Below are 72089 nucleotides of genomic sequence, written 5' to 3'. Positions count from 1 at the left end.
AAAAAATAAAGGACCAACCTTTAAAAGTATTTTTAGTATATAGCAGCTAGGTGCTGCTATACACTTCAAATATGTGCTGCTCTGTAAATAGAAACGATGGATTTGCTGCACACAGGCAGCTCTTTTTCTCAATCCATAGAAGTTTGAAGTGTTTTGAGAAAAAGAAATGAAATGTGTGTTGATACAACTTTCAGTTTAGAATGTGCAGAGTTCAGGTACCGCTTTGAGAGACAGAAGATGAAATATCCTTGCAGATAAAGCCAGCTTAGTTGAGTAGTTTGATTTTTGAGATACAATTTTTTCTATGGATAATGGTCAGCAGTGCTCTATGTAGCATTTAGGGGAAAACTGAACTGTTGTGTTATTTGCAGTGTTTTCTCCTTTATGCTGCAGAAAACCCATTACAAGTTTAATTTTTCTACTGCATACCATAAGGTAGAGAATGGTAGAGGAGTGGTTTGAAGCTAGTATTTATCTAAAACTGAAATGCTTCTGAGACTTCATTGTAGTCTGTGAAAGAGAATGGACATGGAATCCTACTGTTAAAAATTAGGTAAGCCAAGACTATTTTCCTAAGTAAATTTATATGTTATATTTTCCATCTATTAGGTTGACAAGATTGTGGCCATAGCAGAAGACATAAAGAATATAGGAAATACTTTCTTCAAATCGCAAAATTGGGCAGTGGCAGCTAAAAAGTATAGTAAAAGTTTACGGTAAGGCCATCATCATTAAATGAGGTAGTTCCTGTAACCCAAACCAACATTACTATCAAGCAATTACACATCTGGGGTGCTCTGCTTTTTTTTTTTTCTGTTCTAAACAATAACTTTCAGAGTCTGGGAGGCATTTGGTTGAGTTTTAGCTACTTGTTCATGTAGATCATCTGCTTACTTCTAGGTAAGAGCTATAGGTAGTCAGTATTGTTTAGAATTGGCTAAATCTTCCTGTTAATGCTTCTGTGCTGATGCATACCCCTAAGAAGAAAAGTACAACAGTATACTGGGTGTTCAGAAAGGAAAGGGAGGGAATGTTGATCTGACAGAGGGGAGAAGGGCACTACAGCGGGACCTGGATAGACTGGATCGATGGGCCAAGGTAAACTGTATAGGTTTCAATAGGGCCAAGTGTCAGGTCCTGCATTTTGGTCACAACAACCCCAGGTAACTCTACAAGATTGGGGAGGAGTGGCTGGAAAGCTGCCTGATGGAAAAGGACCTTGGTGTGCTGATGGACAGTCAGCTGAATGTGAACCAGCAGTGTGTGCTTTATACTCACTGGTTTATCAGCAGTAACAATAATGAAAGAAAATAAATTCAGCAATTTTTAATGCTGTATTTAAACTAATAGGGTTTCATAAAAGTGTTGTCTTCCTGAAGCACAAAAATTCATCCTTCAATTATAGATATTAACACACGATGTAACTTCTCCTGCCTTTAAGAATCTTTTCATACTCCAAAAGCAAATGTGGAATAACTGATTTGACACAGAAACTTCTTAGAAATCATAAAGAAAAAAGGCTGGAATGAGCCTTAAGGAACTTTGCGTTTTAACTAACCATTCTAAGAAAAGTAACAGGTATAATTATGCCATCATTCCCATTTAGTTGTCATGCCAACGTGAGCCATCTAACAACGGCTCTTTCAGTTTGTGTAGACCATTTCTTTATACTAACTATTTACCCTAGCAAATGGAAAGTAGCTTCTCTAAGTAGACCTATCTGTTTGACCCATAAAGAGTCCACTCAAGTGGACATGCCTCACTGTTCTATCACGAAGTCTAATACTTCAGGTAGTATGGAATAGTTCCGACAAAGCTCTTACCAAAAAGCAGCTCCCTTGTCTTAGTTAAAACTCACCTGGCAACGATGTTTTAAAATCAGTGTTGTGTGTTCTCTCTTAGATTCCATTATAATCTCCAGTTATTTGTTTTCCTATCTTACTGATGCTTAGCCAGTTATTTTTAACCTAAGAATTCAGACTTTCTCACGCTAATGTATTATTACCTTGTTTCCCTTTATACTGAACTTACAGACTTGAAAGTTCTAATTTTGTTTCTAGAATGGTTATGATCTTTCACACTTTGGTGTGATTTCTAGATCCCATCGGTATAGTCTATTTGCTTTGAACATACTAGTTTTCATATTATTATCTATTGCTTTTGCACCTTTGTTCTCTCTTCTGGCTTCACATATTGCATGATGCACAGCAAGCATATACTCAATGGCATCATGTCTAATATGTATTTTGAACATCACTTATTTCTATACTCCAAAATAATATACAAACCATCCAGTACTCAAAAGATAGGAACAAAAAACTGAAATCATATCAGGACTAATCTGCAAAAATTGCATGTTACTTATGGCATAATTAATATATGAATGTCTGCAAGCATGATTTTGATCAATTTTCACTGTGTATTTTGAAACAATTCCTATAAGTAGGTCATTAAAAGATTCAGAACTCTTATATCCACAGCAGACCTTTGACATTTGAAACAAAACCTTCCAGCATTAGCACATTGTGAATTAAGAAAAAGGAAATACAACTTACCTCTCAGTTCACCTGTGATGTATAGACACAGGTAAACATTATGGTTAGTAGGAATAAACAATCACAGAGATAAATTTTAATGGTTTAGTGCCATCTAAAACAGTCTTGTCTAAGAAAAAGAGAAGATACTGTTAGTGTAGGGTCAGGAGGAGTACGTTCCTCTCGTGTTCTTACACTCAGCCATAATTACACCTTTTGTTAGGGTAAGTCTCACATACTGTGGTGCAAAATCATTTGTAATAATGGAATTGTAACTGCATTAAAAATGCCGCTTTAGAGAAGGCAGCTTGTGCCTATTTGTGGAAAGTTAGCTAAGGGCAGAACAAAACCAAAGCTGTAACAGTAGCACATGTGCTTTGTGAACCTGTTTTTCTCCAGGTATGTAGAAGCTTCTGAAATACTGGCAGAGGAAGGAGACAAGCCAAAGCTAAAGACCATTGGATTAAGCTGCATTTTAAACATTGGCGCTTGTAAACTGAAACTGTCGGATTGGCAGGGAGCCATCGAAAGTTGTTCAGAGGTAAAATTTAGCATTAAGTAATTTGATTAACAATTAGCCTATAGAGGGAATGGAGACTGAAACTGAGAGCTTTTTAAGAGTCTTGTGACAACATTCCCGTGGTAGAAAACTATTTTTTTTAGATTACCAGCAGACACATGTTTGAAAATTCAGTAGGTTTGTGTTTCATTCCTTGAAGCCAGTTTTCTAACTAACTAAAGCTCTTTGGGCTATGTTTAGCGATGAAATTGCTGAATGGGAAGAAAGAAAACAAAAGGAAATACTGAAAAAATAGAATTAGAGGCAAGAAAAAAAAGCCTGAAAACAACAGGACTGAATAAATATTAGATAAATTATTTCAAGTTTACTAACTGAAATTTTGAAAGAAAAACGAAAAACAAATGAGTTTTAGAACACTTATCTGTTAGTAGAGGTACATAATGAACACCTGTTGGGGCTCCTGGCTGAAAATGTGGAGTCCCAGCTGATCTGCACCTGAGGTCTTTTTAAAGAGCTGGCTCTCTTCTGCCTGCTAATGGTGTTCTGCAGAACTTTCACAACTGGCAATTCAGGATGGACAATGGAAGCGGAAAAAAATGAAGTGTAACATGACATCTGTCATTAAAAGATCTGATAAAAATCAAAATAGCATTTAAGCATTACATATAAAAATGTCTGATCATTATACTCGTAATACTTGCGAGTCTGAAAAATACATGTACATGTATTTATGATTGCAAAATTGCTAAAGGCAGCACCATAACCAGTCTCTAATAAGTGCATCGTTTGGTGCAAATAAGAAACTGCAAAGTGCTAAACCCATTCATACAACCCTTGACTTAAATTAGCTAATATGCTTATCAATGAAACCATTCCATTCAGCAAAGGTGTAATGACTGAAACCTGACGAGGTTCCTGAATCATATGATTATATGAATCTTCCTATTCCATTGTGAAAAGATTTTTCACCAAAGGATAGGAACAGAAAGTTCTGTTTTACTTAACGATACCATATTTCTGTTTTGTTCTCGTGTGGAGGAAGGTGCTGCAACACAGAGAGCTGTACGCTGAGCCTCAGAGTTAGGATAATTTGAACTGCAGCAGCACCTTGACAGCTGTACAGATGCAGTTCCATTTTATCTTTATATACGCTGGCCCTTGACAAAAGCCTGCTTGTGGTACAGCAGTACTAGAAAAGATAAGATAGCTATTGAGTGTGTTACAGTCTAGTGTGTTCTTTCCCCTGGTAATCTTTGAAAGCTTACCCTCAAATCAAATAGGGAGATTGTCTACTGGTGGGAACAGTGCCATTTGTAGAGATGATAGCTGTGAAGTACTACATGTTAACGTGACAATTTTATTAAATTCACAGGCTCTTGAAATAGATCCAGCAAATACTAAAGCTCTCTACAGACGGGCTCAAGGATGGCAAGGAATAAAAGATCTTGATCAGGCACTGGTAATTATCACAATATTTAATAATAATTATTATCTTAATCTAAATGTTTAATCAGAACATTTATTTATATCTCTTTTTCTCTTAAGGCTGATCTTAAAAAGGCTCATGAAATTGCCCCTGAGGACAAAGGTAAAAATAAAGCTACTTCTTACAGACTCTTTATTTCAAGAATGTAACGAAGTAACCAGGGTAATACTTGCATAGAAAATCATAACACTATGATGCCTGAAATGGAGGCTGCTGAAACTTAAAATGCCAGTGTACTAAGCACAAGTCTCCTGACACAGAAATATGTTCTTGTACAGCACTGATGCTTCTGTTGCTCTGCACAACCTGCTTATATAGGTACAGAGGTCAACAGCAAAGCTCATAGTGATCTTAATTCCCAGGTTGCAGTAACATCTAATAGGAAAAGATTTTTACATCGTAAGTCCGGTGTGGACATCAGCAGCGTGCTTCTTACATCCTTCCCTATGCGGTTACCTTACCAGGTGAAAGAAAGTATGGAACAAATTCTGTTTGCTGCTGGTATGTGATCTAACAGAAAATGAAATGTAGTCCAGTACATAAAAATACTTGCAGCAGTGAGATCTGGTCTTGACATACTGAGAAAGCTAATGTAAAGACATTACTATAACCGTGCCACGGATTTTCTTTTCCAACAGCTATCCAGACGGAAACGCTCAAAATCAAGCAGAAGATAAAAGCTCAAAAGGAGAAAGAGAAGGCAGCCTATGCTAAAATGTTTGCTTGATTTTTCTAATCCTAAATGTTGAATTCTATGCACTAACTCATGCAAAAGGCTAAACAGAGCTGTAAGTGTTCCTTCTTTCACTTGCCCTGTACTGCAGTTTTGTGTTTACAAGTCTAATAATAAAGACATTGTTCAAACGTCATACTTGCGTTTGGTGATTCAGATATGTTGTTAATGCATAAAAGCAGTAGTTGTTGTGCTTTTGTGGCTTAATGGTGCTTCCTAAGAAGTCTGGTTTACCACTGAAGCAATTTGGGCAGTTTATTTATTTATTTATTTATTAGTGCAGGCCTGATTCCTTGCAAGAAACAAGTGCTGACAGACATATCACAAGGGTGCAACTATGAAGCACTTGTTAAACTTCCTTACAGACTGTATTACAGATGGGCTCCCTGTCATCATCAGGAAGAAAAACAGAAACAAATCTTAACTGTTATGTAAAAGATATAGCACAAACAGTGACAGTTTTCTAGATTAATATATTTTCCCTACTGTGAGGTAGGACTACATGTAGTAAAGCACTTCAGGTAGACAGGCAAAGCCCTTTTTTGTTTTTTTAGAGATAGTCACTAAACTCTTCCACCACACCAATGACAGGAGCTAGAGCCAGAATCAACACTGAACTTCAACATATCCAAGATGCAAAGTTCATTTGTTAGTCCAGAGAATAACGTTCTTCTGCCTGCCACAAGACTCCTGAAAAGAAGTTCTATTTAAATACGGCTAGAGTTTAACCAGATCCCACTGTTTTTCCATTTTATGCAATGGTCATACCTAAAATTGAGAATGGCACGTTAGTCTCAGACTGAAACATTCAAATTAGTGCTGTACTTTACACTTCAGCGTAGAACACTTCAACTTAGCTGCTGGTTGATCAGAAGTTACTGAAAAGTTTTCCCGCTTGTTTACATCCCATTATAAGCTGGTCCTCCACCACCTTCGGGCACTACCCAGTTAATGTTCTGACTTGGGTCTTTAATATCACATGTTTTGCAGTGGACACAGTTCTGAGCGTTTATCTGCAGTCTTGATCCTTCTCCTGTTTCCAGAGGGACATATTCATAAACTCCTGGGAAAAACACAAGTCCGTGTCACTTGCATGTAAGATCAAACACATTGCAAGCATAAGGACAGAAGTATATTAGAAGTGTCACTGAATAGCTTTCTTCTATGTTTACCAACTGTTTTGTCATGAAAATATTTTTAACAACATAAATTTGAAGACTGCCCCTTGAACCCTCTTCTAGGAAGAGGACAGGAATAGAATACTTGGAGTTTTTATTCTTTTAAGCTTGCAAAAAGTCTCTCACACTTTGTTTTTATTACCTACCTGCTGGGCAAAACCTTTGTTCTGGTCCATCAAATACAGCCAGATTCCTGCTCACAGGGATGCTGTCATCTTTCAGAGTCAAATGAGCAGGCTGGTCATGTTCATGATTCGTACCGCTTAAAGCCACAGATGACAGGAGATCAAAACTGATTTTTCCATCAGGCTTTGGGTATTCAATAGGTGTGCAGTCTTTGGCTGGCTTGAGCTGAGCAAAATCTGGTCCTAATACATTATTAACAAATAAGAGTCAGTGTAGAATTACTGTAATATGCAGTCAATCTTGAACAATTTAATCTAGCTTTTTTGACTTCTCTCATTATCAGAATGAACTATTTCTTAAGAAGTTGTCCTGTTCAAGAGATGCACCTATGCCAAAGCGGAATGCTGCTTTAATGCCTTTGTGTACATGATGCGCTGCTAGGTAGTATAACAAGTCTGCTTCACTGATTAGCCACTGATTTCTAGAGTCCTTGCCACCTGACCACAAATGCTCTAGCTTCAACTAAAATCAGAAGACACTGACACATGCATCTTCTTTCAGGAAATAATGAAATTACCTGGATGTTTCAATGTCCACGGTTCCTTTCCTCTGAGTAGCCAATAAAATATACCTGTGTAAATCATTCCTCCATACACACCAAGCACGCTATGGCAGGATGGTCGGATGTTTCTAACTGAGTACAACTCTTTCCAGACCCAGGACTTTTTCAGGTTCTCTTCATATTCTTGCACATCAAGTCCTACAGCAGGACATTACTTGTTAGGTATCTGAAGTACGTAAAGGCTATCCTTAAAATACAAAACGATTGTTGAATGAAGACAGTCGTTAACAATGAAGGGAGCAAAAATCACAACTGCGAATTAGTAAGGTAGGAGTATCCTAAACTGTATTTCAACCTCTTGAAGAGACTTATTTGTTGGCAGCAGTAAGCAAGTATCTACTCTGGAGCAGATGGCTAAGTTACAGCTAAATTATTGGTGGTTTAACTGAACACAAGGTAATCCCATATGACAGTACAGTGATCTTACCTATCGTCTTTGACTGGAGGTTTTCATTGGTTAATTGGCTAAAGATAGCTTCAGAAGCCAACATGCCACTTTTCATTGCAGTATGCGTCCCTTTAATCTTAGGCACATTCATGAGTCCTGGGCTGCAACCAATTAACAATCCACCTGGGAAAGTGAGCTTGGGTATTGACTGGAAAGGAAAAAAGAAAGTAAGCGTGTTTTCTGATTGACTTTGAAGTAAATATAGCATTCTGGCAAACTGACATGAGACTCAACTGTCCGTTACCCTTGGATGCGTACTGCCTACAGATGTACTATAGTCACTCAATTTTTTGCATGTCAAGCCGATAAGAATGCAGCCACCACAGTAGATCTGAGTATAGAGTAACTACATTTGTTCTCTCCTTATACTCTCTTTCCAGTTGCTAGGTCTGTAACAAGACTGGCTACTGTCATCCACAGATATCACATTCCACCTTCAAGTGAATTTTGTTTTAAATTACACTTGTGCTTCCATTTTTTCCATACAGTCTCACCTTACAGTATATTACACACCGCTATCTTTGTTCTATTTCACAAATCTCTGTTAAACTGCATAGTGCCCTCTCTCCTAAAATGTGTTATTTGAGAGAAGTTGCTCAGCAGCCAACAAATCTACATTTTAGTGCTAAACCATTTTCTTACTCCTGTTCAACAAGTAGCACGATGTCACTGAGTGACAAGTATCACATGTATTTATTAATATACATTTATCTTCCTGTACTAACTACCAAAAAAAAGTATCCCCTGGAATTCAAGATAATCTGAAATAACTGCTGCTTTTCTTCTGCTTGTTTTGTCAGTATCTGTTCACTATTTAACCAGGGCAACCCACTTTTGAATATCCAAACAGTGGTCACTAAAATGGCAGTCCCTTGCGTCTTGGGCAATTAGTCGAATCAAAGACATTAATTTGGTTCTACTTCTCACACCAATTTATTTTGAAGACTAAAGAACATGAGATAAGGTTGTAGAGAACAGACAAAGAAATCATCTTACATCAGTAGAGATGTTATAGATCTATTTGATGCAATGCTGTCATCAAAATGAAAAGTGGAGCTACTTTATATAAGGGAATCTTCCTGTAGTCCAGTGATGTAAATGAGTCAGACTGCTACAGTTATCAAAGCAACATATGCAAAAGAAGAGTTACTCTTTTAAAAATGTTCAGTGATTTTTAGTAAAAAAGTGACTCATCTCTCAGTTTTCCTTGGTTTTTTTGAGTGCATATATTAAAAAAATTACATATATAGAGGTATAATTTATACATACATATATTTATATTTTATATTATAAAACTACTTAAAAATATAACTTCATGAACAAATAGACAACTATAAGAAGTCATGAAGTTAAACTTGCTGTTGTATTAGGAGCAGTGCAATGTAAGGGATGTGTTGGTTTAAGTCCAGAAAAGATGTCCAACAATTTGGAGACAGAGAAGCAAAAGAGCTACACTGCCTGTAACTCAGCCCAAACAATGGCTGTGAGTGACAATAAAAATAACTCCTCCTGTATGTTTTAAGCACTGTAAGGAGCAGCAAGTGAAGACTGAATCTGAATACTTAATCTAAGCCAGAAATTCAATAGTGACTCTCTGTGATGGAGAAATGAGTGCACTGGAAAGAGTAGCCTTCATTCTGAGATAAGCTAGTGACAACTGCAGCTACCGTGAACCAATTACCAAGAACACAACACAACATACTTCCAGTTCAGACTGCAGAGCAGATTGACTGAACATGTTATTGCAAGCATGATCAGTGAGTTACTTCACGAACTCACATGACTCAGCCCCAGGCATTCACACTTGCATCAAAGGTCCAAAAGATTACACCAATCTTGAAGTTTTACTTGTATTGCAAAAGCTGCCTTACACCACATTTATATTAAAGAAGGAATTCAAAATAAAAGGAAAGTCAAAGCTGTCAGAGAACAGAGGGAAACAGCCCCATAAATTGACTAGAGATTGCAAACAGTCTAGCTACTGTCACTGACTTAAGGGTCAAGCATGCAAAAGAATACGCAATTATGAAAATCCCACCACCCTCCACTCACTCAATAAAGCAGAACTGTAAGTGGTGCCTCCTTCTGCCCCAGGTTTCCAAGCAAAATGAAGAATCATCTGTAGCTCTTTCACATTTGCTTGCAACACAGACCCCATGAACAAAATAGAAAGTGAAGTGACTGTGTCAGAAGGCTGCTAGTATTGCAGAATTGAAGTCTAGCAAATCACAGCAGCTGCCTCCAGCAAGATAATGTGTTTCTAACATTTCCCTACAGCATGCAATCTGAATATGCAGCACTACAAACACGGCTATCAAGATCTGAAAGTAAATAACTTCATTAAACATTTACCTGGAGACCACCTTCATTCAGTGCTCTGGCACCATAAGCAATCCTTTTTCCACCCTCCAAAGTAGGTTCTACAGTAGGATGGTGCTTCCACCTCTGAAACTCCCTAAATGGATTCAAATAGGGATTTTGATAATCTAAGCCAACCTTAAAAAGAAGCGTAACATTAATGAAAATGAATTATGACATTTCAAAAAAGTTAGGAAAAGAAAACAACCATGTATTAGCACATCAACTACTTATGTTATTCTACACTGAACCAACCTTAGGATCTTCATACTTAAAGCACTGCCAAAAACAGGACAGTGCCAAGCAAATCTGATAACTTGCTGCCATAAGACTATGACCTACCTAAAACCTGAAGAACTGAGGTGTGTAACTGCATTGTAACCACCTTCCACCTGCCTTTGAAATAAATCAGTGAAATTAAATTAAATGTGGTTTAATGGGTAGGATAAGTAGGAAAACTAGTTGCAAATTTGTGTTTTAAAAACTGCCCTAGACAAGCTGAGAGAAGGAGTAATCAGTTACTTCTAGATAGTTACCTCCTCACACTCATATACTGAAAATAGCTCACATCATCTAGCTCAGTCAATTATTTCCCATTAGCTGAGCACTGGGGAAAGAGTGATGAAGAAAATGGGAAGGGACATGCATTTTACTCATTTGAGAACTTGTTCAAAGGTATACACATTTCCCATCTCTAACATATTCATAGAAAAATATAAGTTGTTGAATTTTTCTCTTTTGTCCAGAGGAATGACTTCCAGATCCTCCAAGTTTTATTTGACAAAAGTCAGCAAAATGCACTATAAGTCAGAATCCAACAGTACCCTGATTTCTCTATCTGCTCACTGCTCTCAGAGGACTATTTGCATCTACTTTCATTACTGAGCTTCATGAAAATACAGTGTAGTAACCAGTACAACAATCAGCCTAGACTGACATGTCAGCTTCAAAAGGCAAAAAGCGACCCAATTTTGACATTTCCTATCTTTAAAATGTTTCACAAAAATTTTGCAAGCACAGATTTGATAAATCATTTTTTTTTTTTATGGCTTTAGCAAAATTTGTAACTTTAAAAAAAAAAAAAACAAAAAAACTATTTTTAAGTTCTCCATTTCATCCTTAACAGAAGACACTAGGCCTAAAGGTATATTAATATGACAAATTAATCCTGTCTTAAACAGGACTAAGTGCACTCAAAATTGAGGAGATACTAAATCTGGTCTGTTGCCGTTCTTGTGTTTTCATCGCCATATTAAAACAGAGAGAATGTATAAAAATGAAGATTGAACAACAACAAACACATGAGAGAAAATACAACTTCACATACCACAAATCCAAGGGCAACTAAAGGTTCACCCTCATTTAAGTGATAAAGAAAGGATCCTCCATAGGTATGTCTGTCTAAAGGCCAGCCTACGGTATGTTCTACTCTTCCTGGTTTCCATTTCTTTTCATCAATGGTCCATAACTGAAATGAAGATCACCAAAAATTATTTTATACTGTAAAGCAACAGGCTTTCAATAGCATAAATGACTAACACACAAGTAAGTGATGAGGGAAAAAAATCCTGCATAAACTAATTTACTGCTAAGACCAAATTATAAACTCATTCAACTAAAGGCCAGAGAACAAATAAATACTTTTTCGGGCTACCATTTACAAATTTGACAGCACTTCTCTTCCTTGAAAAGCTGCATGTTAGAAAACATGACTGAGTATTATACCCAAAAATCTCATTCAACTACAATTGGATTCTTTTAATGAGAGACTTTTTCTACAAAAATACCTTTTTTTTCATATGATTCACTACAATTCCTCACAAGATTTTCAAAGTCAGGCTTAAACACATGGCTGAATTGATTTAAATGTTGCTGTCCAACTAATTGCCCTCTCCCCTCTTTCCTGCACATTTCCATTACTCATTTAACCCACAGCGTACTCACAGAAGCATTTTCATGCTCTCACTAACAGTCAATTTTCTTCTAACTTCTCAAAACATCTCTTCAGTATGAAGCCCTATGTCAAAAGTAATCTAATGATTAAGGGGGAATGGAACTACTCCTTCCAGCAGCTCAGTGCCATTAGAGCACTTCAAGCACAGAGGATACACATATGTGGATGTTTCAGTTTGGATTAAAGGGCACATTTTAAGCAGGGCTCCTGGTTACCCCAACCTTCTGTACTTTAGTTCTCATTACAGAAGACATGAACTGAATTCCTTTCAGATGAAATTCAACTCCAAGACAGGCTCCAGAAGCCCATCTAAAGCATTCCAGTCACAAAACAGTACTCAGTTCACAGGACTCAGATAGAGCTAGTCCAAAGTAAAAATAACCCTCAGATGTGCATAGCATGGATATTGGCTCATCAGCATAATTTTATTTCACTTTATAGCTCCACTCCTATTGGAATATTTATCAAAGAGGACAGCTATACTGAAAGCAGTCTTATCTGTACAGTAACTTTAACAACTTAGATATGAGAAATTTTAATGAAGACTACGTCACTTTGTAAGATCATTTACCAATTGTCTATTTTCTACCGAAATCAAAAATAATTACTTAGGAAACAGTTTGTAGTTGGAAGCACATGCCTAAAGAATTAAACCATATGTTATAGTCAAACAATAAACAGATCAACATACCCTAAACAAACTGGTATTTTTCATGACTAACGTTTCCTGAACATAAAAGACTTGAAAAATGAAACCCAATCCCTGATTTTACAGGCCCAGTGAAAGAACTGCCATGGGTTGGAAGGCAAAAAGTAAGTGGGAAAGCTCATCCAGATGTATTTTAGAGAGCACAACTCATCTGAAACAGCACTTTCCTTTCTAACAAATACACAAGAAAATCATACAACCATTCTTCCTATTCTCAGATATTAAAATACCCTAAAATCCTCTTATTCACTAGGAATACTGAAAAGCAGATTTCACAAATGAGAAGGATTTTAAAGAAGTGAAAATGGATTTATAGATACCTCTAGGTAAAAAGAGAAATGGCAGCTGAAACAGACATTCAGTTAAGACGTTCAGAGAACGCTATCAGCTTCAAAACTGCAAAGCCTTTGACATCTGAAACTGTTGCTCAAATCATTGCAATGACTTACACAAAGTAGCTTGAATACAAACTACATTGTATCTTGACAGTACTTTCCTTTACCATTAAAATAATGCAGATCATACCTCTTTCAACCCAATGCCATAGCTCTGGGCTTGGCAATTCTCCCTAAGGTTGTATTTCGTGTATAGTTGTTTGGCTAGATGTCCATGACAGCCTTCAGCAAAGACAGTGACCTTCGCATGGAGTTCCAAGCCTCGTTCAAAAGTAGCCTGCAAAAATAGAGCATCTCGTAAGCAGTTACAACTGTGTTACAACAAACTCCCAGGAAGAAAATTGAGAGTAATAACGTAATTTTACAATATTCTGTGGTCCTGACCAGAGTCGACAAACCACTGCAAGCTATGGCTCTTGTACAGTTGTATTTTACAGCCATCTATAATACAGTTCAACCTTGCAAGGGAGTTCCAGTAGAACAGCACTACACTGAATCACTACTCTGCATTGGAAAAGATTCTCGTACCAGATCAGCTTGCTCACACCATGCAGAGGAACACCAACAGAACAAAAACTTAACCTCTAACTTCACTTTTATTAGACTAGAATAGGCTAGTAGATTAATTTTGCATTTTAAGGATACTAGATTCTAAATATATATTATCTAAATACTAATTATGCATTCTTACCTTCCTTGTTTTTTGTTTGATTGGTGTTGACTACAAGATGAAACTATAATTGTTAACCACAGGCTCTGTACAAACACATTGGAGGTAATTTTGCTTTGAAGATTATGCAAACTCTATTTATCTGAATCTTAATGCCCAGGAAGTACTATGAATTGACAGGTAAAACACTTGAATACTCAGTTTATTATGGCTGCATCTTAATTACATACAAATTAATCAATTTAACATGCAATATTATTTTCATAGATACCTTCTACAAGAATGAGTGGCAATAAAAGAAATTTAGAACTAAATTAAAAAGAAAAAAAAAAAGCATATTTCCTCTTGAATTAAACCTAAACTATCTTTTGTTACTGTGGCATATTACTTGCACCTCCTACTGGAGGAAACGTATACCTGGAAATTGTATGTTTATATTCACTGTGGGAGACAGACAACATTATACTAATAAAAATATATCACATCTCCCCACCACCACTTCCTCCCCCATTGCTTTTTTTCCCCTCTTAAAACAAGGATGAGTCTTTTCTTCTCAATCCCTGTCTTAAATGAGAAAAATAGCCCGAATTTTTATATGAAAGTAAATACTTCTCTGAAGCATTATGTAAATAAGTAAGAGACTTCATCTAAGAAAGAATATGGGGAAAAAAACCCTACAAAATCTTGTGTCCAGAATTTCTGTAGCCTCATAACTGTGCAAAAATTGAGCTACTGTGAGGTACTGAACTCTCCCTGTGTATTGCACAAGGAGAAAACATGCTTACCACAGGTAATGGATTGCACTAAAAATCAGCTGAAGTCTGATACTGAGGACAGAGGGTCATGTTTTGTGCTGGTTGAACAGCTGCTGCATCCAAAGGTATAAAGACTGAGCACGCACCTTGTCCCAGCAAAGCAGACAGACTGTCAACAAATGTGGCTGCAGTTGTATGGAAGAAAATAAATCAGCCAGGAGTATGCTTTCTTACACATTGGTAGCTACCAGCTGGACAACAGCTTCTGTTCCACCTTTAGACCATTTTTCTAAGTGTTTCTGGAATTCTTTCCTTTGTTTCCTGATCTCTTCTATACCAAAGCAGCCTTTCAGACTTTCCTTCAAGCCATCCACAGCCAAACCTCCTTTTTTCAAAGGCTTTTTCTACTCATCTCAGAAGGAATTTACAATGTTCCAAGACCAAATCTTTCTTGTGTAATTAATCAATTTTATATAGAAAAGAAAAAAAGGCACAGAATTTTTAATTTTTCTTAGTCTGCCGTGAGATCACTGACACCATTAGAAGCAGATACATCACAACCACAAAAATCAGATCTCTAATTAGGGAAAACATTGCTACTTACTTTAGGTGCTCCGTCCTTTTGAATGCCTACATCGTTAGTTGCTATTCCTTTCACACTACCATCTTCATGAAAAAGAACCTTTGGAAATATTTAAACAAAAGCAACAACAAAAAAGCATTTAAATGATCTATCATCCACTCACAAGATCTAATACACAATTTCTTAACACCAAGTCTAGCACCAATTAGACAGTGGAAACATTGTCTAATGGTACAACTTGGAAGACAAAGTACTTATTAATGTACTTTATGATCTGTTTTGCTGGAACTGGGCTAGGGAATTCAGTCACTGAATGTTGTGACTGTACAAATTCTGTGAATGTACAAATAACATGGGGTGCAGCAAAGGGGGTTCCAATATGCATCTTGTATATATGCTGATGCCATTATTACCTCAGCAGCTGCATATCCTGGATACAGCTCCACACCCAAAGCTTCTGCTTGTTCACCCAACCATCTCACAAAGTGTCCCAGACGTACTATGTAATTCCCGTGATTAACCATTGGAAGTCCTAGGCGAGAAACAAATAAATACACAAACAAACCTGAAACAGAACACTAAGCAAGATAACAAGCTATATGCATCTGATGTTATATCTTCTTCTACAACTACTATCTTCAAAATAATACCAGTGTTATTACACAGATCCAAACACTGCAAGCGATTCTCCATACACTCATAATGCTACACTGAATCAAAATTGTTTAAGGCACAAAAAAATTAAAAAGAAAACTGAAAAGACAGTACAAATAGCTCCTCCCCAAACTTTACCTGGCAGAATTGGTACTGGAATTCTAGATTTCTTTGTTAAAATCCCAAACTTGTCTTCAGTTACGGGAGTATGAAGTGGAGCCTACATAAAAAAGGAGAACAGAAACAGGGCCGCAAGTTGTTTTTAGAGCCAATTAGAACAACAAAATAATCCAACACAGCAAAGCAAAAAAACTCTTATTGCTTGTGCCTTGCAAGATCAACATATTTTATCCAATACTATGCAACACAAAATTTAGTTGAATGGATGAATTTATTACATACTAGTAATGTGCTTGGATGTTCATACATACCCCCCGCTCCTTCCAGTCTGGAAAGAGCTCTTCTAAGGATCGTGGCTCAAGACAAGCACCAGACAGGGTATGTGCACCAATCTGAGATGCCTTTTCCACCAGACAGACACGTATTTCTTTGCCATGCTCAGCAGCTAACTGTTTGAGACGAATAGCAGCAGAAAGACCTGCAGGGCCTCCTCCAACAATGACAACATCAGCTTCCTCTGCAAATCTTTCCATGTTCACCCCTTTAATAGGAAAAAAAGGATAATTAGATAAACCAAACACCAATTTCTTCCAGCCTATTTCTGCTAAACCTTGTTTAGCGATACTGGGGCCGCTGGGTATCTGAGAAGTATTACCTGTCGTAAAAGGTGGCTATATTTACTATTTTTAACAGAATCCCTTCAGTACTTGGAACAGTGCACAAGGACATTAGCCTTTCAGTACAACAGTAGCTCTTTTTAAGTTGTAAGAAAACAAGCCATGAAAAACAATCTCTATGCACTGTTAATACTAGGAAGTTAATTAGGGGCCCAGCTGGCTAGCTGCACCTGAGACACCCAGTGAAATTCTAGGGAAGGGAGAAGGAACTCTGAAAGATCCTTAGTCAGATCAAATTCCTTTATTTTACACTGATTAATCAGAGTCTGTTCTGGAAGTGAAACCACTAAAACTGATAAATGCAGAGACTGGAATGCCTAGAGATAAATATTCATCTCATTTTCCCAAACTCTTACAGTAAATGTAACTGAGAAGTCGAACACATACATACACAACAAAATTAACCTTTACTGTGATAGTCACTAATGCTAAAGTTGATCATGGATTTTCTTGAAATACCTAGGATTGGATTTAATCTAGTCTCATTTCAAAGCAATAAAGACACTCACAAGACAGTAAGCATAACATTTCATTTGGAATATAAATACTGTGCTTAACATGATTTCTGTTAAAAGGAAAAACTGCAACAAATTTCAGTGCTACTAAAGCTCAATCATAATATAAGTTTTTAAAATGCATTTTTTCCCACTAACCTTCCCATCGTTTGTCCTTGTCCCGAGGATGAATGGTATAATGCGTGGTTATGCGAGGCACAGTGGCAGCGGATGCCCATCCTGCTACGTGCAGTGAGGGAAGGCAGTCTCTCTTTAGGAACTTTAGAGCATGAAAGCACTGACGTGCTGGTAAAAGAGAAAACAGGTTTGCCAAAACAGTCCTATTTGAAAACTTGTCATTTTTCCCAGCGCAAGCAGTACAACAAACATGATAGTCCCTCCCCACCCCAAAAGTCTGCCAGAATAGGAGGAATCATAAACACAGATTCCTAGATTTTTAGCAGTTCAGGTCAGCTGTCCAGGCTCTGTCCTCTCCCAGTGCCCCCACCCTGGCAAAATGAGAAGCTGATAAACTGAAACAACCTTGACTCTGCACAGCACTGCTCAACAACAATTAAAACACTGGTGTGTTATTAACACTGGTTTTTTTCCTAAAACCAAAACATTACAGCTGAAACCATGATAGGTGATTAGAAGGCCAACAAAAGCATCTCTTATCACAGTCCTGCACAGAAAGAGGCAGGACACATCAAGTAACAAGCACTAGCTGTGATTAATTCTTAACGTGAATTCTGTACACAGCCAAGAACGCTTAAGAGCTATAACCCTGTTTTCTCACAACACTCAAGCATTCTTTGCCTGCAACTGGAAGCTGTGTGGTGTGGCTGACACATCTAAAGGGATGAGACACCATTCAGAGACCTAGACAAGTTTGAGCAGCAGTCCCAGGTAAACCTCAGGAATCATAGAAAGGCCTGGGTTGAAAGTGATCTCATGGATCATCAAGTTCCAACCCCTTCCACAGTCTCAATAAGTCCAAGCGCAGTCTTGCACTTGGTCATGGCAACCTTCCACTGTCAGTACAAGCTGGGGAATGTAAGGATGGAGCACAACCATGCCAAAAAGGACTTGGGAGTACTAGTGGATGGCAGCCTGGACATGAGTCAGCAATGTGCCCTCACAGCACACAAAGCCAAATGTATTCTGGGTTGCATTAAAAGAAGTATGGCCAGCAGGGCAAGGGAGGCAATCCTTCCTGTCTACTTTATACTGGTGAGACCTTGCCTGTTGTACTGCATATGGAATCCTTGATGCAGAAGAAATAAGGATCTCTTGGAGCTCATCCAGAGGAAGGCCACAAAAATGATCCCAAAGACAGAACATCTCTCCTGCAAGGACATGCTGAGAGAGCTGGGAGCATTCAACATGGAGAAGAGAAGGCCTTGGGGAGACCTGAGACTGGCTTTTCAGTATCTAAAGGGGCTATGAGAAGGAAGAGGACAGATTCTTTAGCAAGGTCTGTCATGACAGGACAAGGGAAAAGAGTTGCAAACTAAAAGAGTGAATGTTTAGATTGGATATAAGTTAGAAGTTTTTTAACAGCAAGAGTGGTAAGACACTGGGACAGTTGCCCAGAGAGGTGGTAGGTGCCCCATCACCGGAGACATTTAAGGTCAGGCTGGATGGGACTCAGAGCAACCTGATCTAACTGTAGATGCCCCTATTTGCCGCAGAGAAGTTGGATTAGATGACCTTTAAGGGTTTGTTCCAACACAAAAGAAGCAGTACGTTCTGTAAGTACAATGACACCTGTAAACGTATGAAAACACAACCACAGAACGGTATGGGTTGGAAGGGACATCAAAACCCACCCAGCTCCAACTCCCCACTGAGCAAAACGTTGTTTTTCCTTCTATTCATATGCTTCTTTTAAGAACTATAAGGCCACAGTGATGCCTCCCCAGAGCCTTTTCATCTCCGTGCTGAACAAGTTCCCCCATCCTGTCACCACAGGATGCCTAGCTTAACTTCTGACGTGCAAGCAGAGCTGACGGCACTCAGAGCTGCGCGGCACAGCTAAAGGACACACGGCGCTACCCAGTTCCGGACAGCCTGACAGCTGGGAGCCGAGGAGCGGGCAGGCAGCCGGCTGCAGCACGGCTCGTTACCGCACTACAGGCCTCTCGGACGTTCCGCTCTCCCACCGTTCCTTCACTGAGCGGGACGCGGCGCCCACCCGGAGCCCCCAGAGCCACCGGCCGGACACGGGAACAGCGCCGGTAGCTGCGAAGCGGCGACCTTTGCTCTCATTCCGCACCACCGCCAGCCCCACCGCGCCGTGCAGCCCTAGAACCGGCTCCCCGCAAGCGAACCGCTACGTTACCTCGGCTGGAGAACGGACAGCGGGCAAACAACATGGCAGCAGCACACAAACAAACTCCTTAACCCCAACACCGCGGGCATCTGCCCCTGTCCCCCCCGCACACGCGCACTATACGACGCTGGCCCCGCCCCTGGAGGCGAACTACCGCTCCCGACGTGCCGCGGCTGTCGCGGGGCAGGCCGGGATCGGGGCGGTGCGGCTCGTAGCGCGGGCGATGGCTGAGGCGGCCCCGCCGAGCGGTGAGCGGGGCAGCGGGACATCGCACGGCACCGCGCCTCGGCGGGACCGCAGCGGTAGCGAGGGAGCGGCGCCGGCCGGAGTCCCGCAGTTGGAGGAGGTGGAGATGCAGATCGGCGACGTGAGTGAACGCCGAGCGGGCGGGAGGAGGTGGGACATGGAGATTTTGGAAAGGGTCCAGAGGAGGGCCACAAAGATGATCAGGGCGCTGGAGCACCTCCCCTATGAGGACAGGCTGAGGGAGTTGGGTTTGTTCAGCCTGGAGAAGAGAAGGTTGCGGGGTGACCTCATTGCAGCCTTTCAATACCTGAAAGGAACTTACACCCAGGAAGGGAGTAAACTCTTTGAAAAGGCTGATAATAGCAGGACTAGGGGAAATGGTTTTAAGTTAAAAGAGGGAAGATTTAGGTTGGATGTTAGGGGGAAGTTCTTTACTAGGAGAGTGGTTAGGCCCTGGAGCAGGCTGCCCAGGGAGGTTGTGGATGCCCCGTCCTTGGAGGTGTTCAAGACCAGGTTGGACGGGGCCCTGGGCAACCTGATCTAGTAAAGGTGTATGTTTGGTGGCCCTGCCAGGCAGGGGGGTTGGAACTACATGATCCTTGAGGTCTCTTCCAACCCGGGTCATTCTGTGATTCTGTGGGATGTGGGACCGCCCGGGCTCGTGTTTCTACCTGTCTGTTTGTGTCGCTGCCCTCAGGCCGCCTTCTCGCTGAGCCGCGTCCTGCAGGCGACCAGCGCCGTGTCGGCGCAGGTGGAGGCGCTGGCGGCCCGATGCTCCGAGAACGCGCGATGCCTGCGGACGTGGCGGGGCCTGCTCAAGGAGGGCTACGACTCCCTGAAGCCCAGCGAGTGAGACGCCGTGGGGTTTGCAGCCCTTTCAAGGTGCCTGATTGCTGGATGTCTTCATGAGAACTTGCAGACACTGCACAGACTCCAGCCTTCTTCTGCATATGCTCTTTCATTATGGAAAGGATGGGATCATGTGGCAGATTGTGGCTTATTTACAAGCTTTGGTTAATGCCCCTGTCCCAGATGTTATTATTTTAAGCAATATTGTGATATATTTCTGTGAGGCTGCATTTTTGTTTTATAAGAAGTTTTATTACTGTCAACAATTTTACACTATTTTCTATTGTACTAAAGTGCCTAATAGTGGTCCACACATCTCAGCAGTGTTTACTGTTGGGCTGAACTGTTGTGAAGCACAAGAAAAAGCTTCCATCGGTTAGGACAGAACCTGTGAAGTGTATTCTCCCATCTCGGGGAAGAACTTTTATTGTACTTGATGCTGTTTTATGTCTTGCCTTAAGCAGTTACTAGTTAATTAGTTTAGTGCTGTTAACAAAGCCTTTTGGTCTGGAAGATCACTTTTCTGTAATGAGTATCTATACTGAAACTGTTGTGCCTTTACCACAGCTGTAAGGTGGGAAATACTAAAATACAAGAGGAAGATGCAGCGGAATGTAGCTGTATTCCAAATCAGCCAAATTTTCCTTGGTAAGGCTATTTTAAAGAGAAGCTGTAGTTTTGTTACCAAAGCAATAAAGTTCTTATAGCAAATTTTGAACTGATGGATATTCTTGAATTACTCATAGAAATGAAGATGACATTGAGGTATATTTAAAGTCAACTTAAGAGGAAATGAGGAATATTGAAAAGGACAGACATCCTATTGAAAGCAGGGAAGCAGCTTTCTGAACGAGCCTTAGATTACTCGAGCCCTCTCAAATTGAGTTCTGAGGCCGGGTTAAAGGTAATCTACATTGCAGGATTCCACACAGCTGCTTTTTTTCTTCATTTTATTTCCAGTAACTCAAAATGCTGCTAAACAACTTGGAACAGAAGTCATTTTGTTCAATGGACAATATTTTATTTTGATTGAACGTACAGTAGATACTGAACTTTTGATTTCAAGATAATCCAAAGTTCTGTAAACAACTGAAGTGTGAGTCACACTAACATTAATTCTACTTCTTACATTATTAAGAAGTTAAGTGCAAACATCAGAAATATCTTTTAACTTCATTTTAAAAAGCTTCAAAACACCAATACAAAAGAATTTATTTTACCTTCTTGGGCTACCAGGCCATTGGGCTGTGAATGTGGTACTAAAAGAACAAAATCATAGTAATTCTTAAGGGAAGAGATCTTAGGTTGTGTATGCAAACGAACTGCCTCTACATCTATCCTTACACCTTTTTTCTGGGGTACAGAGGTTTGTTGCAGATGGATAAAATTATTGTGCTGTTCTAACATAGGGAAGAAAAGTGCAGCCTAAAAAGTGTTGAACTGTGGTGTTCCTTTTTTTTTTTTTTTAGCCATAAATACATCTATTCAGGTATTCAAGGAGATTGAAATGTACATGTGATAACACTTAAGACTGACAGTCATCTATTTGGCACTCTCCTGTTATTCAGTATACAGAGATAGTTAAAGGCTGTTGAAGTGCATAAGGTGTTGGGAGCTATATAGCTCATAACGAAATGGTGAGGAAAAGAACAGCATTGGGATAATGGGGTACTCAGTTTGGCCTTCCTAAGTCTTCTGAAGGGAGAGATTTCCTGTAGTTAACAGCTGGAGGACACACCGTTGAGAAACGCATTTAAACCAAAAAAATCTGATTCTTTTTCTTGAATTAGAGCAGTTGTATGGGTGAAACAGAATAATGTTTCCACCTTTTTGACCTTGAAAAATATAATAAATTCATCTAGTTATGAAAGCATTTTCTTAGTGCTATTCCCTAAAGCTTTTAAGAGCTGCCTAAAAAGTCTGCCACTCAGAAATTCTGAGAGGAGTTTGTTTTTAAAGATGGAACCAGTTGACTCTGAAAAAGAAAACAGCTGTTGAAATGTCTTTTTTCTTTTAATTATAAAAAGTTTATTGAAAATAGCCTTTTCCTCCCCCCCAAATATAGATAATTTTGGAACATTCTGATTTCAATATGAGATGTTTTAAATGTCACTTCATTTATTTTTTTATTTTTCCCCCCATACTCCTGGCTTGTTGGAGGAAAAAAAAAGAAGAGCTTGACTTCTCATTCTGAACTAGAATGAGGTATCAAAATAGTAGGAAGTGTCGCAAGGTGGAAATAATACTTCATATATTGGCTCTACCTGCAAGCAGCCACACTATGCTTCTTCCTGCTTAAAGTTCTGGTGCACAGGAGTCCAGGCATCATACCTCCCTCCCTTGTTATTGTTGGAAAGCAGCAACTCCACAGGTGTGAAGCTAACAGTGCAGATGTCGCTGTGAAGATTCCAAACATATTTACGTGTATGAATTTAGTCTTGTTGACTGTGTAGTGACAGAGGCATCAGAGGAGTCTGTACAAAGCATAGGCTTAGTTAGCTTTGGTGTGATTTCATGCGTTGGCCACATCTCTACCCAAATGAAGGATGGGCCATAAGCTTTCTGACTGCCTTTGCTTCTCTTGGATCTTCTTTGCCTGTAGTTGTACCAAAACTGGTGAATCATTTCTTTGAAGGGTCGTGTTGTCAGAGTGTAGAGAAGAGGATTCAGAGCACTGTTTATTGGCAAGATAAAAATCACTACCCAAGATGTTATGGTACCTTGGGGAGACAAAAAGAGAGAAAGCTGTAGTGGGCATTATGATTTTGCTGCATTATGAACGCACTCCTATTGACGCCTCTAACATTATCTACAGTTTTGGAAACAAGCAGATGCATATTTCAAAACCTATTGCAGTGCATCCCCCTCAGAAAAGAAACGAGATTTAAAACTTCTGTAATCTGAGACAACTTGTGTGTGCATCTATGAAGATAAATAAGCATATAGTTCATTATAGTGATATAATTCAAAACTGTAAGGTGAAAATAATATGAAAATGGTAATACAAGAAGGATGGTGATAAATATCCAAAAGGTTATCTATAGGAAAAACTCACCAGTATGGAAGCCTTCGATCCGGCTGGAAAACACTGAAGCAATCTCCACAGAGGAGCAGTCTCCAAGAGATGCAGCCTTAGTGGTGGTCAGCACTTAAATGAGGTCTAGAGGAGGTGGAGTCAAGCTCCACCCCTTCCTGGAGCACAGCTAAATTACTCTCACCTGTGCTCTCACAGCTGACCAACACTTGCCTCAGCTGATTAATCAGAGGTTCAGGCTGTGATTAACAATTTCCCATACAAATACATTCAGTTCTTCTAAATTGCTCTTCTAAACAATAAACTATTTTCATACACAGTCAAAACAGCAGTGCAAAGGGCGAACATACCTGGTATTTCTACTTGCAGTAAAGAAAGGAGTTTCAAAATAAAAATGGGTATCCAACAAAGTGCATCAGTAAACACAATGAAAAAAAAACGTTTGGCAAGCGTCATCTCCTTTTTAATATGATTCCGAATTTCTGTAGCCATAATAGCTGTTTGGTGAACACTGTAGAACATACTTCCATAGGAAAAGACAATGATGAGAAAAGCTGCCAAGTTTACACCTGTTGAAAAAGTTTAAATTAGTTACTTCTTAAAAGCAGACCGGCAATTCTGCATCACTTGTTTGCAAGTTGGATAATGAAGAAAAACCCCTTGCTCTAAAGTGCCAATCCCATATAATTCTTCAATCAAACATGGAATCTCTACTCCAGTAATTAAATTATCATCACCTCACAAATGTTTGCTATTGGAGCCAAACAGCACAATTTTTTGTTTCTCTGACAACAGTCTATTTCTTCAGGAACTCAGTGATCCTACCTTCTTTCCAACTTCTGAGCCCTTCATACATTTTAAGATACTTAAGTATCAAACTAGTATAATAAAATAGATTGGAAGAGGTCTGTGTGAAATGTGAACATTCCAACAAAGCTGTCAAATCTATTTGAAAATCAGCTCCATTATTGTATATAATGAAGGCTCTAATCATGTATCAGGAAGAAAGGCAACTTACCTAAAAAAATGACAACAGAATAAATCTGACTTCCTGAACTTTCTGATTGCTCTGAGTGAAGAGGGAAACAGACGCCATTGGTGCCATAGTAGTTCCTGAAAAATTCCTTATTGCTCAGTGGAATAAAAGCAACAACAAACCCAATTATCCAGATAAGAACTAAAATGGAAATTGTCCTGCATTTTCTGGGCTTCAAACACCTAAAAGGATAAACTATGCAGATGTATTTCTCCAAAGTCAGGTAAGTCAACAGTAAGACTGACACCTCTGTAGACAGAATAGCCAGCGATCCCACCAATTGACAATGAATACTGTCCATCCACAACTGAGCGTGCTTGTTGTATTCTCCACGATATTTAAGATCAAAAGCTCCAATCACAAATAAATATATTCCCATCAGACAGTCAGCACCTGTGGGCACAGTGCTTAACATCATTATTTACACATCTGAATTTCCCATTCTCTTTGTGTATATGTCTATTGAAAAACAGACATGCACACATTAGTACACATTTTTAAGTCAGCTAATACATAGTTATAAAATCAATGTTAGAGTTGGAATGATACTGTGAATTATAATGAAGGCCACATAGTTCAAAGAAGAACTGACAAAAAGGAGTAACAGAGCTGAATTAACAGTCTATGTTTCATAGTTATTTTCAGAGTTAATATATTGAATCTTGAGTAAAATTAGCTTTCAAGCTTGCTTCAATTTATAGAAATATGCTTTCAAATCTTTTTTGAGTTGGACTAAAAGCTTAGTTTTGATTTGTCCATCTTACAATAATTCAAAGCTGATATGCACAGGCTTCTACTAAGACACGAAAGCAGTCAGCAGACACAAACAACAGTGTTATTCCTCCCGATTAGCTTAGTAGGGAAAGGCAGAAGGCAGAGGGAAGCTCCTGTGCATGCCTAGGGTAATGCTAGAGGGACTTCTGTGACATTCACTGAGCTCCTTTTGGAGCATTAGAATGAGAGTTTGTATTGCGGATCTCTACACTACCAGGATCCTTTACGTGTCCTGATAGTGACAAGAGGAGGTTGGCCTCTTCCAGGTAATAAATAGGTCACAAGTTGTGCCAGAGGAGGTTCAGAATAGACATAAGGAAAAACTTTTTCTCTACTTCATCTAGTTCAACCATCCTCCCATTACTGTAGCTACAACAAACCACTAAACCATATCTCAGAGGTCCTCATTCAGACAATATCCAGATATGATTTAGTAGCTTAGGTAGTAATGGTGATAGAAGGACAATTGGACTAGATGATCTTGTAGGTCCTTTCTAACCTTGTGATTCTGTGACTCTATGATTTAATAAGAGGAAATCCTTTACTCAGGGAACAGTGAGGCCCTGGCATTGCTGCCCAGATATTGCTGTGGGTGCCTGATTCCTGAAGGAACTCAAGGCTGGGTGGGTCCTTGGGCAGCTGAGCTGGTGGGGGGTAACCAGCCCACAGCAGGGGTTGAGGCTAGGAGGGCTTTGAGGTCCCTTTCGACCCAAGCTGTTCTGTAATGCTGTGAATAGTGTTTACACATGCAATTTGCTATTTATTCAAACACGCATACCAAAATTTAGGTGTATGGGCCTTTGAAAAAAATCAATTTTTTTTTCTTGTTGAAAGAAATCGAGAAATTGGCACAATATCTACAGCACTAAAATCATGAAACCTTTGCAATTCATGAACTTTTTTTTGCTGTAGAACAAAGGTAGCATCCAACAAGTCTTCCTCATATGTAAGATAGAGCATTTTGTATTGCCATTCACAAGAGCGTAAGGTTCAGTAAATCTAATGCTGGAAATGTGTCACCATATTGTAATAACAAATACTGTACACACTATGAGGAGATTAAAACAAGATTCTTCTACTTTCATGCATGAAATGAATACTCACAGCAGAGAGACATAATTGAGATGGCGTGGAGCTTATTTTCCGATCTGATGTAAGGCCTCATACAGATAACAAAAATATTTCCAAAGCAAGTGATAGCAGATACAACCCAGACAAACACTCTCTGTATAATGCTAGCTAAAAGGTTCTCCAGTGATGAAATCCCATCAGTATTAGGCTTACAGCTGCGCACATGAGGGGCATATCCACAGTACTGGAACTTCTTGAAGTATCTAGTTATGAGGAAAAAAGACAGAAAAAAATATGGCTTTATTTTTGTCATCAGGATACAAAACCTCTTTGTAAAATGTTCAGAAATCATATCCCAAAAGAAGAAAAATGAATTTTAAACTATCTAATTTGATAAATGTTTGCAAGCCACTTTTCAGACTGGTTTTTTTTTTTTATTATTCAGTAATCTGCTAATTGTGAAATTCCAACCAAAGAAAACAAGCTGGAATAATGATCTACTTACATGTGGGAAAGGTTTTTAAGTGGTATGAACATTCTTCTCTGGATGTTTGCAATTTCAATGCCCTCCAAGCTGCTGTAAACAATATATTCTCAATAAAATGCAATAGAAACTCAGGAGAAGAAAGACAAATTTGCTGAGCATTTATATTGCATTCATATGATGAAATTGTGAATTCATATTATGAAATTAGAGATTAAATTAATTGTGTCTACTCAGTCATTCTTTTGAAACTTGAATAGAAACCCTAAGTAAAAGCTGAAGTGGAACAAAATGAATCACACTTTATTTTTCTAAACTTCCTATTTTTCAAGAATCACACAGAAGGCAGTTTTGGTGCTCTCAGCAGTGCAATCAGTGATTGCCCTTCCCAGGTATTGCTCTATGAACATTCTTTCATCATCCCTGAAAAAATAACAACTTGTTCCAGTAATGACATTTTAAAATTCTGCTTTCTATTCCACATATTGCTTTACTGGGCAAACACACCACCGCAGGAATGCAGTATTTTATTGTGTCAAGAGCAGAAGGAAGCTGGTACACAGAATTCTGCATATTAGGGAAAACGTTGGACTTCTGGTGACAAATACATAAGATTTCTTATTTGATTTTTTTTTAATATATGGAAGATGGCACTATAATTTTTCCTACAGTATTAGGCCAATAAAGTGTAACTGCGCAGGTTACTCTTTCAGAACGTCAATTCCTATATTCTAGTCTAATATCTTTAAATTTGCAACCTGAGAAAACAATTGGTTTTCCTTCTGCAGAACCTTGTTTGAATCCACAGTTAAATGCCCGGAGTGCAAAATTGTTGTGACCTCTGCATAAATTTAGGCAAAAGAAGATAAAAGTATCAGTCTTAATGGTTATTTGTTTTGGGCAGTTCTGCTATGAGACAAGAATAAATCCCCAAATATAGAAACCTATAAATTTTAGTTGAGCCCTGGAATTCATCCTGGACATGATTTCCTTAGCTATACCTACTATTTTAAGCTAAGAAAGAGGCAATGCATATTCTACAGACCGAGGGCTGAAACATACTATTTTGTGTAGATCTGTCTCAAGGCTTATCAGCTTTTTTAACCTGAAGTCCTGATCATTCTGTTGCATGAGTTATTTGAATGTTAAATAATGAATGAAGGATATGCAGTAGCTTGAATGCTAAGGAGGTATCTTATAATTTTTTTCTGTGCTTAGACAGTTATGTTCCTGTAACTTGCACACTTACTCACTACATCACTCAGTCTTTACAAGGGTTCTGAAGTGTTTGAATAGAAAAACTTGATACTTACAGGGATTTGAGTTTGGTTAGAAAATCAAACTGGTCTATTTGTATTTTCTTGATTGGGTTATAAGAAAGGTTCCTGTAAATACAACAGAGACTTAAAGTAACATTATACATCTTCTTTACAGCCTGTTCAAAGATAAAGTAAAACTCTGCTTGCTAAATACTCTTCCAATGGAAAGAGTAGCTGGATGCTTCACAGCTATGCTATGGCCACATACACTCACACGCACAACTGTAACCCCAACCTGATGCTTGAATGTTTTGACTTAGTAAAAGAATGTAGTTGAACTGCACACATTTAGAAACAAAGTTTAGTTTGGTATTTTAGTTGATAAAATCCATCTTTTCATAATAATTTCTGTGTATTTAAAAAAGAGAGAGAGGCAACAGAAAGTAAAAAGACATTGTTAGATACTGTCATTCTGTGTAAGAATGCTACTAGATGTAATTCTCATTTCTTCTCCCTGTAACTCTTCCTTATGTTTTTGTTTAGATACTAAGTATCTGCAGCTGGTTACACTGGGTTGCCCCGGTGTGTTGCGATTGCTCTCAAGTGCACTGGAAAAGAAGAAAAATAAGGTACTGCACATGCTGGGTACTGGCTAGAAACAGAGATCATCTCAGTTTTGTATGGCAAGGGTAAGCTCAGGGACTTTGCAGGAGGATTAGCCTCCAGTAAAACCACTGCTCATGGCAATGTACAACAACAGCAACAACAAATCAATGCTTTCTCAAAAGGTACATTGTGTTTACACAGCTACTGATGCACAGGGGAGTCTGGCTGCTCCCCTGCCCCTCTGTCTTCCTAGTTTAAAATCAATGCAGGATGCAGGATTAAAAGTGCTGGCCTGAGCTCTGGAGAGATCTTCAGTTTTGTAACTAGAGTATCTTCCAGATTATGTGAGAAAGACCAGGACTTTTCAGCATTTGAGAATGTTTCCATGCATGTTATGGAAAAGAGAGAATGCCTTTTTTTGTTTGATTGTTTTATAAGATCTTATACCATTCTGGATCTCTTTTACTAGAAGAAAGCACTTGATAACAAGGTATCTCTATGAAGATCTTACCCTTTTAGTTTTTAAAGACAAAACATCACATTAAAAACTCATTGAAATGATGAAGTTCTCCTAATATAGCTAGCATAGGTCATTTTGCATATACCAACAAGATCTAGAAAAAAATAGAATTTGAATTTGCTCTCTTTTTGGATATGAAAATGTACAGGAATTATTCTGGGCAAAATGCTAAACATAAAATTAAGGTTAATGATATGAAATTGCTTTTGAGTGAAGTGTTTTTTAGGCAAAGCTTAAATGATTCATACAAACAGAGATGCTCTTTTTTTTTCTAGGCATTCATGAGTGGAAGTATATCACATGAGTAATGTACAGTCAAGTATAATAATAATAATAATAATAATAATAATAATAATAATAATAATAACAACAATAACAATAATAATAAAGAATCCTTACAGTTGTGAAAGCTCCTTTAGATCCTTAAACACATATGCAGGAAGCGATTCAATCTCATTGCTAGCCAAGTCCCTGCAGAAACAGCCAAAGGTGGGATATAGTAAGTTCTCAGTAGGTTCAACAATTCTGCTGAAGAGTTTTGTAATTTCAAGACACACAGTTTCATTCTATTTGACAAATAGAATATTACATGTTAGATAGTTTACATGACACTTGGACTATAAAAGAATGCTGTTAAAATAACATGGAAAGCTAAATACACCAGATTTCTCTTGGTCTAGTTATTTCAAAGACATCATTAGATACATAGTTTATTATTATTTTATTTGCATCAAAAAGAAAGTAAAATACCTTTAATTTATGATAATCAATATTTGGAAAATAAACCAAAGAAGTTTATGACTTGTTTTACAAGAAAGAGAAGAAACGGACTCACAGCTCGTCTAACATTTGGAGAGAAGAAAAGCTGTTTTCATTCAAAGAGCTGATTTTATTTTGCCTCATCACCCTGGAAGGAGAAAGCAAACACATATTTCTGCTTCTCAAAGTCTACTTGGTTTTGAAGAGAACTTTTCAAAAGGTTTTTAAGCTCTTTCTTACCTGGATCTTCAGAAATCAGCCTCACTAATTCAGTTAATAAGCTCACTGGTTACACAATTGCACAAAAAGCTTTTGTTGTCTATGCACACGTGAATATATTGCATGTTCTTTCAGCTGTATTGGTACCTACCAACAACTAAAATATAAAAGTATTGCAGAATAACAAGAAAGGCACAATTAACTACTGATTGCTTTGAGATTTTAAGATTATTTCAGGAACAAAACTAATTATTGGGAGAAGTTTGAATGTTCAGACTGTTCCTTCTGGCAAGCTCATTTAGCTAGGCTGCCATTCTAATGGTCTTTATTCACTCCAAACTTTCCTTTATCCATAGGAGATCAATATAAATCTGCTGAGAGCATGAGAATGATATACTGGGCTAGAAGGCTTGGGACCTAACAATATTCTGGACACTGTCTCATAGCTGTGCAACTCTACCCCTATATCATCTGCTACTGCACTCAATCCTTGATTGAACAATCTGGATTTTATTCTGATGGTTATTCTGTATTTATATTTATATAAATTTATATTTAAATAACCACAATATTCAGGAAAATTTCAGCTCATTCTCACTAGCTAGTATATCCTATTACTTACAATACAGTTAAAGTGCTGCAGGAGATGAAAGTGACATTTCTTAAGTGATGAATATGGTTGCCTTCCAAGTCTCTAGGATACAAAAACAAAACATGTAAATAATTTAATTGCAATCAGGCTGTTATTCTAATGTAACTAAAGAAAGATTCTAACAGAACATTGTCACTGCATGAAAAAGAACAGAAACCAGACATCTAATTTCTCTGCACACCTGACTAATGACTCCAGGTCATCAACCCTGCTGTGAACCAGCAGGCTTTCTGTAAGATAATTCCACTGTCCATTATGAAAAGTGCTACAGAAGTACGATAACAAAGAAAAGAAAATATTTTTCTAGTGGAAAATAAGTTATACTTACAGCCAGTTCAGTCTTGGCATATATTGGCACAGAGGTTTGTCAGGCAAATGAGCAAGAGAATTATTCATCATCTCACTAGAAAACAACAACAAAACCCAAACAAGACAAAACAGTATAGCTGGCTATATTTGCCAAAAATGACATAACGGAAAAAAAAATCTCTTATCTTTGTGCTTTTAAAAAAGGCAGAAAGCACTCAAAGCTTCATTCATTTCTCACAGCTTTAGAGATACCACTGTTTTCTTAAAATTCTATATAACTCATGTGGCATTCTGTGAAACACTGTTTTTTCCCTAATCATATTAGTTACTGGGTAAAGGAAAAATGTTCATTTCATAGCTTTTAAATTTAAACATAGCAAGTCATTGAGAGCATTTTGACTGTGCTGTCATAACGTAATTTCTCTTAGTCACATGGGAAGGGGAGATGGAGGGAGGCTTCTCTCTGGGATGCTGGAGACCAGGGGCAGGTTATGGGCAGGGTCTTGGAAGTTAGAGCAGGAGCCGTGCGGCACTGTTGGCTCCCCATACCCTCCCGGTGGGCAAGTGGCACCCACTGCTGCAGCTGGCATATTTTCTTCCTCTCAGGGCCATAAGTCTGTACTTTTCTTTCCCCATCTATCTTCCTACACTTTCCCAGATAACAAATATCCACTGATGCCCAAATCTACTGTGGCATGCAAGAAAAAGCATTTTTCGACTTTCTTGGGAGACTTTCTTGGGAGTTTAGTGCTTGCCCAGGGTATTTGTTGTAGATTCACTTTACAAGGTGTAGGGCCTCACACATCCTCTCCAATCTGTCATGGCTTCAGGAAAAGCAATTCCGTTCCTATTGATCATGATAGTTTGTAACTACTGTTGGGCAATTTATCTGTTTCTGAAAGGATGGGCTCCTAATGGCGTGGAGATGAATCTGAAATAGAAGTTCTTCTACAACAGCAAACAATATGGTGTGATGAGCAATCACAGGCATTATAAACAGATAAATACATTCATTATATATGACCTTTCTGTTCTTTTAAGTAATGTTTTTGGTTCTTATTCCATACTTACAGGAGAATAAGTGATTTGAGTCCATAAAAAGTTGATGGAGAGATCCGATTTATCCTATTATTTTCAATTATCCTGTAAATTATAGCAAAACACATGTCAGACTGAGAGTTGTCTATAGTCTCAAATTAAACAGACGATAAAAGATAACAATTCTTCAAATGCTCATTCAAACTCCTTAAATGATACTGGCACTCTACTGCATAGTAGGTCAGGGTATTCATATTCACTTTCTTTCAGAATAACGTAATATTTTTAAGAAATATTTTTAACTAAAAGTAATTGCTTTTGATTTTATCCCCACAAAGTGCAGCATGAGTTCCTTAAATATTATCTGGTACAAAAGTACTGCTATGCACAAAAGTTTAAACAGCCCAAATGTTTCCTTTATCTTGCTTTAATTACTCCTTGAGAAAACAAACATATCAATTAGAAAGTAACATACAGCCATTCAAGTTTATGGAGATCTTCAAATACGTGAGGCTTCAAGCTGGTTATCTTGTTGTTACTCAGGTATCTGAATCAAGATCAACAAAAGATAAACAAATGAGATGCATAAGATGCATGAAAAAAGTCTTTTAAAATTTTTCCTTGATAACTGGTGCAGTTTTTTGTCATTATTATTTTTGACTGTGGCAAATTTTTTTCTTCTTTTTGAAAAATAGCTCACTTATAAGCAAACACACACTTGTATGTGATTCCAGCCTCTGTCTCCCCAGGAAAACCAGCTTTCTGTGGCATCAGGAGATGTTTAGGCATATGTCTTTAATTGAAATGCCAGAGCAATGTGGAATTCACCATAGCAAGGACTTTCTGAACAATTACATGAGATATTTTGTCTTATAGGAAAGAAAACACAGCATGCTGAGCCCTTTCACCATGACACTTTTGAGCCCCATTCCAGTTTCATTACATGGAGTGATTAGTTCCATGAGTTTTCTGGGGTCACATTAGTCTTTGCTAAGGTTATCAGTCATAAATGGAGATGCCCAAACCATTGAAAAAGAAATGTGGGGAAACAAAGGGCAGCACTATAAAAGATCTGGGACAGTAGTAAAGGCAGCTGCAATAACAGATAATCTAACACAGTTGTGAAGGAAATATAAGATGTACAACATTAAAAAGAAAATAATCCCTTCACAAGCACTGCAGAGACAAAAGACTGAACTGAATGATGGAATTTATGCATCTTCTCTTTCACTTAACTCTTTCCTTAGAAGTCTGAACTCCCTTACAGAAAGGTACTGCAAAATAATGGAGAGAAAGAAAAAGTGTTCTTTCCATTACTGATACCGGCTGCTTGTGTTCACTACCATAAACCAGAATAGCATGTGAAAGAGCTCTAACTCAGCGCAAGATCTTGCTTGTGTTTTACTACTTTTTCCATTATTTCTGACCATCATACTGTCTCCTTCTATTCTGCATATTTGGGCAATAGTAGTGATTTATGGAGCCCACTCCAGTATTGTCCTGTCAGATAAACTTACACAGACAGAGCACAGATAGCTCTCAATCTTTATTTTCTCATTCATACCATGGAGATAAACCATTCTGTAATTTCCTAACTCTGAAACAAATAAGAGAGTGATATCTGCAGCAATTCTCAGAGCTGCTCCAGCTTCTCTTGAATATTCTTAAAGCAGTACTTACAATTTTGTCAAGTTGTATAAACCTTTGAAAGCGTGTTTGGACACAGCTCTGATTTTATTATTCTGGAGATACCTAGGAAGATAGAACAAAACCATCAAAAATCAATTCTCCATAGCATGCAAAGTCAAAGGAAGCGTAAGTAAAGAATTACAGTTTGTCAGCTAAACTGGAAAGGAGGCCGTCAAACTTTCTTACATCCTAGATTTGACAATTATCATGTCAGAATTAGTGTTGCAGAGACTACAACTAAGTTTCAAAAGAAATAAAAAATACTGGCAGAAATATAAAATTTGTTTAATGGGACATCTGGTTTGCCTACAATGAACAAAGAAATGGTTATGCTCAATCTCCTGATAGATAAGCCCTGTGGACTGAGCTACAGTGACAAAAACACCAGTTTTTACAAAATGGGTCTGTGACATTCACTGTTCAAGTGCTTTCTAAACACATACAACTCAGAGATGTGTGAAGTTAGTATTACCAACAAACAGGAAGGTATGTTTGTACTCTTAATGAAAACGCATCTTTAAAGGCCTTAAGACAATGGTACTTAACAATGTGAACACAAGATGGTGCTGCAGTACAGAACAGCAGCCACAAAAGTTGACATCCAGTAGTTTTCCTAGGAACATACAGTCTTAGAATTTTGCTTGTAATCCCTAATGAAACTAACTCTATATCAAACAAAAATCATTAAACCTACGATTTTTGAACCGTATCTGCATAAACACACACCCTGTGTTTATATGTTATATGTTATAGCTATACTGCCATAACAATTTGACTAGTTGGGCTTCTAGCAGGAGGTTGGAGATGGATGATCTTAAAGGTCCCTTCCAACCCAAATCTTTCTATGATTCTACAGCATCAGCAGATTGGTAGCTGCCATTCAGAAGTAAAAATGAATGCCATGTGAGAAAGCCTCCCATTCCAGTGGAAAGCTTAACTCTTCACACTTTGATTTTGCTGAGCAAATGGATTCAAGCTTCCACTTCTTTTTGGCATATTGCTATTCATTATAAATCTAACTTCATTCAGATGAAATTTTAACATTTTGCTGGTACAAACACCAATCAATATAGTAAAAAAAATACACAGAAATTATAGCTTTGGAAAAAAAAAAAAGAGATGCCAATCTAATTATTTGAACCAAACAGGTTATATGGTTGGTGGAGTACTGGAGTGTGAGACAAAAGAGAATTTTAAGTGTAAGCTGATGCTTGTCACATTATGCATTGTATGAGTGCCAGACAGAAAGAGAAAGAATGCATATTTAAAGATCTTAATAGTTGAAATGCCCTCTTACAGATTTTTAAGGTCTTTGTATTTTCTGAAAACATCAGCATAAAGTTTCCTTAGCAGATTCCTCTGAAGAGACCTGTAGGAATGAATGCACACAGTAAATCTGCTCTGTAGGTATATCGAGGATGAATTTATCCTATTTCACACAATTCTAACAATTTCACAGATTCTAATGCATTTTCACAGTAAATCAAATGATTTGGCTGAAATTTCTGTGATAACTGGCTTTTTCCAGTAGAGTCAGGTTATATGGACTGCCTCTGCATTGCTTATTAACTATAAAGATGTAGCTGTGTTATTTACCGTCATACCCTGTTTTTAAAGTTAAACAGAATCAAATCCATTTGCATCAACCAATTCAAGTAGAGTTTATGCTAGAAGTGAGTTTGAGTTAATGGAGACTGTGAAAAGGCATAAAAAGAGAAATAATTTTACACATTGTTGTAATTTTGTAAGCAGCTGTTATTCCCATTTTCCTCTTTTCATACAGACAGTATCCTTTCAATCCTCTTTGTCCAGATGATTAAAAAAGTGTGATTCAAACAGCACGAATCAATTTTAACCGTGTACAAGCAAAAGCATCATCTGTAGACCTGTGAAAGGGGTCTATATCACTATAGGGTTGAACAAAGATGTGCCACAGGGCACTCCAAAGAACTGGTAGAACCCCAGTCAGTGGAAAGACAATAGTTTTCCCTCTGAAAAAAGAACACACTCTTCATCTTTGAGACAAGAAGCTTCCTTTGGAAACTTGTTGTTCATTCATTCCTCATATCAGATAGCCGACATGAGAAAAAGGTCTGTTCATTGGGAACTGAAAGACAGTGAAAGGAAGACAAACACAGTATTGCAAATATGGAATGACTGCTTAATTCAGAGATTTTGAGTTCCTTTTCTCCTGTGGTACACAGTGAAAATCTGTACTTCAAACCTTAGCAGACTTGTTAACAGAGAGACTCTATGCTTTCAAAAACACCAGCAGAGCCAACTGGTTATAGTTACAGAGCTGTAGTTCTGAAACATCTGTAGAAATGATTGTCAAGCCTGAACATAACACAAGACCCCTTTCATGCTCTACTCACATCATGGTTATGTTTGAAGGGACCAAAGGGACAGCACGAAGTTTGGCCTCATCACAGGAGACCTCCAGCCCTCGGCACACACATTCTGCTGGTACAGCACCGACCACTGCAGGAAGGCATGGAAGTGGTTGTGGTGGAAGGTTGGATGTGCGTTATGATGGGATGCAGAGGAAAGAAATACAGTATAAAAGAACACTGAAGCTCAAAGACAGATCTACCAGCCTGTGTCAAATGGAATTTAAATTAACAAATACTATAGTTTTACACCATTCATATAAATCTAAGAATACCCTAATAATAAACACAAAGGGACATTAAAAAAAATATTTCAACTCCCAGACACAGAGAAAGAGCTTTTACAACAGAGCTATAGGCTTGATACAAGAAGAGGGCATGCAATCTTTTTTTTTTTTTTTTCTCCAGATTTTTGTGACATTTTAGATTATTTGTTTCTTTCACGTTTACCAGAATGAACAAAGTTCCATCTCCGTGCTTAATCTTAGTGCTCATAGTAGACAGCTTCAGAAAATCCGCATGAATGGACAAATGACTGTAGGTGTAACAGGGAGTGGAGTTCAAGAAATATTTGTTGAGCAAATAAGTGAATTTGAAGGAATGTTGCCTTCATTTCACTCTGAAAAATGTGCCTTTCACAATCTTTTCAGCTGTATTCATGTATTCAATTAAACATTTACATTGCCATCCTAATTGGCAAACATTTAGCACTCCTCTAATAGAAAATGAGTCACCCCTATTGCAACTGAAATTAGCTTAAATGCACTTGTACACTGAGACATTAATTCTATTTTACTACAAATGAAACTGCAGTACATTTCTACTTCTGATGAGCACATTTGCTAACTATTTATTATTGACAACTCCTGGAAATAACAACTTACTGCACTCTGGGGTCTTGATCTGAAGTGCGTACAGAGATTTCATTTTGTCGTATTCGCTCTTTGCATAATGTTTGTCAAACTGTTGAGACCATCCATTGTTGTCTTCTAACAAAAACAAGCAAACAAAAACATCAAGCAGCTCTCACATCAGAATAATACCTTCACTAAATTCAGCAGCATCCATTTTTTGCTTTGTTCTTTGTTTCAATAACGTGATTTTTTCTAGAAGATTTCATAGAACAGCAAATGACCTTGTTTAAATATATCTTTGTCATTACTTCTGTGTGCTGAGTTTTGAGGTTGCTCAGTAGGAATATCTTCTGATACTTGAAGCAACTCAATTAGAAACATCATTTTGTAATGATAACTGCTGTCAAAAACATTTACACGACATCCCCAAGGATGGCTCTGATGATTTTAATATTGCTCTCTTAGTTGCATTTATCTAATACACTAATTACTGCTTCCTTCATTTTGCATGGTAACAGTATAGTTATACCAGTTATATACCGTTCCTCATAGACATTTTCCCATTACTTTTTATAATGTTCAAGCAAGAACTTTTGTCTCAAAAAATAGGTAGGGAGAAGTGAAATGTGTTAAATTTTTTGTAAATTCTCCCATTCTGAAGTGGTATTTTACTCCTCATATCACATTACAATGCATTTTCCTCAGCTATGCAGGGAAATTACCTCACAAGCATCTCCTTAAAGCTCGCTGCAGAGTGTCAGCAGATGGAGCTCTTCTGAGAGATGCTTAAGCTGAAAAGCTGCACCGTGCATTCTAATTAACAGATATTTTAAATGAGTAGGAAATTCAGGCAAACTATCTTTAATCTTAATTTAAACAAATGAATATTTGTTACGCTTAAATTGAAAAGATTTGATTCAATAAGAAATCTCTGTCTCCAGGAACTGCTTTATAAAGAGGAAAAAAAAAGACTTGACTTGAAAATACCACACAAGAGTGACAGTTTAAAATACTACCTGCAAGATTGACAGTTTACCACCCAGAGAAGGCACTTTTTTCATTAACTTCCTTGAGAGCACCTGGTGTCTGCTGAAGCATTAGCAGTTTTGCCAGGTTGGATCACTAAGCTGATTATCAGAAGCAGCTTAATTCATTTTGGACAAAACAAAGGGAGACTAAACCTGCAGAAAGATTGCTCTGCTTGTTTTAAATACTCAGCAGCAGTTTAGTTTTAGGACTGCATTACAAACCTCAAATATGTAATCCATAATCGATGATATGAGGAAAACAGATCCTTTATCAAGCAGCAAGTGATTATAGACCTCCTGTCCTGCAGTTAGAGCTGTAATGGACTTGCCCCTATCACCATTTCTGTGTGGTTTTGGGTTTGTTTTTTTTTTTGCTTTTTGTTTTAATTTTAAAAAGGATTTCACTCTTCCATTCGCAAAACTGGATCGAGCAACTGGGTGGCTGGTGGAACTAGTAGTAATAGCACATATACAGTGGAGGTAAGATTTAAGAGGAATCTTTCACTGAGGATTGTGAAATAGAGATTTTTGAACGTGTATTAAAACTGAGTTTATTCTCAGAATATAATCTTGGCAAATAAATACTTTGCAGCCAAGAATACAGCCTCAAAACATGGAACTTCTAATCCACAATTAGAGTCTGCTTGGACAGCTAGCTGAATTTATAGTTGAAAGCCATAAATTCTAGTCCTCTTGTAAGCTGATAGACATTTAAGGCATCATTTCTTTTTTGTCTGTACTTCTCTGCTTCTGATGCTAAAGGGTGGATGGATAAAATCTGATTCCACTTTTCAGTATTTTTTTAAATGCTTTTGCCATGTGACAAAGCATTTCCAAAAGGTGACCACCGCAGTTCATATTTGCAGAGAAAAAGCACGAGCAGAGCCTCCTACTCTAAAAGGAATGAGGGAGCAGTTCACTATGAAGTGGAAGTTCACCAGTGGTTCCAAGGAAGTCAAGAGACAGCTGTGTATTTTTGAGTGGTCGTAAAAGAGAAAAGGGAAAAAAAAAAAAAAGAGAAAAACGAAGACTGATTATTTTGTACTGGAACCATTCCGGCTGTCTAGAGTGTATAAGTTCATTAAAAAAAAGAAAAAGAGCATTTTTTTCCCCATGTCTTTGTTGTGTTTTTTTTTTTTTTGACATTGAAAAATATTTGGTTTGGGCCAAGTTTTGTGCTAAGTGTGGAACAGTCCTTATTTTATGTGAATTGTTTTGTCAAATCCCAGATGAATGCATTGTATGAATAACTATTTTGTACAACCATTCAGTGGAACACCAAATGCCAGAACTCTAAAACACGTTGTAATTATTTAGGGTTTATATGGTAGGTTTGTGACCTGTTTACTACTGTTGAGATGAGGTTCTCCAAACTGTTTAAGAAATGACTGGTAATAGTACTGGTCTTGAAATTCAAAATCTGTCCTTTGAGGGAATACAGCTCAGATGAAAAGTTACTTTTTCCTGAGCCAGTTCTAAAATAGTTTATGTTGGCTGTACATCAGTAAGAAGGAGATCTGAGAAAACAGGGCGTAAGTGAATATTCCCCTGTGTGGGAGAAATGAACTAAATAATTGTAAGCTGGACTTATTTGAAGGCAGATTAACATGCTGTTCTTTCCTAGAGGTTGTCAATTACCATTTCTGATGGGAATGAGAACGAGTATGCTAATCTTGTCAAATAATCATTTCAATGACAAATCCAAGAAAAATATCTGCTTTGCTCATTAAAAATATAACTCACATATAATATATATAATATAATATACATATATGCATATATAATATATATATAATTTACAGACCTTATAAAAGCAACACTTTCTATAAAACTTTCTCGTTCCCTCAACTATGTGTTCTCAGGTTTTTATGCAGAGAAATGATATCAGTGAATTGCACAAACACTGCTGCATTCTAAAGAGACACTGGGACACTCGATGTTGCGTTTGCTGTGGATGGGCATAATTCGTGGAAGTATTTATTCAAATATATTTTCTCTCACTGTAAGAAATGACTTCAGGATTTTCACAAAAATACCTTTTAGTACAAAAAGGAAAATCTGTATTCTCTTAGCAATAATATAGGAGCAAGTCTTACTAAAACATTCACATAATTGCCCTTTTCCAGTATGAGGATATGCTGATACATTCCAATAACTTATGGCAAGTCCAAACCCACACTGAGATTTTACAGAGAGAAGTCTTGCAGTGCCTGAAACATTTGATTCTGGGAGTAAATTTCTCAGCCCAGTTTGGATATCCAGGTGAAGAAAATTTGACTTACTTGTCAAAGCAAAGGCAATTTGCCCCACACCAAGATGTGTGTTACTGTACACTGACCCTTTTTCTGTATCTGCTAATGAATTTAAATATGACTATGTATATGTCATGATGTTATCTCAAAAAAACCAAACCAAACCAAAAAGCAACAAAACCCAAAAAGGCATTAAATCAATTCAAATGAAATTTACACTTTCCTGAATGAGCTAGATTTCCTGCTTACATGAGCTTATCCTTGAATTTAAGATACCCATATTAAACCACTGCAAATTTAAGGAGATAAGCAGGCTCCAGTTTCCAAAAGATAAATATCTTCCCAATATCTGCCACATTATGAACACATGCTGCTGAATTCCAAGTGTTTCCTTTTCACTTTATAAAGAGAATTTATAGGCTAGGACTCAAAGCTGAGTGTTGTCTCACCTGTTTAAATCTCACATTTTAAGCATTATGTCAATAAACTGCATGCCATGAAAACACTAGACTAAGTATAAATATCATTCATTATCTGAAAAACAGAATTGTCAGACTTGTCTGCAATATGCTGAGGCAAAACCAAGAACGTCATATTCTCTGAAGTTTCCCATTTCTTAAAGAGCAATCTTGTAGTATTAAAGCATGCATCTTTCAGACATCCCACAGAAATTTAGTTTTCTGCTATGGAAATCTGAAATATGATTTAATAAATCTACAAACTGCAGTAAAACTCTCTAATTTTGTAGATCTTCTGAGAAACACATGAGGGAAAACAATGACAATTATACAGAATTTCATTACTTTCATCCTGTCAAATTGTATAGGCCCTTTTATAAAAGGGGTAATAATTCTTGGTGTCAGGCCAGCCTGATGGCATGGCACACAGTAACAGGTGAGGCCATTGCTTGTAAATGGAAATAGGTGCAAGAGTTTACTGCCTCAGTTCTTTCAGTAATTCACATTCGTGATTTCCATTGTATACCCAGCTTAGGAGCTAGAGAGACCGTAACAAACATCTATACATGAACACTAAATATGGGGAACTAAACGCTGCCTTTTGTTCTGAGACCTCTTAGGGCTGGGAGCAATACAATGGTAAGTGCGCTTAGCCAGCGAAGAAGCCCTCTGGAGAGTCAGAAACATCTTAAATTAAATCTGCATGCCTGTTCTTGCTTCACTGGACTGGAAAAACGCAGCTATGACACTGTGATTAAAAAACAAATGCACGCACACTACAATCGCTACCTAACTGCCAAAAAACAGCTTTGCAGAACTATCAGCAAAACTTTCCTGAAGCCAAATTTCTGAACACCGAGGAAACCTGTGCTCTCAAAATAGCTGGGGTAACTTAATTCCATTAAGTAGCGCATAATTAAAGATTCTGCTAGGGAAAAAAAAATGATAAAACACCTTAGCAACATGTTCTTTCTATCCCCATTTCATTATTTCTACTAAGTGGAGTTATAGTCAAATACATAACAGTAATTTTTCTAATGGCTTAGTCACAACACAAAAATCCAGCCTACAGAAATGCAAGTAATTAGGCACAACACATGCAGATTTTTGCTTTGAAATGAATATGAATGAGCAAGTGTTTTATTTATTTAGTCCATTTTTGTACTCTAAACATATTTTTTACTCTACTCCTGATACTTGCAATCTGCAGACTTAGTGGTTGTATTCTACTATAACAAATGAAGAATCCATTTCAATAACCAGCTTCAAGACTGAGTTATAAGAACTATTCAGTAGTGTGAAACAACACACTAATTTTGAGCAGAGTGTAAGGCATAACCACTCCATTCCAAATTAAGTGTAGGAGAAGAATTAAGGCATTTATTTGTGATATTTATTTGTGTATCATGAACTACATGCGAGGACACATTTTCTGTTTCCTGCTTCCACTACAGGTTGAAGGTCACAATCTAGAATTCACCTCATTGAGAGAAAATAAGTAAATAAATAAACCACTGCTAGCACAGTGTTTCTAAAAATCATATCCAGTGCTATTTAGAAATGCCAACACACGAGTTACAAATGCACTTTGAAACATCCGAGCTTTTCATCAGTTTCCTAATTTAGGTAAGTTATGAATCTTTGCTCTCTCAAGCCAGTGGGAACCTTTCCACTGATGTTCGTGGAGTCAATCCAGATTAGCCCTCACCTGGCACACCTGCCTTCATAAAATGTATTGTGATCAAAGCCCAGGAGGTATGACTGAAGGTTTTATGTTGGTCTTATTGTTTGCATTTCTAAACTAGAACACAACATCATAAATCCAACTAAATAGATTTAGGTTGCATGCCAGTGTACTATTACGAAGCCCTAAGTGAAGTTAGGAAAAAGTACTAGATCTGAAGGCAGAAGGATTATTTACAAAGAAGTGAGTGCACCAGTACTTTAAATCCAAGAGATTTTTCAGCGGCTGTAACAGACAGACAATTCTAAATGTAACAAAGACAAACCAGTAGGGCTTCATCTTAGACTTTAAGAAATAGCATAATGTGCTTTCAAATTGCCCAGGTAAAGCAGAGTGTTCGCAGGAAGCAGAAAAGCTCAGCACCTGATTCTGTATTTCTCCATGTACAGTTTTGCACCAAACTGAACTTGAGAGCAGGTGGCTGGTTTTGGAGCAAAAAACTGAGCTAAGCTGCCCTGCTCTTTGCTGGAAGACTTTCCATCATATGCCATTTGCTGCAATCATATCAGCAAAAACAACTATTTCACTCATATATGAGTAATAAAAATATTTATCCAAGAAAGCTGACGTTTATCTAGGACAGAAGTTTGCTGATTCAGCCTTCTTAAGTAGATAGCATAATGATGAACAATGAAGTTTCTAAATCAAATCAAGGAGCAGATTAAGGAGAAAAATATGTCTAAAGATACTCAGAGTTGATGATCTGAAAAATATCCATTGATAGTTTCTGGCAACTTTACTGCTTTCTGTCCAAAGTTGTTAAGTACATTTGTGGTATGATCTAACTTTTCTATGCTTTTGCAATTTGTCACATCAGAATTTGCTCATATAAGCAAATGATAATAAAACACAGGTGGACTTGGTGAAAAGCTACATCACAAATATTGTCCTGTTCTTTTTTGTTTTGAATTCAACAGCTGCTGCTTTTGTCTAGTGTTGCTGGTTTTAGTTCTGTTTTGTTTATCACTGCTTATCGCTGTCAAGCCAGAGATTTCAAAATGCTTCTCAGCATGAGTATGCACTTGGCATACCATACTATTTGGCTTCAAAGGGCTTTGCACAGAGCTAGGTTAGAGTACTTAGTAGTAATACTGTAGTATCAAAGTCTTCAAAGTGAGAAGTAACTTTTTACTCTACTTGCTTCATAGACAATTCCCATATTATATATATATTTTTAGCCATACATGGCTAAAATTTGAAGGTTAGGCTGAAGCCATTATGATTGAAATCGAACATTTCCTCAGAGGGACAATCTAACTCAAGCTGTTTTGCCTTAAATTAGGCTTGGGCACAGAAGGATGCTGGAATTGTTACCTATGTTACTGTTATGTTAACATAGATAAAAAAAATAGTTCCAAGAGAAACATGATTTAGGCTAAGCTGGTAAACATCACACTTGGTTGCTTTATGAAGAACTCAGGATTTCACAAGGATGAGCACAGGGCAGGAGAGCAGGGAAAAATTTACTGCCATACTTAACCTTAAAAAGGAAAGTTCCTCAAAGCCGCAAGCATTTATGACAAATGATAAAACTTTACATAAATCATTTTTGTTTAAAAATATTGTATTTATGGAAAATTTGCAGAGCCACCCGCTACTTGATGGACAATGTTTTCATGTTCATAAGGTAAGACTGTATTTTCCATGCACATTTAAGGTTATCTAATGCTAGTTTGAAAAGAACCTGTCATCACTCAGGGCTTGATAAATTGCTGCTCTCTTTCTCTTATAGCAGTTTACTATACTGCCTCAAGCTCTTCCCAACAGGATATCACACACTACTCTATTGGTTGAAAACCCAGCTGGGCGAAAAAGGCATGAGAATTTTCAAACATGAGCAGCTTCATTCCATGTAACACACTGGCTACGGATATCCTCTCTCCAGAAGGGTTGTGAAGTGGAAGAAATGTTGAAGCTTAACTGCCAAACAGAACAGCCTCACCCTGAGGATAAGAACTGCAACGGATATCTCAGATCTAAATATTAACCTAATTTCAGGCTGCATCTCTTAGTTTTTAATTTACTATTCAGATAGAAAGCTCAGTGGAAAGAGAAAGCAGATGTGAAGGAGGCCCCACAAAGCAAATAATTACGTGCACAGATTTAACAGAAAATGCTATTACTGATCATCAGAAGACAACTACCAGTGAGTGAAGAACCCTTTTAATTTCAATTAATTGTAATCATATTTTACTGCTATAGGGCATGCAGTGTGTGAAAGAGAAGAAACACTGCAAATCATCTCAAAGAGTGTGACATGAGTATCATCATATGAATAAACTGGTAAAGTACACACTCAAGAAAAGAGGAAAGGGACAGAATTACCAGAAAATACTTGGAATATTCAGTTAAATCTCTGATGATTTCTGACCTACATCTATAAAATATTGTGGTATGCATACAGGGGGGCACAGAATAAAGATGTCTAGGTACAGAGGAACATCCAAGAGGCCAAGGGACTGAGACACACGCTCTCAGTAGCCCAATAAACCTGCAGAGTGTGTTAATGAGGACCATTAGTAATGGGGTCCAGACACCAGCCTTCTTCTGATTGACTAATGTCAGTGTTTTCAGACTCCTGCTATGTTGGTCTCTCTTGCACTAATGCATGGAGAGGAAACACTTCGTTCATCTTTTATTTCCAGCCTACCATAAGGTCATATGAGATCTAAATATAGGTTAGTACATCATATGATAAGCATCAAACAAATTTTGAAAAGGAATAATCCAGCAAGTTAGCAGGTAGACAGATTTTATGCTGTGCTGCTTATTAACCACACTGCATGTGGAATTTCAGGATTCCTACTTAAGTAATCTGCAAGACCAGAATACCCAGACAGCTTCTGCATCACACCGTAATTGACAACCACAGAAGAAAAATCTAGGCCTTTTTGTTGTAATATCATTTAAAGGTTTTTTACAAAGCAACTCTCTCTGCATATCTAAGAGATAATTACTTCTCTGGTTGTTTAATTCTATGACATTTCTTAAAAATGCTATTTTGGTAATCAGTTTCTATTAATCCTCCCCGCATCTAGCAGTTACTATTGAACAGTTGGACCTTGGGTTGCCCTATGTTCAGAGTACCACTTTTTTTCCAAACAATTTCACCCAATTTTTGCAGTGGCATTATTATGATCTTCAAAAGTTGTCTTCATTGATATCATCAAAGAAAGGACTACTGTTTGCGATAAACTATTTTTGCTTCACATCTCTTTTCCTTATAAGACTGGTTTAAAATAAATGCAAGCCTTTTTCATATTTTTATGTAGGCTTAAGATAGGGCTTTGTCATTACTGCAGACATAATTGGTGGAGCAGTTGTTCTAGCTATCTGTACCTGGGAATCATGTACCTAATATTTCTGAATTCCTTTTAGAGCCCATGCTATTTTTTCCTGTTCCCACCACATGTGCTAGCTTGAATATTGTAGACTTACCACCTGAGAAGTCTTATTCAAATTTATGCAAGATAGAAGAGTGCAAGAATTTAGAAGTTAAGTTACTTAATTAGAGTACCTTGTGGATAAGATTAAAAGCTCCTGTAGTGCTGCACAAAACAATTACTTCAGTGAAATAATTTTGAATTACTTTTCCGTAACCAGGAGCAGTGACTTCAACTGAAAACTCTAAATTAAGAAAAAGGGTATAATAAACTAGCTACAGTAGTAGTAGTACATAAATGCAGCCACACTGAAGCGGTCCTGGGAAACCGCAGCATAAAGAAATAGCTGGATGGCATCCTTGTCTTGAGAAATAATTGGTGACACTTTCTTTCTTTGATTTCAAGAAAGATGAATGGTTGGAAAAAAAATCTATCCAACAGTGATTTCCACACATACTTAAGTGTAGGAATGTTACAGAAATCCCAACAGAACATTTCAAGTTCGCAGGCAATGTAATTACTCTTCTTTTAGTCAAACAATAATATTTGACTTATATATAAATTTTAGAGCTGTATATGACCACAATGCATTATACAAGGTTTGCAGTTTGAGAACACCAGGTTAAGATGCAAGAAAAAAACCCTAATTTTTCAGAGTACTGATACAACAACTCATCGTCTTTATAATTTAGGCTTTCAGAAATGGTCTCATTGTTGAATTATTGTACTTGGAAATGGATTCTATATTACAGCTGAATTTCTTTGCAGGCGCTGTTGTCCTGTATATCCTGTTACAAAACTGTGTGTGTCTGAATCCCTACTTGATCAGTGGGTACACTTTTAGCAAGTCCTTGCACAACGGACTTTCCGGGACTTTACAGAAATGGAACAGGCATCAACTATTTAAGAGGCAACTTATACACAGAAGAACAATAGAACAAGAGTCAATTTTGTTCAAGATTTAAATCTTGGCAAAGAAAATTATGTTTATGGTGGAAGAAGGTGATATAAATCTAGAAGGCTGCACAGGTCTTTTAAATGGGATTAGAGCCAAAAGTAATTTTCACGTGGAGTAGTACGCTAGAACTTCATAGGCAGAGAATTAAGATACTGTATTTCTTCAGATATCTAAATTTCCAAGATCTGTCAGCCTTGCAGCTTACAGAACTCATACAAGCACGGCTTTGTTTTTTTCTCCTGTTTTAGGACATGAAAAATTTCTGACCAACTTTGAAAATTATTTTAAATAACGCTTCCCAGCCAGCTCTAGCAGTTATGTCAAGCATTGCAAACCATCAGCAATGTAAGTCCATCTTTCTCTAGCAAGGGCCTTTTCTAGTTCACACACATGTGCACATCAAAACGTCAGAATGGTATGTAAAAATGATAAAATTGGATAAGTTTCTATGATATGCAAATGTGGACCTTTCATCCCAGCAAATGGCCTGTTCAGAGACTTTGTTGGGGGTAGCCAATATCTACTACATCCTCAGCAAAACATATAACATTCTTACTGCTACTACTTTGTAACTCTCCACTTGGTGCAAACAGTGCATAGGTTTCAGTGACTGTCAGAAACAAAGAAAAGTCTTAACAACATACCACAGTTGTCTTCATCAGCATGATTCCCACAGTCATCTTCGCCATTACAGTGAAGTTGTTGGGGCAAGCACTTTGTGATATTGCCACAGGGAAAGTAGCCCAACGGGCAGGCAGCACCACCTCTGGAAATAGGATCTTCCAAAGAATCACGAATGACTAAACAGAGACAGAAGAAACATGCTTACTTCAAGATATGCTCCTAGGTATATACAGATCATTGAGATTATGCTCTCATAAATATTCATTTTCATTTTAGTGTGAATATCAAGTCATAAATACATATTAGTTCATTGGATGCGCAATTACAAGAGAATATTAAACACTCTTAACATGGCAAAAAAACCCCACATTTATATCATGAACTAATTAAAATTTGCTTTGATATAAAGCAACCAGGTAATTTCTCCCCATGCATCCTAGTAATAAGATGCAAATGCTAATCAAACAACAGAAATGACCTAAGGCCAATATTTAAAAGGATAATTTTACTTTGCACTAAAAATTAATTTACTACAGCAGTAAGCCAGATAAGCTACACAGATATGGACTATATTAATTTGTGCTGAAATTTGAGACCTAGGTGGATAAATACTTTTTATACAAAGTCAGAATTATAGACTTCTAAATGTATTCTAATTTTAAATCAATTACTGGACATAAACTGACCAAGGATCAAAGAACAATGACAGTAAGCTCAAGTCCATGACATAGCTTTGTTGAAGAATGACTAACACACAGAGGCACAGCCACAAATCCACCAGAAGAGCAGTTAACCTATTCAAAAACTTTGGAGGCATGGTTCAGAATTTATTGGTCTGAAGTTTATAGAAAACAAGATCTGTGCATATAAGTCCACAGCTTAGAAGAAATCAACTTGAAGAATGCAGGGACCTAATGGAAGAAATGAAGGAAAATGCTGATGGGGATCAGCTGGGGCAGGTGGAGGATTCAGCAACTGAATTCTACCAGTCCTCTGCTCCTCAATTTGACAACAGCTTCAGCTCCCTATGTCCCCCACATTTGCAGATGCACAATGCCTTACCAGTCTCCTCAGGGACAAGTTCTGCCATTGTCAACAGTTTTCCAGGACAAGTGCAATTGATCTACAATAAGCTGTTGTAGTAGCTTACAGAGTGATAGCTTGAATTTCCTTTCAATATCAACCTTCTTTCCATGAGAAGAAGACAGAGTTTAGAATTACACTAGAGTGCAATTAATTCCACTTCTGATATATCAAAAAGAAAGTATCTTGAGCTCACAGCTACCTGGTGCTCTTCCCACTCCTAAGTCTTCATTGAAGTGTTATTCTGCAAAGGACTGCTAATTTCATTTTTGAAATACTTTCAAATTATATCAGATAATCTTTAGAAGTAACATTTGATATAGTGGATGCTGTAATGAAAGGATAAAAGTTCTATTTTAAGTTTCATTGCTTCTTAGAAAACACAAAATACTCTGTACAATCTTCACTATATGTAAAGGGGTATTTGTTTTGTAATAGTCACAACAGTATCTGCACATGCAATTTTTTTTCAAGGTTATGGTCATAAAACAAAATATGATACTTCTATGAAGCTTTATATAGTTACAAATAGCCATGTTTTTGTACAACACCCTATTTTTTGTCTTTGTTTTTCTCCTAAACTAAGGGAGAACATAAGTGAATTAAGTGCTTCAAATCCATAGTTCTTTAAGAACTTCTGCCTGTTAAACCCTTGATAACATTTACAACTTTTATAAGCTGAAATGGAGTAGCACGAGGAAGAAATTCTGGGATCAATATCTTGTTTATTCCCATAAGCATGGAAACACCTTTGCTATCCGAAGCATCCTGCCATATATTTCAGCTAACAATCACTGCATGATTTTATGATTTTAAAAAGTGGATTGACTTTTATGCACCACGCTGTTGCTTATGTAGTAACTTAAATAGACTTTTGCTTTAGATCTCTATAGGTATATAGAGACTAACAGTACTGATGATAAAGCTGTATTTTAATCCCAGGATGAATCTGCTCATGTGAGCTAATTAATGAATATATTTTCTGTCTCAGTTCTAGACTAATTCATTGTGAAAGAGTAAAAATGGTGAAGGATTACATGATTTTATGATTTCTCCATAAATGTATTGCCTTAGTGATAGTGATTCTGAACCACTTGTTTTGTGCTACAGAGGATTACCTTGGCAAGTAAATATCTGACTGGGAAGCAAGGCATTGAAGCATCAACACTTAACAATGCCATCCTGGTCTCATCACTGAAAGCACAGGTCTTTGACCACTGACGTGTTCGCATTATTTTGTTTACACACACACAAAAAAGAGAGAAGACTGGACCACAGAGATCATATGGGACTTAATGAGTGGAAAACTTCTGGGGAAATATTTGTTCAAGTCGACAAAGGAAGATAGGAGATACGACAGTAAAACAGAATGTGAAATGCTAGACAATATTCAAATGTTTCTCTTTAGGATTAAAGAAAATAAAATAGTGTTTTCTATGTGGGAAAGAAAAAAAAAAAGCTAGTGCTACATCAACAATAACAATTTAAAAAAATCTTTGTTTTGTTTTCCTTCCATCAACCCATGTTACGTCACTGCTGCATAAGTGTGTCAATATTCAAAGACAAACCCCTTTTGTTTTGTATGTTCACATACACATCCAGCATGTGTTCTTGATTCTGTAAATCAGGATCTGTTCCTGACTATTGTGTACTTTGTGATCTCCCCCCACCAACTCAACTGCTCTCAAACTTTCAATAGAGAACAAGAACGTTGTATGCCTTTTAAGCTTGTCCAGACTTGCTGCTCTGAGACACTTATTTCCACAGCATCTGTAATCTCTGCCTTTGAGGATGCAAAAAACTCTTTTCCTACTGTTCTTTCAAATATGAGACTAATTTAACACTGCCCAAGATTTCCTTTCTTAACGGAATAACCCAAATTGGCTTGATATAAGGTATATAAGCATAAGGTAAAATCAGCTCCTCTAGGGATGCAGAAATAATGTGGAAAGGACATGTCAGCCATTCTTTAAGCTCTCATAAGAAGCATTCAAGAGAACACATCAGGGAAAGCCAAAGAACAAGATATTCCCAGTAGAGCAGAGCTTTCCTTCAAGATAAACCGATTAACAAAGCTCACTAGTCATGTGCATTCCCTTAAAAACACAAAGAAACAAACCCCAAACAAAACAAATAGACACACAAACAAACCCCCCAAAACAACAAAAATGCACAAGCTCTTGGGAACAGGCTACTAGGTTCACAAGTAGTTTTTGGGAAGCTGGATAAGAGATATGCATGAGAAGAATAAGTTGTTCATGCAGTCACATGTCGCTGTCATAAAACAAGTGAATATAATTCAGTAATGAAAACAAGACTGCGCTGATTAGACAGTGCAATTAAACTAATCAAAGCATCATGACTCACTGCTTGGTACCTGCTAGTCACATGAGTCTCAGATGTATTACTATCGGTTCAAGTAAGGGCATATCATAATGTCAAGTAAATACTGCTGTATTATCCAAAATTACAACCATATGAAGGCTCGCTGTCAGGAGTCCAAAATGACTCTTAAATACCATCAGCCAAGTAACCGAATGTTTTTCTTCACTTTGAATTAGTTATCAGTTTGAAAGTGCAGAAGTTGAGGAAAATCAATGATTTTTTAAAAATGTGAGAAGATTACAAGTTTGAAAAGATTAAGACAATCATGGTACCAAAGAATCTACCCTGTACTTACTATCATGCAAAGCTATTTTACCTGAAAAAGCCTTAGATACTCAGAGACCACTGTGAATTTGTCATATCCTAAGACTTTTTCACCTCATAACTTTTAAACTGCTGCAGTACTTCTAGACAAGGTGGCAAGTAGATTAGATCAAGAGAGGATTGCAAACTTCCTTTTGAAATACCTGTTTGGAAAAAGAATGTTTTCCTCAACTAAAACTTTCAAGTTAAAATTGATTTTGCCTGTCATTTTTGTACTAACCTCAACACTTCAAACTGACAGGAGATAAAAAAATATTTCTTTTCTGCTGAAAGATATTCGAAGGGCCTATGAACTGGCTTCCAAAAGCCCTTAGCATGATATAGAGGAGAAGAGCTCATGGGACTGTAACCTTTATTTTCAAAGGCAAATAATTAGAATAAGGTTATAAAACAAGTTTATAACTGAATTTTTTAGCTTAAAAAATGTGTGATTGGCAAAGAATAGTAATGACGAGTGGCTGATGAGATGTAATCCAAAGCATTTAAATCACTGTAATCACTGCAGGAAAAAAGATAATTGTGCAAAAACAATAGCTGTTTTTCTGTCTTTTAAATGAACCGTTATCTGAATTTGTGCATCGCAATGATACCTAGAAGTAAATGATACTTAGCTATTTGTTCCAAATTACTTAGCTCATTCCCATTCAAAATACTATTTTGGGGCAAATAAAGAGTGGGAAGAAATTAATCCAATTTCTGTATAAGAATACAAAATTAACTTTTGTACACTTTCTATTTAACTTGCTGCAGATTTCTTATGGAAATTGCGGAAATACCTTCAGCAGCTAATTTTAAAAAGGCTCTAATAAAGTTGATTAAGAAAACCTTACTAGTGATTTCTGTCAATGGGAATGTCACTTTATTAACATTATAGTTAGTAACATTAAAAAAGCTGTCAATGAGTAATTACTGATAACAGATTCTGTATTCACACAAGAACAAAAAAGAAAATTTACATAATTGAACACTGTTAATATACTCATTTGGAGTAACCACCTTAGGCAGAAATTGTAGTCCAATACACTCCATATCCTAGTGGTGAAAGACATAATACTAACCCTGGAGGCATCACTGGCTTGAAAGATTCCACAACCATAAAAGATCTCCACAGGAATATTAATTCAACTGTTATCATCACCACTGCCTTTTCTGTAATCTGTTCCTCTTCTCCATTGCTAATTGTTCAACTCTGATGTCTATAATTTATTCAGAAGCTCAAATGGTTGCAACAATTTCATTTCTAATGCCCTGGACAGTTTTTACATATTGGCTGTCGCAACACTAGAATTACAGTACTCAGTTGTGAAGCACCACTTACTTGACCATATCAGCTATAATTCTTGGAACGTGTAGTACTGGAACTACAGTCATAGTTTTAAATACTGTGTAAAACATCTGCTCCCACTAAACACAATATAGAGCAGAGGATATTTGCAAAAAAGATGCATATATTTGACTGCCTATAAGGCATGCCAATCTTGGCTTGTAATTGCATATTGTATCTTTACGTTTTGGTATGCATATGAAAATGCCTTTATTCTAGGAAGTTTCCAAAGCACATAATTCGCAAATTATAGACTTCAATCTCATAAATAACTAAAGTTATTTATTAGTTATGCTGCAGATAATTCACTCTAATTAACCCAGTGATAGCACTGGAAGATCCTCTTTATCTAACTGCCAGATAATCTGCTCTGAGGCCAGAAACTGTAAGCAGAGCAATTCAGGAAGGGTACCTTGCCAGAAGATTTGGTTCTACACCTTTTATTAATTTACATTTTTGCTCCACTTACACATAACTTAGGATAAAATGATTCCAATGCACAGAAAAGAGCTTAAAAACCTACTACTGTATGAGAAAGCTTCCACATGTAGTATAAAGAATTTTGTCCGGAAACTCAAATTTTGTAAGGCACTCCCACAGGATGAACGTTCAGTGATGTCTGACAAAACGCAAATTACTGAGCAGGAACTAACCTCTTAGCTATTCTCCTTTCCATCTACTTTCTTTCCTCAAATACACAGAATTACAGTGGTGTCTGACTATTCTGTTAAAAATAAGCTCTCTCTCCATGTATTCTGACACCTTTTCAAATAGAAAAAAATATTAAGGTGAGTTTTCATTTGCTCTAGCAAATATTTTTTTGTTTTTTATAAATTGTGATTTCTCAATAAGTGTTGTCAATTTTTATCTCATGTTGTTGCAATGCCAAGTCTAAGGCTAGACATATGAAAAGCAGGGCATAGGCCAACAATGAAGGCACCAGTGTAAATGTATTGAAGAGTAATATCAGGTCAGGCAGTACCACCCCACCAGGTCCCAGAAAGGCATTAAATATCCATCAGAAAGAGGGAAAAATCTGCTGCGCTGGGGACAGATTCTTCTTCATAGTCAGCAAGGAGAAGCCTTGGGCTGGTTCTGCAAGGCCTAAAGTTAGAGGAAATTGATCACTTTTTCCTCTCCTTTTGTAATACCTCATTTATAACAGTTAATGATTGTCTGTTTATCTCAGCAATCAAATAATTTGAGATGTACTTAAGCAAGAAGATCAAGAACTGTTAGTTACTGATAAATTGGTGTTCCTTAAGCAACAACTACTCATGACCAGCACTCAGAATTTCAATACAAAGTGACAGTGATAAGGAATTACTGAGAAGGAGCTCACCTCAGACTTGCTCAGTGTAACTTGGTCAGCCATAAGCCATTGTATAGTAAGACAAAGTGAAATGCAACAAAAACATGAAATAGAAAGGCAACAAACAGGGAACTTACTGAATGGTACTCTAATTGTATGATCTCAGAATCCATTATTTATAAATGAGAACAGCAAAAAAACCAAACCAAACCAAACAAAAAAAAAAACAAAAAACAAACCAACAAAAACCCACCACTATCATTAACTACTCATACAAGCAAACAGTCTAAAACATCTTCATGTCTTGCCTAACCTCTTCAGTCACAAAAAGCAAATCTACCTACACAATTTTACCTCTTCTCTTACATAACACAGACAAACAAATCATGGTAAAACACTGTCAAGTAAGCTTTCTTTATCTAGAACTGCAGAGAGTGAAAAGAAAAAAAAAGAACAGGGAGTCTTAAAGTATTTGAAAGATGAAACCATCTGTTTTTTTCATTCCTTGCTATTTTGGTATGAGCTAAAATTATTTTAATGGTAGTTCTTACAATGGAATTAATCCAGCATAATTTAAAATGAAGCTCTGAAGCATACTTAAGACTAATTTTGTAACAATAAAACCATACAGCTTCTTGGAGTGCCTGAGTCAGGATTATCTGATGATTTTCGTTTATTCACATACTTTTGTCACTAATAACCATCCATAACTACTAGAAATTCAAATTTTAGATTGAACCCTTAAGTTCAGATTCAAGTTTGCTTTGCTCTATAAATCTATGAGATTCCTTCATCTCAAAGTATTATAAAATTCAATTCTATTTTCACCCTCTTGTGAAGAAAAAACAATTTGAAAATATTTTAGGGAATTCACCTTTAATGAGTTAGTGGGACTACTTTGGGATTATTCTTGGATTCCAGCCCATGAATACTTAGTTCAACCTAACATAAATTAATAAATAAATGAATCACAAAATGTCTGCTATATTTGGTATGAGTCTACATCATTTACCACTATAAATGACAACACTTCAGTTAGAGCACTATAAATCAGAATTGATCTCAAACTCATTTTTGTCAATTGACAAAAATGTCAATTTTTGACATTAAGGGAATACCGTTAGCTAGTTGTACAGAGGCAACAGATAACTTATTTCTTCTTTTACACTTTATGTAAAAATGCATGTGCTGATTAAGATTTACAGATTTCAAGATTAACTTTCATATAATTTAAAATCAATAATGCACATAAAGAAATGCTGCATTGGCAGCATGTAGGTGAGAGCTACTTGGATATTAATTGCTTGGAGTGGAGACAGGAGAAATAATGAGACACTGTACTCAGAAGCCTGTCTCTGTTTTAGATGCAGTTTAGATGCATAGCCTACTGACACAGCCTCCACAGTACCTACCTCCTCCTCTCCCTCTTGACCCCATTCCAGCTAAACCCGCATGTTATGATGCCCTTTCCCGACACTCAATGCTTCTGCATTGTCAACAGCAAAGAAAGCAAGCTCTGTGAAGTAGTATAAGCTAGAGCAGAACTATCACGATTCATCCCTAGCATGGTACATGAGGCAAAGCTAGAGGAGGAGAGCCTTGTTCTGGCTGCGCCCTATTGTACCACCCCAATCCCCCAACACCTTCCTGCCAGGTCTCCAGACACCTGATCACCATACTGGAGCGTGGCAGTAAGAAAGGTTCCTGCAGAAAGGCAGCCCTGGTCTGCCTTTTGTAGCACACCAGCACAATAGATATGTCCTGCCACGAGGAAAAGTGCTAAGAAGAGAATTAGAGCACAGCTTTTGCCAAAGGTTCTGTATAGCTAAATGTTTTGATGGGCATTTCAAATAATAGGTAGCAGGATAAAAAGGAATAATTACCATCTAAAATCCATGTCTCTGTATACAAGACTACTTATATAGTCTATCATTTTAAGGACACTACCACGTAATTTATTATATTGTTATTTTCATCTGGAAAATGTTAAGTGCCTATTACCTATATAATATAGAGAATATTGTTGGACATGTATGGAGAGTAAATGCTGAAATCCCAATCCTAAAATGCTGTATGTTTATTATGATACATTATTTCAATCAAGAGATAATTTCTCAGTGTTGTGTTTTTGTTTTACTAGATATCTGTCTGTCCACATTTTAGTTTTATAGATTGAATATAACAGCTGTATCCAGAACAGTGTATTTTTAATTTAGGAGATCACATTCCAGTACTTAAAACGGCTGTTGACATGACTGATTAGTAAAATCAAAACCTTTTAAAACTTTTTAAAATATTCAAATATCTCTCTTAAATTCTGCAGATCCATAGATATAGAGAGTTATTTCACTGGGCAAGAAACCTATCTGACTAGAAAACGATATGAAAGCAGTGGTGAATACGTAAATAAAAGATTTAAAACAAAGAAAAGCTTTATACATATAACAGTGATTAAAAGTCTAGATACACTTGCTAGAAAAATTATCAGAATTTAATAAAAAGATATATATATATATTTTCCTAAAATATACTAGGAAAATAAAAACCTCAGACAACTTAGACATAAACCTTAGGAGTGTAGAAAAGCCGAAGTGCTCAAAATTCACTTCTGTCATCAATTTGGAAAGAAGGAAGCAGCTGTATTCCTTCTGCATGATGCTGAAAATGTCTAGAGATAAAGCAACATTTCTATGGGACACTATTTTCAAACCAGACACATGAGGAATTTGAGTGGAATGAGCTGCAAAACACTTTGAAGCTAATATTCTTATATAATGGATTTTGACTCACTAATGTAAATTCATTTTTTCCTACTCCCTGGCATACAGCACAAACCTTAGCTCTATGTTGCCACCAGGTCTTCATACAATTATGTTCCCGCTAGCTAATTCTAAAACAGTGCCAGTCTATTGCTAACTCAACTATTCTAACTAATCTAAAGCTTCCTTTTAAATTGTATTTTCAAAACAGTGAACCTGAAAACGTTAGTGATTTGCTAACCCAGAACAAGTGCAACAAAACCACACACACACACAAAACCCACAACAAAAACAAACAAACCCAAACAACACCAACTCAACAAAACCCCAACTTTCCAAGCAGCATGCATTCAGCTTTGATGGTTCCAGTCTCAGCTGTCTGATGGCCTCTGCCATTTTTATTGCCGTGCTGTAGTTGTACTTGATCTCTGCTGGGCCAAATCTATTACTTCATAAAGAAACACTCTGACTGAGAATCCTTCAGGATTGCTACTGAACACACAGGGGCCTATGATATATAAGGCTGGGTGATCCATTGCCCTCTCTGTATAAGGTCCACTCAGTTGTTTCACATGCACTCGTCAACAGTATCAGTGGGCTTTCCCTCCCCACTGCCTGGCCACCTCCTGCCCCAGTGTGGGCTATGCAGGAACAACTCTGTCTCCCAGGGCCAGTTTTCCTCAACAGGCCATAGCTGATGGCTGTGGAGCCTCTTTCAGATCCACATGTTCCCAAGGAGCCATGCTTCCTTGTATCTGTATAGACCTGTCATATAGGCCAACTGCATGCTGGATCCCTCACAAGCATGGAGAGGACAAGCAAAGTGGGTAATCAATATTATTTTGGTCTTACTTCTTAGCATATACAAAGTCACTTCTTTCTATCACACACAGTCTTTCTAGCTTGGCTTATAACACACTTTTGAAGCTGTGCCTCCCATTTATTTTTTTTTTCCTCCCCTATGATAGGAACCAAATGCAAACATCAGTTATTAATATACTTTGCAATTCTGTCACATCTGTTTAAATTTCATACATTTTTGCAAATGCACATCCAGATAATTCTATGGATGCTTTCCCTTCACTTTGATGACCCTTCCAACAGATTACTGGGATCCTGCTGCTTAGTCTGCTATCTACCCACTTGTAACTTACAGTATTAAATCTACAATAATTAGAGAATGTTATCTACAATAATTAGACTTTCCTTTTTCAAGTCCCTGTAGATTGCTTTAGATTACAGTTTAGAATAAGGAACTGTTATTCAGACAGAGAGCTGAGACACTGACATAACATGGTATACATTTCTGCTAATTTAAGGTTTCAGAATCAGCTTCACAGATTACTTAAAGCGTAGCTTTCACACATTTCACTGAAATGATGTGAAATGTTCGCTGCTACATCAGGATTATCATGCCAACAACTAGAAAACCTGACATATAATTATTATCCACTTATGAAGCATTTAGAGAATCCCTGTTGGGAGCAAGAGGCAGGAAAAAGAAATCAGTTTTCCACAGCAGAGTTCGGTTGCCTTCATCCCAGGAACATCATTTTGTAATCCTCAGCCTCAATCATAATTTATCTTTATCTTCTGGCACAAATTAATAAGTACTCACACAGACAACATAATTGACTGCATGTTTCTGACTCATTCTTCAAGTGGGGTCCACAAAGAACAAATTCTCAGAAAGTTACAGTATGAAGAAAATGTACTATGTGTGCATAAGATAAAGTAAGCATGAGAACTGAGATGATGCAAACAACATTTGCAAAACTGATAATGCTGTTTGATACAGATAACATTCTGGACTCTTAAAAGAGGAAATCAATAATTTTCCTTCCACATTTCATAAAATGACACCATGTCACACCACAAGTTCACAACTCTTAGCTCACCAGACCAGAAAGCTTTAACTATCAGCTCCTGATCAGAGATTTTATGCAGGAGGTGGAGGCATTTTGCAGTGAGACAAACTTGAGCTTCCTTTTCAGCTTTGTAGAAGACTGCTCACCTCACCAAGCACAGATCCTTTTTTCCTCTACTTGGCCACAGCTGCCTACCCCACTTCCACCTCTTATTGCCTAACACCACTACCTACTTCGCCTCCACTCATCTCCTCCTGGCAGCAGGGGATGACCATTCTCTCTCAGATTATTCTACAGGCACTCTGGTCTCCTCTCTGACCTCCTCATACTTTAACTGTTTCCTGCCAGCTCCCTTCTAGACAGCCTTTTTGTCAGTTTCTGCTGTCTGAGATAACTTTTCTGATTTTCATTTCCTTTCCTAAGTAGTGTTTGACTTCCCTTCACATTTCTTCTCTCGTTCCACCTCCTCCTTTTAACATCTACTTGCTCGGTCCTTCCCGATGCATTTTCACCTTTCTGCTTTTCACACACAACCACAGCGACTTTCAGCTTCTCATAACCCCACCACCTCAAACAAGACATTTTCATGTCTCATTTGATGGCTTCAAGGGATGGGAGATACAATGTTACCAAGATACCCTCCCCAAGATAAGTGGTGAAAGTTCTGATGAACCCTACATTGGTCTCTAGGGTTCAGGAAAGTCTGTTGGAACAGATAATTTTAATGTAATTTTTACATGAGTTTTGCATGCATATATCTAAGCTTGAATAAGCTCTTCTGGTCTAGCAGGGCAGCTTGTAGGAGCCCCATCTCATACACAGGGATTTTGCAGTTGAGTATTGAAGAAGCTCTTATTCTTTTAAGAAACTGCATTTTCTACTACAAGCACCGAGGAAAAGAATAATAATAGTTTTTTAAAAAGGTAGATTCCCAGTGATTACAAATCATCAGAGAAAATGAACACCAAAGGATGTGGTATCCTCCCTCATACTGTGCTGATGGCGCACTGGCAATTTGCTTTGCATGGAAAATTACTACATTCAAATTTGGACTTTGCTTAGGAAGCACGGAATGTTGGAATTTCTATTAACAGAGTTGCAGAAATCTTTATAGTAGGCATGTCAATCATTTAAGTTGTACATAGAAAGCTGAAAGTACTTTTTGATACAAGATTATTCTCTTTGTCAACAAAGTTAAAGCATCCGATCCAAGCACAAAGTAACTATTTGATTAAGATAAGATTTCCAGAATCATTCAACACAAGAATTATCAGTTCCAAATTTTTTGTGGAAAATTCCAGTGCTTTTGGCAGCTTTACCACAGTATCTTCTAATTCAAGGTGGAAAAGAAATGAAGTCCATATTGCACGTTAAACATCAGAGCAAGTAGTTAAAGCCTGGTAGAGTTGCTATAAACAGTTAAGATAGGTTTGCAATCAGGTAGCCCTGAGCTTTATTACCTGAGGCGCAGAAACAGCCTTGCCCAAAGGTGGAGGCAGACAGCCTTTGCAGACGATAACGTTCTGACTTTCAGAGCTTTGCTCGATCAGAGCATAAACTTTTCACTATCACTAACTGAAAGTAAAGGAAGCCTTCCTCAAGAAATCTAGCCTTCATCCCTGATTTGCTGTAAGGAACTTGTATTTTGTAAAACATATTGATACACAAGGTGCACGTTATTCTAGCTGTGAGGCAGGCAGTTTGATAAATGCCCGAGTGAGAAATGCACAAAGAGAAATTAACATAAAATTATCATTACACAGTGATAAGAGCTCATGCAGTGGTTGAGTAATTTCACTTTCCTATTTATAAATCTGGAAGCGATCTCAAAATACGTTACATAAAATGCAATGAAGAGCACTATCCTGCATGATCATAAGCATACGTTTCTGCAGATGATTTGAGACTGTCTCTGTCCCACATTTGACAGAAAGCATTTGCTATAAGAGATCTTGGCCTTGTAAACAGCCGTCATGTGCAGGAAGAGCAAGATGGGCTAACAAGTTTCAGATGGCTTAAAGAAAGCTTTCCTTGTCATTTTGAAATGAGGGTAAGGAAAGTAGGAAAAAAAAGAAGAAAGAAAAAAGAACATGGAGAGGGAGTTGTAGGTATGAGAAGAAACAGGATTGAAAAACTTCAGGTAGGAGCACAAACTGTACAGACAGGTTTAAGATAATAAATGATCCTTTGACAGACACAGGTTTAAGATACTAAATGATCCCCTTTTGCATTCCAGTTTAAATAGTTTTAGATACTAATTCCTTCAGCTTTGCTTAGTGAATGATAAATGTTTGAAGTCTGTCTGTGAAATGGCAAGTTTAGGAGGTTGAAGTAGCTTTTGTCCACAGAAGGTAAATCAAAGTGACTCTAGAGAGAAAAACCCACACTGCGACCATACAGCTGATGGTTTTAACCGCCACATGCCTAAGCAGCCTCTGAGCATCAAGAAGGCGAGCAAACACTGGGGCAGACATTCATCCTAACTACTGCTGTCAGCTCCAGAACCCAACCCTTCAGGGTCATCATGTTACAATTGATACTTTTACACTAGTTAAGTTCATAGTACAACTGCTTTCAAAGAAAATCCTCTATGTGAATTCATATAGCCCACACAAGACTATACCACAGTCAGAGAGTTGCCGAGAGTTGCTGGTATATAAAAAGCTGCATTTCCACTGTTTACTGTTTTTAGTTCTCAATTAGTTCTTTTTATGAAGAATGAAAAAAGTGAAAACTTTTCACATAAAAAAATCAAAAGAACTTAGAGTCAGAATAAGGTGAAACAGCAATTGAAATTGGTTAGGTATAAGCGTAGCTACTGAATGTGAAACTAATGGAATGGATATGGGTGGGTCAGGCAAGAGTAACTTCTGAGGGATTGCTGTTTCTCATTTATAACTCTTTTAGGAGCATCTGCAAGTTGTGGAAATTAAGAAAATGAGTAAATACATCTCTACATCTAGCAGCCTGTAACAAACAAATTCCAAACACAGCTATAATTCCTTCAGAAGAGTTTGTTTCAAAATCAGCTAAAGACTTGTGCAGGGTTTAAATCCATCGTGAGGAAGAGGTGTGTAAGTGAGGTTACAATGCAGATTCCTGGCCAAAGCTCTGGAGGGCAACAGAGCCACAGATTGTGTTTTGAGTGATTTCGGAAGTGGCACTAAACAGGAAGTGTGCAAAATAGAGCTCTAACAGGTGGCAGGGAGAACAGACATTCACAGTCCGATCTGCAGCTGTGCAGCTCATCTCTCTATCACATCTAGATAAGTCATATGATTTTCTCCTATGGTTCTAATATGCTAGTTATAAAGAGACAATGAGTACCTAAGAATGCAACGGCCATCAGACGTACAGCCCTGGAAGGCCTGTAGTCACTCACAGTCTCCACCTGCAATTCCATTTTGCAAAATGCTTTAAAATATTTCATTTAATGTTATAAATTCTACAGCTGAGATAAATGTAACGCAACAGAAATTATGCCAACAATAATTTGCATGTCTTATGTGACTGTCTCAACATTTTCCAGTTTTGCTATAGCAACAGGAATGTGAAAGGCTTAATTTGTTTGAAATTCTGCAGTTTATATTCTGCATAACTTGAAGTACTATCTTTAAATATTGGATAGCTGCTCATGGAGGATACAGGCACATATGAAGCCATACTTTGCTAACAGGCTTGTTAAGATCTCATTACAACAGTCTGCTTAATTCCTATTAAATTGATATTGCAGTTTGTTTTTTTTTTCCACGCTTGCAGCACTCATTCCATATATTCCTCCAAAACATTATAGAATTGCCTAGAGTTTTCCCATGGATTTAAGTGAGCTTTGTTACCATAAATATGATAAGAAGTGGGACTGTATTTCCCACTACTAATGAGAGCAACGTCTCATATGTTACATGTCTTAGTATGCACAGGAAAACTGAATCAGGTTTAATTTAAAAGCAGCAGAAAGCCAGCTGTTGTTCCATACAAAAGAATTCAGCCTTACACTATTAGCTACCCTACAAAATTACTGAAGTATTACTTTTATGTTTACTACTGCAACAAGAAATGCTTAACATAAAAATCAGAATCGAAGGAAATGATAGCCATTACAACAATCCTATGGGCAGATCTGTATCAGCAGCTGCACAGGGTTATCTTTACCCAAACAGCAAGCAGCACTTACACACAGGGTACTCAGTTGGAAGGAAGAAAATATTAGTAAAGCAGCAGGAGAGAAGGCTACAATCCCACCTTACTGAAGTGTTTCGCATCTGAAAGGAAACCTGAATTTAATTCAATCTTCAGCTTTCATGCTACTTGAATACCACATGCTGAATCAGATGGTACGATTTCTGCTACCTGAGCACGATATACTTTTCAGGAACGACCAATTCCAATAGCACTGTGTACTATAGTGGCAAACTACTGAACAAACTCTAAAATGTGGATTTCAAGGCAGCTAAAATGAGTTGATTCTACCAATACCTTCAGGAAATATTTACAGCAAGCCTGTTTGCAGTTTAAACTGTTTTGTTGGTTTGCTTTTTTTTCTTTTCTTTTTTTTTTTTTTTTTTGCATTTATAACTCATAACTAGTGATAGCAACTCTCAAAGCATTAAACAAGAAAACAGTTGATCCCAGTTTGTAGCTACTAGCCTTTAGAGACTGTATTATACTTCAGTTCCATAAAAGAATAACTGCCATCACAAACCATAACATAGCACTGAAATACTGTTGTTCAAAATCTGCTACTTAAGTTTATTAGCTCTATGCTTTGCAATGCTCAAAGAAAAGGAGACAGATGTACTTACCCTTTGTTCCAATAAGCAAGAATATATAGAAGCACCAGTCAGATGTCATAGCTGTCCTTCAGCAATTTAGTGAATAAAGTCAATAAACAGTGTCCCTTAAAGCTTAAGCTGCTGGTAAGCAGTGCCTCTGACAGCCTTCAGCAGTGCATGAAACAAGCTCCCTTCTCTTCCCTGGCTTCCTCGTCTGCTCTCCTTTTCACTGGGTCTCTCTCTTCCCCTCCTTGGCACACAAACACACCCCACCGCAGAGAGACTGGGGAGAAAGTTTCAGGGGCACACGCCAGCTCCTCTGCTCTGCCTGATGTGCCGGGGCTGCTCTGTCCAGTGGTAGGAGAAGGCTGGGCTGTGTGCATGGACACAGGTCCACCCTGGGGAGAGCTGCTGCTGCACAAAACACAGCCAGATCCAGAGAACTGCCATCAATAGTCCAGTTTTGTTTTTCTTTTCTTTTTTAAAGTCGCAATACTGGAGGAGGCCTGAAAAACACAATTTTATTAAGGCAACTCTGTTTGAAACTAAATATTTTGCACAGTTTAGATAAAAGCTGGTGGTTTTTCAAGTAAGGGGAAGTGAAATGTATAAACACAGCCCTTTCTATCCATCCGGCCCCTCTCTGAAATGCAGAAAAATGCATAAAGTAATTTATTTCCAATAACAGCACATCACTATTTTTACACATTAACCATTAATGGCAACTGTAGCAAAAATAATTAATCTGAGAGAACAAAGATGTTCAGAAACATATACTATGTGGAAGTAAGTTTTTTCAGACGCTCTCCTTATTTGAGTACTTTGAAAGTTCCCCTCTGCCCTTTGGCTTGGCAGTTTCCAATAGATCCAGCAGGTATCACCTAAACTCAACCACATGCATACACAAGCAGTTATAAAAATCTTTTTCAGTCTTGTGAAGGCTAACAGTTGCCAGTATAGTGAGATATATTTCAGAGAGTCAGTACTGAGATGAACTCAAGGGGAGGAGTTAAATTTTATCTGTCCTGAAAGAGATACTGAGCATTTATTATTATTTTGGTTCAAAAAAGCTCTGTATTTCCAAAGGTTTGTAAAGATGGCCCAGGCCAGAGAATGCTGGTAACATGTCACCAGTCACATCAGATCCTTGGGAAGAAAGCATCTCAGACTAAGGAAGTGCACACATGCATGATCATGTGCATGAGAAGGCATATTTAGAGACTGGGAAAAGCCTACACCATAGGCAAGAACAAAGTCTGCATTGTTGCTATGGCAAAGTTGTCTGCAAAATAGATATTACAAACTGTCAGTCATTTTGTTTCTAACATAAAATGAAGACAAAATACAGGGGGTAAAACAAAAGGTTCTTGCTTACGGAAGCCCCCCAAAAACCTGTTGGCATCCACTACGCCAATGCTGGTATTAGGCAAGTGCCTGAATAAAAATGGGCTAGGGAGCTATAGAAGATTTCTTTTATAGAGTGAAAACTACTTTTGAATCATTTCAAATAAAGCTACAAACAACCTTTCAAAGGTTAACACGTAAACAGCCTATGGCTAATGTCTGGGCTATACAAAATGGTCTTCCAAGGTGTGAAAATTAGAGGAAGAATCTGTGCAGGAAGAATGACAAATACACTTTCAATAAATACAGCTGGAAAAAAAATAAAATAAAAGCTCTGCATCTTAACTGCAGGGTGAGATAGGAATGATGTTCTAGGGAAAAATTCCAGAGAAAGTGCTCTTTAGCAAGGCTTCCTCTTTGGTCTTCTCATCAAGTCACCTCCATTTGAGACTGGAATTTATATATTTTGGGAATATGATACTTTCACATGCCAATACAATGAAATGAGGAAGCTGTTTCTTCAGAAACAGTCTGATCTATTACAAGAACCTCAAGATAAATCTGGAAAAAAGATAACCACAAAAAGCAAGACATACCACCCACGTGTTTTCTGAAGCTCTTCCCCAGTAGGGAATTGTCACTGCCAGCTAATGCCTTCCTTTTTTTCGAAGACCTATAGCAAGTATACTCATTAAAGCTAATTCTGTTGCTAACACATGCTCTATGGAAAATCCACTGAGATTTTTGCTCTTCATCAACATTTTTAATAAGAATACATAAAGCAGCAGAACTTTCTGGCCTTTAGGAGAGATCCATAAAAAAGACATTTACTCTCTCAGTGCAGTTCTATTCAAACCAAGGAGCTACAGTTAGACAAAAACAGGTATACTTAGAATATGGAGCCAAAGAATCAGTAGAAGGAAGCTCGTTATTAGAACATTAAATAAGACATTATTGGCTTTTAAAAAATAGTTTAGCCTTACCCTACTTTAAAACATCTATACATTTTTGTGCATTAGAAAGGCAGTAAGGACTTTCCACATGTCTAAACCATAAAAAGCTATAAAATATTGGTGTTTTAGAGTTCTGCTTTCAAGAACACAACAGACTTTACATGTTTATTCATTCCAGAGCAAGGAAATAACATTAGAATAACATATTACTGCTAAAGAAGTCATTCAGTTTCAGTAGGATGGTCATCATTTGCTTATATTTCTCCTTAATTCTGTAATAATACTCCAAAAATATCACAGAAGCACATAGTATGGATTACGATGTCTCCTTTTCCTCATCTTAAACTGAAAGCACTATAAAACAAAAGGTACTATTGTCAGATATATAGGGAAAAAAACAAATATTCAACTAACAACTAACATTGTGCAAGAGACTGTCAGAAAATATGCAAATAAATCCGAATAATTAAAGTTATTATTTTACTGAGAGTCACTTCATGTGAGCACCAGGAATCAAATTAGGCATACAGGGACTAGAATAAAATAATCCTAACTGTGAAGCACTTTAAGATAAACACTTCTAGAAAAAAAATAGCACTTCATAGTCTTATTTCCTACAGTTCAAGTTTGATGCTGTATAGAAGGAATCTCGTACAAGTAAACAAATCATATCTGTGTATATTACCTTTGTAAATATCACAATTAAAAAAAAAAATACTGACCTGTAAATCATTGCTACTGTGGAAATAAAACAGAATTTATTTTTATCTTGGAGAATAAGGTGTATTTATCCACGGGCTGCAGCTTCACCCTTCAAGGTTAACAAATATCTCAAACTCTAAGTGTGGCATACTCAGTATTACAGCTGACAAACTTCAAGCAGTTTCACCAGTACAGGTGCAAGCAAGCTATGTTTTAATCTATGGGGAGAAGGTAAATGCATATAAATTCTACCTGCTGTTGCATTGCTCCAAGTACTAAGTAGTACAGATCTACATAAGAGTTATTATTACTCTTTTCTAATGTGGGAATTTTTCTTGGTTTAAGAGATGTTGCACTGCATACTAAATCAAGGACTGATGAGACAATAAGTATATCAGTGGTGATTTTGTAACCCTAAGAGCTGCTCATTAAGAAAAGGAAATCTTTAGATTAAAATACCATCAGCTGTTGTCAACTGCTTTACTTCCACAGTGAAAAAACAGGATTGCTGAATGATCACTGAAATCAACGGGACCATCCAGTCACAGAGAATATATAGTTCATGTATAGAAAGAAAGAGAACCTTTTGCTTTCTCAGCTATTTGATGGACAGTACTTAGGTTTTGTATTATAGCAAAATGAGAAATTAATATACAGACAAAATTTCAGAACATAGCATTTGAAATGTAAATTCATTATGCATGTCAATCTTACAATCCCAATCATTTAATTGTGGAAATTAACTTAATTGGCTAAATTATAATTAATTTACACTGCTTTTAAAGCCCCCATCAGCATGCTTTACAGATACTGTGATTGAGAATAAGACATTAATATTTTACACGGTGACTGTCATCTTTGGAGGATATACTTTTCATTTAGCACTTCCCTATATTTGGAGAAAGGTAAGCTAAAGAACCCCATAGGAAAAGTGTAAGAACATGCAAGTATCATAAGCAGAAAGAGGACCTCATCTACAGCAGTTCTTCCCAAACCATAAGCTGCACTCAGTGCTTTTATCTATCTCAGACACTTGGGGCTCAATCAGTATTGTAGGAGTATGTTATCTTTTCATAAAGATTACTGTTCCCCATTGCACAGCTGCAGAGATTTAATAGGATTTATATACCAAAACTTGAAGAGCTTGGGGCACTGGGCCTAACAGTCCAGGATAACTACACAAGGACCTCTGCAGCAGTATCTTCTGACTTCTCATTTCTCTCTCCAGGCCTCTTATCAGCACAGCTGCAGCTGAGCTGGGATTACTGGCATTTGCTTCTGGAGGAAGGGAAGAGACCTTCCTCCATTGGAAAAATGATCTGAACTCAATGTTTTCTCTTGGAGAAGTTTATTACAAGGTAACACAGTTTTTTGTTTGTTTGTTTGTTTTTTCTCCAGCATATTTATATGTCCAAGAAGTGTCTCAGAACAGAAAGTGGCAGATACCAGTTCCCCCACATTTATTTTAAGGTAAAGCAATGGCATAAAATTTGGCTGTAGTGCCACAGAAGGTCAGAAGAGAGCAAAATTAGTCCAAGACAACAAAGGGCTTCCCCCTAAGCTACTTAGATAAAAACATCAGTACTCAGTCAGTTAATCTATCCTCCCAATAAACAGGATTCTTCTTTCACCTCTTGCTTTCCCAAAGCACTGTTTCCAGAGCTTTTTAGTCCCTGCCCTTGCCAACTGCCCTTTACCTCTTCCTGACGCTAAAGGAGTCCACTTCCCAGCTGTGGTGCGATCCTTCAGGTTTTAGCTGAAGACAAACTTTTCAAATGCAAGTAGCTAAATAAACAATATTGGAAGGCGTGACATTCATAGTACATTCACTAGAGATCTTTTAACACAAGATTGTCATATCATTCTTTGAGAAAATGAACTCTAAAAACATGAAGTATATAAAGCATCGAGAAGGCAAAACTAAGGCTTCAATAGCTCAACTATGAGAACCTTTGCGTTAGAGAACTATCAAAGCCAATTTCAAAGCTGGAGAGAAATATTCATGTGGTACCAGGATCGCCAATCCTAGCAAGGTAAAGTTCATGAAAGGAATATTCGGGTCCATGTAAAGGCAAGCAAAAGGAAGTCATTGCCTTTGAAGAACCCCGCTCAACTTCCATCAACCAACTTAAATGTCAGTAGTTTATACACTTGTAAGGATTCAGCTAAAGTCAATATTCATCTACCACTAAATTTATGATTACACATATTTCTGCTAAGCAACAAGGAAAACCAGAACAGGTTTCTCTGAACTTTTGAAAATGCCATCTGTGTGACTTCCATATAACCTTGTACAAACATAGTGAATGGTGACAATAATGAACACATGGTAGTTGTAAATACCCAAAAGGTTATTTACAGGAAAAACTCACCCGTATAGAAGCCTTCAGTCTACTGGGAACCGCTGAGGCAATCTCCACCAAGGAGCCATCTCCAAGGGATGCTACCTTAGTGGTGGTCAGCCCTTAAAGGAAGTCTAGAGAAGGTGGAGTCAAACTCCACCCCTTCCAGGAGCACAGCTAAATTACTCTCACCTGTGTTCCCACAGCTGACCCAACACTTGTCTCAGCTGATTAATCAGAGGTTCAGGCTGTGATTTATCTATATCTAATACTGCTGTCTTTAAGAAGCATAAAATGAAAATGGCTTGTTAGAGCTATAAGAGATGCTGGTTTTTGAAACAGCTGTTAAGCCTGTGGTGAAGGAGTCAACATTATCAGAGATTTTTTGTTTGTTTGTTTAGATGAGCTTTCCTTCCTTTCTTCCATCTAAGTTGTTCATGAAAATATCAGTGTATCTATGAGTGGTTTGAGCCAACATGAGGAACCGATTTCAGTTTAATCATACAGTTCAAAAGCACTGTGCATGAAACAAGTGGAGAAGACATTTTCAAAGTAATCACACAGAATGACGGGTTAAATCATAGGAAGTTATGATCTCTAATTCTTTCTTACTTGTTTCCAGATTTTACATTTAAATAAAGCTTGAAACTGCTAGGCTTGCAAGACTGAGAGTTTTTTTTTACAAAATCAGCATTTAAAGCATAAAAATATGCGGTATTTTCTCCTACTGTTTGGATGACTAACATTACATATTATTTTCCCCTTGGTGATACTTCATTCTAATTATCTCAAATGTTCTGACACTATTAAGAATATAGATTGTAATGAATAATTTGATAACTGAATATTATTGAATATTTGTGGGTTTTTTTGTTTTGTTTTTCTTTTTAATCTGAGTCTGATTTCTATGTTAACTCTAGAAAAAATCTTCATGGTAGAGACAAAAACCCTTAACAGCCCTAGAAAATCACTAGCATTGCGGTGGTTTGTTGCAACTCATGCTCTCCTTTCTGGTTCAGTTCAGGACTATTTTTGGTTCCAAAATGTGCCTCCAATAAGAGAAACAGGTCATTATCTTCCCCTTGATCCCTTCTACGCTTCTCTATGATATGAGAGAATTGAACAAAATCTTCTTCATTCTGCTTAAAAGCTTTAAATGTTGGTCTATGACATGAAAGAAAGCAATACGATCAGTACTGGTCAGTGATGACACATGCTTATGTTAAAGAAAGCAGCAGGAGCCATCATTATGCTTTGTAAGGATGCTGATACCATTTTGGTGCATGTGTGCTCTGAAATTAAGTCTTCAGAGTGCTCAGGCAGATGAATGCCTAGTTTCTGGATCCTGTTGAAGCAGATTGAAATAAAACTCTCAGGTTCTCCGACTTAAAGATTACAATCCATGTCTGCAGTGACCCAGAAGATGTAATACAGCATTTTACTCACATTGAAGCTATATGATTTCAGTAATCTAACATGCTTTTCAGCTTTACCCTTTACAAAGTGCCTAAAATACACAGTATTTTTCCACAGGTTTTGATCTCAGAGGATTCAAATGTACTTTTTTTGGCTGCCTACATTTCTATTCATCTTCTTTTATCTTCAGACTTACGAGAAAACACAAATTAACTGTTATCATTCTTCATTGATTTTATAATTATCCCAAATGTTAAACAAATAATCAGAAACTCATGGACTCAATTCTAAGAAGAAAGAATTATTATGTCTATGTCTGCTTTACTCAGGCATCATTTGAATACCCTTGTAGTAGAACCACCTTCCTCTAGATCTGTATTCATCAACGTATGCAGACTTACTACTTTCCTTATTACAAAAGATGAATCGATAACTGCATGCTGAAATGGTTTTAGTGTAAATAATTAAATTCAAGTAATGCTGAGTATAAATCCAACATCCTGAGCAGAAGGCACTCAGTATGAGGACTGCCCATGTCTCTGTTTTGAGTAAAGGATTTGGTGTGTCTTCTTATGCCCTCAGCACTTACAATATTTGTGCTAACAGAAATGCTGAGAAGGTTGTGCCATATGGACTCTCCTGAGCCAGGGCTGGCACGAGCAGCACTTACTATCATGATTTTCCCCTGAAATAGCTTTCCCCTACAAGAATGATGCTTTTTTTTTTTTCTTTTTTTTTTTTCTTCATGAAACCATTAAAGGAAAAGCAAATATATCCCTTCAAATTTATCCCATCCAGCCACTTGCTTTAGATTATTGCCCCCATGTGCAATAGAGTGAAACTCAAACATTGCTGACCTGTGAATCCTGCAGTACTGAAGGCGTGGAGCATCTGTTAAGACTGACGTCTTCAAAGCAGGTAAAAGGGAATTCTTTTTTTACTTTAGGAAGTAATTGTGAAGGTGTCTGGGACAAACTCTGACATGGTGAGACCAGAGTCCCTAATTGTTCCCTCCTGTGAAGTCCAACTATCCTTCGAGAGACTATCTGTGGCTACAGCCAGCAATTTCTCATGTCCAAGGGTGAGAAGGCTGAAGATCACATTTCATACTGTTCTCCAGTTACAAACACTCCTTCCTCAAGAACATTCATAATACTATACCACATAGAAAACTGCAAGGAGAAAATAACACTTTCTCACCTGCCAAAATAGATTTCAGAGGGAAGAGTCTTAAGTGGTTGTTCTTGTGTGATGAAGAATTTATTTCTAGCTGGTCTTTAGTGTAAAATCTTTCCACTGTATCTCTTTCTAAACATAACAGAATGGGAAAAAAGAAAGAAATGATGAAATTGTGAAGTTAATTTTCAGAAGAATATGAGAAACATAATAGTATTTTCAAGCTATGAATAAAAGCTCCCTATTATTTATGTATGTTTCATCTTAGTTTAATTCACAGAATCACAGAATGGCCCGGGTTGGAAGAGAGCTCAAGGATCATAAAGCTCCAACCTGCTCACTACAGGCAGAGCACCAACCTCTACTTTTAATACTAGACCAGGCTGCTTAGGGCCCCATCCAACCTGGCCTTGAACACATCTCTTGGCAGCCCAACACCTCACTACTCTCATAGTAAAGAACTTCCCCCTGACATCCAACCTAAATCTTCCCCCTCCTTCAACTTAAAACCATTACCCCTTGTCCTGCCATTACCTACCCTTTCAAAGAGTTGACTCACCTCCTGTTTATAGGCTTCCTTTAGGTTCTGAAAGGCGGCAATGAGGTCACCCCACAGCCTTCTTTTCTCCAGGCTGAACAAACTCAGCTCCCTCAGCTTGTCTTCACAGGGGAGGTGCTCCAGCTCCCTGATTATCTTCGTGGCCCTCCTCTGGACCCCATCCAACAGCTCTCTGTCTTTCTT

General features: G+C 37.5%; 3 protein-coding genes across 5 annotated transcripts in view; 1 reads left to right on the top strand and 2 right to left on the bottom strand.

Annotated features, from left to right (window-relative positions):
- Positions 1-5409, top strand: part of PPID (peptidylprolyl isomerase D) — an 8341-nt gene extending 2932 nt beyond the window's left edge. The window contains exons 6-10 of the mRNA XM_015860878.1: positions 610-716; positions 2934-3075; positions 4427-4513; positions 4600-4642; positions 5179-5409. Coding sequence (XP_015716364.1) covers positions 610-716; positions 2934-3075; positions 4427-4513; positions 4600-4642; positions 5179-5267 — 468 coding nt within the window. The 3' untranslated portion in view covers positions 5268-5409. The remainder of the gene's footprint in view (positions 1-609; positions 717-2933; positions 3076-4426; positions 4514-4599; positions 4643-5178) is intronic.
- Positions 5410-5515: 106 nt separating this feature from the next.
- On the bottom strand, positions 5516-19494 carry ETFDH (electron transfer flavoprotein dehydrogenase). The gene is made up of 13 exons (XM_015860877.2): positions 19361-19494; positions 17176-17322; positions 16157-16386; positions 15864-15945; positions 15485-15603; positions 15093-15170; positions 13194-13340; positions 11333-11473; positions 10000-10143; positions 7627-7795; positions 7155-7337; positions 6598-6819; positions 5516-6336 (listed from the first exon to the last, which is right to left on the bottom strand). The coding sequence occupies exons 1-13, from the start codon at positions 19392-19394 to the stop codon at positions 6173-6175; spliced, it is 1860 nt and encodes a 619-aa protein (XP_015716363.1). The 5' UTR covers positions 19395-19494; the 3' UTR covers positions 5516-6172.
- Positions 19495-21442: 1948 nt separating this feature from the next.
- Positions 21443-68840, bottom strand: RXFP1 (relaxin family peptide receptor 1). 3 transcript variants are annotated; one of them, XM_015860876.2, is made up of 19 exons: positions 68786-68840; positions 63445-63920; positions 47608-47763; positions 37171-37275; positions 36272-36377; positions 35194-35265; positions 33888-33959; positions 32683-32754; positions 32241-32312; positions 31189-31263; positions 30831-30902; positions 30066-30137; positions 29630-29701; positions 28159-28230; positions 26867-26935; positions 26395-26624; positions 24499-24909; positions 23831-24049; positions 21443-23166 (listed from the first exon to the last, which is right to left on the bottom strand). In XM_015860876.2, the coding sequence occupies exons 2-19, from the start codon at positions 63491-63493 to the stop codon at positions 22865-22867; spliced, it is 2298 nt and encodes a 765-aa protein (XP_015716362.1). In that variant the 5' UTR covers positions 63494-63920; positions 68786-68840; the 3' UTR covers positions 21443-22864. The 3 variants fall into 3 exon arrangements, with proteins under 3 accessions (XP_015716362.1, XP_015716361.1, XP_015716359.1); XM_015860875.2 differs by having other exon boundaries at positions 26867-26938; positions 37171-37272; XM_015860873.2 differs by having other exon boundaries at positions 26867-26938; positions 68786-68839.
- Positions 68841-72089: the final 3249 nt, after the last annotated feature.

Source organism: Coturnix japonica, chromosome 4, assembly GCF_001577835.2.
Source record: "Coturnix japonica isolate 7356 chromosome 4, Coturnix japonica 2.1, whole genome shotgun sequence".
NCBI lineage: Eukaryota > Metazoa > Chordata > Aves > Galliformes > Phasianidae > Coturnix > Coturnix japonica.
The sequence above is the reverse complement of the archived record's forward strand: the minus strand, read 5'-3'. Positions and strand labels throughout refer to the sequence as shown.

Excerpts from the sequence above, each read along its gene's own strand:
- ETFDH (XM_015860877.2), bottom strand. The coding sequence starts at position 19,394 with ATGTTGTTTGCCCGCTGTCCGTTCTCCAGCCGAG. Across the intron at positions 7,338-7,626 it reads CCTCCAGTCAAAGACGATAG|GACTTGATGTGCAAGAATAT; the intron begins GTAAGATCACTG and ends GTCCTGCTGTAG. Across the intron at positions 6,337-6,597 it reads ACAAAGGTTTTGCCCAGCAG|GAGTTTATGAATATGTCCCT; the intron begins GTAGGTAATAAA and ends TGTTTTTCCCAG.
- RXFP1 (XM_015860873.2), bottom strand. The coding sequence starts at position 63,493 with ATGACATCTGACTGGTGCTTCTATATATTCTTGCTTATTGGAACAAAG. Across the intron at positions 33,960-35,193 it reads TACAAAGACCTTAAAAATCT|GTATCTCCAGAATAATAAAA; the intron begins GTAAGAGGGCAT and ends CTATCTTCCTAG. Across the intron at positions 32,313-32,682 it reads CTCCATAAACTTGAATGGCT|GATAATTGAAAATAATAGGA; the intron begins GTATGTTACTTT and ends TATAATTTACAG.